Here is a 72089-nt window from a genome sequence, read left to right as displayed (position 1 = left end):
TATTTAAAGTTTTGTGGAATGACATTTTTATTACATCCTACCGCTTCGTCAACTGAACCATTTAAGTCTGTTTTTGCGGCTACATTTAGAAACCGATTATTAAAAATATTCGTAACTTGTGAATCATCAGTCACAAAATTGTCATTTAGTTTAAGGGTGCTGGTATCTTGAGCACAGACTAGTCGCCCCGTCTTTTGCTTTACAATGTCATTACCAGCATTAATTAAAACATTACAGTATTTTTTGTAGAATGCGAGTAACGTTGGATCTTGACTTTTTCTGGCATTTGTATAAATTTTCCTTTTCAACTTATGAGTTTTTAATCCTTTAGATATCCACGACATACAATTTTTGTGAGAGACTTTCTAGATACCTCATCCCATACTACTTGTTTTACCTCATTCTCGAAACATTACAACCAGTTTTCGCTAATAAGCCTCGCTGCTTTGTATGAACGTGCCTCAGAGCTTTACGGTGCTACATTCTTTATTTCTGTTAATTGTGCATTGTAACTAGATAGTTCATTAACAACTAGGTACACTTTAATTGTTTCAGGATGGGAACTGTCTATAAGAATGTTAAAAGTCAGGGCCTGCTACCTACCTTCAAATGAAATGGAAAATTCTCTACTGAAATCAGATTGAAACACCCAAATAAAGATTCTAATTTATTTTTCTCGTTAGAATATTTTAAGATATCTTCATTGAAATGCCCACGAGTTACTGACTGTTTTTTCTTGTCTGAAAAGTGGTTCAGTAATGCTTCTAGGTTTCTCATAAATTGTTGAAAGTTTCCTAGAGAGGATCTGTAGATTTCTAAAATTACAGGGGAATTATTTTGTCATAACAAATCAGTCACATGTTTCTAGGTTCTAAAACTCAAAACTACTTCTTTCAATACGTTTGATTTTGTGTCCAACGTTCACAAGTGTTGCAGCTTCTCTTTTTTCTGTACTGACTACATTAGAATATAATATAAGTCTGTAACCCCTTATATTTAACTTATCTACCCCTGTGATTACATAGCGTTCAGAGAGGCAAAGAACATCTATAATTTTCAAGACACACAACTTGCTTTTCAGTCCCCCAATGATCTGATGATGTAAAACAATTTTACTATTTTTGACAGCTACTTATAATATAGTCCTGTTTTCTTCTAATTTCAAAAAGACTATCTGTCTAGTACCTGACAATAAATTAAAAATGTGCCTCGCTGGCTCCAGTAATCACGGAGACTCTGCCTTGTGTGCTTGTGGCCCCTTACACTTTCCGCAAGATTCTCAGATGGTCCTGTCCCCTTCCCCCCTACCCCCTCCTTTTCAAGTGCTACTCATGATTTGTGGATCTCCATCTGCCAATTGCAGGAACTGGTAAAGCACTCCCACGATAAGTATCTCATCTTCTTCATCAAATTCTCTGCTGAAAGACCCTATTTTCTCTGTCACATGGCTAAACTTGGAACTAGGTTTCATGAAAATTGGGGCCTACTTGACTTTTCTACAGATCTAACATTAAAATATTGCTACTCGTCTGTCGCACACTACATTGCGCAAAAACTCGTTGAAGCTCTTCCATTTAAGGTAACAAGTCAAACTGATTGCTAAGCAGAATTGTATATGTGATTTCTGAGGTTTCTTCCTTTTGCTTGTAACTTATATCTTTACTAGTTACCACCGTCTTTTTCCCCTTTCGGTCTGTCTAATTCAAAATACGTCAACGCTAATGCTGTCTGAAGGGCAGAAACCTATCTTCCCTGTTCCATGGTTCTCTTGTTCCGCTTGAATAATCTACAACACGATAGAAGATGCTCATCTGACACTTTACTGCCTACTCCGATACAAACGCCCCAGTGAAACACCAGTCCACAGTTCTGACATCGTTCTCCTACGTTCGCTAACCTACAGCACATTTGTCACACATGACGCTACTTTTACAGTAAACTGAAAAAAAAACTTGGCTACACCTAAACTGCAATAATGTAAGATCTAGAAAGAGTTATCTTGAGCTGCGAACTAGCTTCTTGACGGCGGGTGGACGTAGGCACTGCTGATGCTGATGCAGAGCGCTATTTTTTGTCATCAGTCTTCTCTTCTGACTAGTTTGATGCCTCTCGCCACGAATTCCTCTCCTGCGCTAACCTCTTCACCTCAGAGTAGCACTTGCATCCTACGTCCTCAATTATTTGTCGGTTGTATTCAAATCTGCAGTTTTTGACTCCACATTTCCGTCTAGTACGGTGGATGATATTCTCTGATGCCTGAACACATGCCTGTCCCTTGTTGTGAGAGTCCATTTGTCCCTTCTTTCGCTGATTCTGCGGAGAACCTCCACATTCTTATCAGTCCACCTGATTTTCGACATTCTGCTGTAGCACCACATGCCACATGCTTCGATTCTCTTCTGGTCCGGTTTTCCCACTCTTCATGTTTCATAGCCATTCGACGCCGTGATCCAAACGTTCATTATCAGATTTTTTTCCTCTAATTAAGGCAAATGTTTGATACCAGTTTATTTCTCTTGGCCAAGAATGCCCTCTTTGCCTGTGCTAGTCTGTTTTTTGAGTCTTCGTTGCTTCGTCCGTCATGGTTTATTTTACTAGCAAGGCAAGGGAATTCCTTAACTTTGTCTAATTCGTGATCACCAATTCTGATGTTAAGTTTCTCGCTGTTATTATTTCTGCTACTTCTCATTTGCCTTATCTTTTCCGGTTCAATTCCAATCAGTATTCTGTACTGATTAGACAGTTCAATCCTTTTAACAGATCCTGTAATTCGTCTTCACTGCGGGTAGCAATGTCATCACCGAATCTTAACACTGGTTTATTTTCACCGCGAACTTTTATCCTACTCTTGACCGATTCTTTTATTTCCATCATTGCTTCTTCGATGTATTGCTCAATAGGGGCTAGAGACTGCGTTCATGTCTTACACCCTTTTTAATTCGATCACCTCGTTCTTGACCTTACAATCTTGTTGTTCCCTCTTAGTTCTTGTACATATAGAGTATTACCGGCTTTCCCTACAGCCTACTCCTGCTTTTCTAAGAATGATAAGTACCTGTCTGGATTTTTCGTCAACCTTCCTTCCATTGTTAAGTGCAAAGTCACAATTGTCTCTCCGGTGCTTTTATCTTTCCTAAAGCGAAACCGACTATCATATAACCGAACCTCAGTTTTCTTTTTCATTCTTCTTTACATTATTGTTGTCAGTAACTTGGATCCATGAGCTGTTAAGCTGATTGTACTATAGTTTTCTCACTTATCCCCCCTTGCTATCTCCGGAACTGTGTGGGTGATATTCTTCCGAAAGTCTGATGGTACGTCGCCAGTCTCGTGGATTCTACACACCAACAGCCGTTTGGTTGTCATTACTTTCAGATGAGGCTCCAAAGACAGGATTTCGTAAACAGTTTTCCCATTACCGTTTCTGGTTGGCAATGTAAACACTCCAGTGGCTGTAGCTGCTGGATTTCCTCTCACACGGTTTTCGCTTCCACGTAAACGCACATTTAGTTTTGAAACGTTCATACGTCTTCTTTTCTTTTTCTTAAAAAAAAAAAAAAAGAAATTCGACCAATCTGGTCCAAATAACTTTTTGTGCAGTGAAATAGAAGTAAAAAATATTAATCTGTGCATGATATAATGAATGTCAAACATTTAACTGAAGAGTAACAGCCATTGTGTTAAGTAAACCAAAAACCGGAACAGCTGATTTACAGAGGCCACTTGTAAATCAACTGATAGTCGGAAAAACGATATTTTACTGATCTAGAAAAAGCGTTTCAGGCCTTAACTTGTAACCACGACAGCAGAAAACTGTAATTATCTTGTAAGTCTGCATAACACAAAAAGTAAAATTACATAAGACAGAAAAATGTTTTTTAAGCTACTCCAACTAGGAAAATTATTAGTTGACGAGTTTTGTAGTAAAAGGCACAAAAATAAATGTTAAGAGTAATAAGAATAATGTAAATTTTAAAAAAACTAAGAATATTGTGTGTTTTTATGTAATCTCTATACTAGTAGTATACAAGCCATAGCTTAAAAGACTCTTGTCTCTTCTTGTCTCTTGACGGTCTTGTTTCTCTTGTTGTATCTTGTTGCGCTTGTGCGTGTGAATTCTTTTCTATGTGTAATACACGTATCTGATTAACGTGACAGTATTCGATCAACAGCTTCTACTCTCACAGCCAATACAACAAGAATGCGTACATTCTCTGGTCTGGTTCGCGGAAAATTTAAATATTATTTGTGAACTTTAATTTACGTACATGTGAGTCGCTGTTAATTAAATATTTGGAACTTTGCACAAGAAATTGACTAATAAGTCAACACGGACAGATAACGATAGGCGCCCTTTCTTATTTTTATGAGGCTACCCCTTACGTCGTAGTATACTGCGATAAGACAAATTTTGGCAACCAGCCAGGCCACGTCCCAGCAGTGAGGAATAAACTTTCGCAACACTAGGTAACCTCATAAAAAGTTTTCCTAAATTCAGTTTCGTTTTCCAGGAGGTTGTACCTCATGTAAACGTAGCATTAGAGAGTGTGACCGAGCGGCACATCTGCCAGCTGCTAACTCAGCAGTGTACAGAATCAGAAGCCCATGTTGTTTCTGTAAGTTGTTACATTTTCTGATTCTATTTTGGTAGGGTTCCTGCACTTAATTTAGAATCCGCTTAGCACCTAATCAATGCACGAAACCTTCCGTTGCCAAATTTACCTTTATTGTAATTTTAATTGACGTGGAAGCCATAAAAACACCAAATATGGAGGCAAAATGTACGCGTCGAAAGGCTACTTAAAAAGGAATAAAATCACTTAAATTTGTTTCCACAAGAAGAGAATACGACGTCCCAATTCGGACGTCGCTAACACATTTTACTGACATTAAATATAACAAGGTAAATAATCATACATGTGACAACAAATGAATAACACTATCAGTCTTTACAGATGAGAATACGACTATATCCACGAAGGTTCGCGCCCTGGCAAGGGAGATACTTAACTTCAACATATTAGGTGATTACAGTAAGCGCTAATTCCACTCGACTAACGTAACGATACACGCGAGACAAATGTACTGAAGGAGGATAGCCGGATGTGCCGTAGCAAAAAGGGCCACTATCAACCCAGTCAGGACGCGACCCCCGTGAACACTTCAGTTTCAGCTACCTGCAACATACATAGAGTCATTTGTAGCTTCTTAAAAACAATTAACATGAAAAGGCACAACGCGTAACACACTAATAAAACATAAATGACTACTTCACAGTACTAGCTCCTCTTTAGACTAAGCAAACAGCAGAATATTAATAACGCGTAAAATACTTCTAACCTATAACAACTAAAGTACCACGTAATAGAATATGCTCTTGAGTTCATAGAACACTCAGTTTGACTTGCCTGTTTATAGGTCTTACAACTCAACAGTGTCAGCTTAAGCAAACCCGCGAATACAAAACTCTAAATATGAGAGGAGAGGAATAATGATTGAAGCCACTGACAATGCTAGGTTTCCACAGAGGAGACAATAGTAATTTACAGCGGCACACAACCGACCTTACATCTCCAATTTAGTATAATCAAAATAAACAATTTTGTGTATAATAATTACTTACAGTACCATGACAACCTTCCAATAACACTTATTACCCAAGGTAGGTGCTGGTATCGAAAGGCACCTTTAGTAATACAGAGTTCGAGAGTATTCACTTATTGTAAGGGTTTCAATTTTACATCCCTTTCCACATAGCTCTCTGTTTACACACTTCTATAACTTCTGCAACTAAAGAATGGCAGATAAATGCACATATAACTGACACAGATCTAAGCAGAATAAAACAGTACCTTAGTATGGTGCAAATGGCTTCATTTGCTTTACACGTGGGATATCTTCACCATTCAGTAATTCCGAAATATATTCAACAACGCGTGAGAGCAAGACGTCGCCGTGGTATCAGCTATTTACTTCACATAATTTCCTGCACAGACACAAGGCAGACGAAGCGTTTTCAAATGCAACAGCGGCGAGCATCACACATTTCCTCCGTCACGCCATACACACATCTCAATTTCAATGGCCAGTAACAAGAAACTATACATGCCATCGCAGCAGGAAAGCCCCAAAACACAACAGTGCACCACCGCGAGACCAAACCTGAGGTCCCATCAAGTCACTGCCGGGATCTCTCGCTGACCCTGCCCATAGCGTACAGGCCTCGTACCACAGGCCTCACGGTAAACGTCCGACCCTGCGAATCCACTCCGCTGTCTCCTTTCTCTCTCCCTTAACTACCTGACCACCGGTCTGAATCGCGGAAGGCAAAGATGGTGACCCTATAATCGATGGCAGCGATGCCATTCTAAGTGCGAGAACACTGGCGCCAGCTGCGCCACGGCTCAGGTACCATTATGAGGGTGGTGTTTAAATTTATTTAGCCTCTTGCAGAAAAGACCAAATTCAGTAGAGCAGGTATGGAGGTGCGCTGGAAGAAGGTTACTACTACGAAACAAAAACAACTGAGAACAATGATACGTGCGTGGAATAATGAATAATTATTTTATTTGATGGTACTAAGACAAAATCTGTTTGCAAAAGTTAATTCTACTAATTATCTGAAGTGAGTTGTACGTTCATAAGGATACAACGTACCGGGTGATCAAAAAGTCAGTATAAATTTGAAAACTGAATAAATCACGGAATAATGTAGATAGAGATGTATAAATTGACACACATGCTTGGCGCTTCATCTGATCAGAATAGCAATAATTAGAATAACAAACTAAGACAAAGCAAAGATGATGTTCTTTACAGGAAATGCTCAATATGTCGACCATAATTCCTCAACAATGGCTGTAGTCGAGGAATAATGTTGTGAACAGCACTGTAAAGCATGTCCGGAGTTATGGTGACGCATTGGCGTCGGATGTTGTCTTTCAGCATCCCTAGAAACGTCGGTCGATCACGATACACTTGCGACTTCATGTAACCCCAAAGCCAATAATGGCACGGACTGAGGTGTGGGGACCTGGGAGGCCAAGCACGACGAAAGTGGCGGCTGAGCACACGATCATCACCAAACGACGCGCGCAAGAGATCTTTCACGCGTCTAGCAATATGGGGTGGAGCGCCATCCTGCATAAACATCGTACGTTCCAGCAGGTGTTTATCAGCCAGGCTGGGGATGATGCGATTCTGTAACATATCGGCGTACCTCTCACCCGTCACGGTAGCAGTTACAAAACCAGAATCACGCATTTCCTCGAAGAATAAAGGCCCGGTAACGGTGGATGTGGTAAATCCAACCCATACCGTGACTTTCTAGTCGTGCAATAGAGTTTCCACGACAGTTCTATGATTTTCGGTAGCCCAAATTCTGCATATGTGGGCATTGACAGACCCTCGGAGCGTGAAATGAGCTTCGTCGGTCCACAACACGTTACTCAACCAATCGTCATCTTCCGCCATCTTTTGAAACGCCCACACCGCAAATGCCCTCTGCTTCACTAAATCGCCAGGTAACAGTTCATGATGCCGATGGATTTTGTACGGATAGCATAGGAGGGTACGCCTAAGTGCCAACCAAACGGTAGTGTATGGAATGCCGGTGCGACGTGCAACTGCACGAGAGCTGACTTCCCCCGTGCATAGACGAAACCGCTACAGTCTCCATTTCTTCCTGAACTGTCTCAGCAGCATTACGCCTTGTGCTCGGTCGGCCTCTACGGGGTCTATCGTCTAAACAACCCGTGGCTTCAAACTTCAAAATCATTCTCGCCACAGCTGCATTTGTCAACAGACCTTTACCCGTTCGAATCCCCTTCCTATGGCGATAGGATCGTAATGCTGAACTAGAACATTCCCCATTCCGATAATACAGCTTCACTAAAAGCGCCTTTTCAGGTAACGTCAACATGCTGCGACTGCTGGCGTATCTGATTCTCTCTCTCATTACAGCTCCTTTTATACACGATTGTCATGCGCAGTCACTGACGTTTTGCTGTCCAGCGTCATCTGTCGAACATTTTGTGAACTTTGTTTTTTTTGTCCTAATGAAACCCCATGTCATTCGAAGCATGTGTGTCTATTTTTACGTCTCTATCTACATTATTCCGTGGTTTATTAAGTTTTCAAATTTATACTGACTTTTTGATCACCCGGTATATTCCTGTTAGTGGAAAGCGTACACAAAGAGCGTTAACGAGTTAATATTTGCGTAATATGAGCCACAAAATTTCGGTATCGTCTGCGACCTACAGCGTGCCCTCGTTCTTGTGTACACAGGAGCCGTGCCTGGGGCTGACACGAGGACAGCACCGGGGCCGTGAATGACAAGCATGTCGACGGCGCGGGGCGGGGGCGGCGCCGTGACGTGACGTGTTGACGACCGGGGCCGACGGCGGCGGAAGCCAGCGCAATATCGCGGCCCGCCTGCGGTATCGACACCTGCCGACCCGCTGTCGATCGCCGGCTTATCTCTTCCAGGAGGCCTTCTTCACGCCGCCAGGTGGCCTGCCGTCAGCCAAGCAATAAATATGAAGCCCAGAATGTGCCTAAAAAGTACACGTCTCCATACCTAACAAATTGATTTCCAACACTCCTCCAACCAAGAGAGGAACTTAATTACATGGGATTTCTTATAAACTGATAAAAAGTGACAAAGCAGCAAAGATTAGGCGAGTAATTCAACGGTTTTGACGGAATCTGACTCCATGTTCAGAACTGCAGAATTTATGAAGTTAGTACCAAAATAGGCTAGTGATTTAAAGTGAATGTTGTTGGGATTCTGGTCTACGTTCCTTAATATCCTGTGAAAGCCTCTTCATATCTGCATAACTACTACAACCTACATTCGTTCGAACCTTCCTGCAGCAGTTAAGCCTGTATCTCCCGTATATCTCCCCTATATCTCGCCGTTCCCCCCCCCCCCCCCCTTTTCCCATTTCCTTGCATTATGAAACTGGCGATTTCTTGATACCTGGGGATGTGTCGATCAGAGATCCCTCTCTTTAGTCCCACTGTGTCATAAATTTCTTTTCTTCCAAATTCTGTTCAGTAATTACTCATCAGTTATTCGATCTTCCTATTTAATTTTCAGCATTCGTTTGCAATACCACACTGAGGTAGTATACCTCCTAATATCGTCTTGGACCTCCTTTTGCCCGACGTATTGCAGCAACTCGACGTGACATGGACTCAACGAGTCGTTGGAAATCGCCCGCAGAAATATTGAGTCATGTTGCCTCTGTAGCCGTCCATAATTGCGAAAGTGTTGCTGGTGCAGAATTTTGTGCACGAACTGACCTCTAGATTATGTCTCATAAACGTTCGGTGGGATTCATATCGGACAATCAAGCTGGCCGAATCACTCGCTCTAATTGTCCTGTATGTTCCGCAAACTAATCGCGAACAATTTTGACCCGGTGACAATTTCATCGTTGCCTGGGAACATGAAGTCAATGAATCGCTGCAGATGACCTCCAAGTACAACCATTTCCAATCCATGATCGGTTAACTTGGATCAGATGGCATAGTCGATTCCAGGTTAACACAGCCCACTCCATTATGCAGCCACCACCAGCTTGCAAAGTGCCTTGTTGACAACCTGGGTCTGCAGCTTCGTGAGATCTAACTCATACACTCGGGCCCTACCATGCCCTCTTACCTACTGAAGTCGGGACTCATCTGACCAGGCCACGGTTTACACGTGTCTAGGGTATAGCCAACGACTTCACGAGTCGAGGAGAGGCGCTGCAGGCGATGTCGTGCTGTTAACAAAGGCAATCGCGTCGGTCTTCTGCTGCCACAGCCCATTAACGCCAAATTTCGCGACACTATACTAAGGGACACGTTCGTCATACGTCCCACATTGATTTATTTGGTTATTTCACGCAATGTTGCCCGTATGTTATCACTGACACCTCTACACAAACGCCACTGATCTCGGTCGTTAAGTGAAGGCCGTCGGTCACTCCGTCGTCCACGGTACAAGGTAATGACCTAAATATGGTATTCTCTGCACAGTATTGACGTTGTGAGTCTCGGTACATTGAATTCTCCAACAATTTTCGAAATGGAAAGTCGTATGCGTCTAGCTGTAATTACCATTCCGCGTTCAAAGTCTGTTAATTTCCGTCGTTGGGCCATAATCACTTCGGGAGCCTTTTCACATGAATTAACTGAGTAGAAATGAGCTGCGCCGTTGTACTCCTCTTTTGTACCTTGCGTACGCGATACTACCCCCATCTGCACACCGATGAGGCAATACATTATGACCACCAGCTAAATAGCTTGTTTGTCCGTCTTTGGAACGAAATACATCACTGACTTTGGGTATCGGGTATCCGACCGTTTGTTGATAGATTTGAGGAGGTACGTGGCATTGGATGTCTATGCACAGATCATATAATTCACGTAAATAACGGACAGCTGATTTGCGTACGCGGTGATGGTGCCTGATAGCGTCCCAGATGGGTTCCATGAGATTTACATCAGGCGAATTTGGTGGTCGAGACATCAACGTGAGTTCACTATAATCCTTCTCAAACCACTACAGCACGTTTCTGGCTCAGAGACACAGAAAACTGTACTGATGAAGGATGACATTGCCGTCGGAGGAGACATCAGGCATAAGGGGATGATTACTACCATAGTTCCCATACTATCTCAGGAGAATGCCTTCCATAGCATAATACTGCTTCCACCAACCCTGCCTCCATGGTGCCCTGCGTGTTTCGAGCCGCCGTTCACCACGATGACATTTATGGACACGACCATCGACCTAGTGTAGCAAAAACGTGAGTTACCGGAAGAGCCGACATGTTTCCTTTGATCGACGGTCGAATCCCGATGGTGTCGTGCCTACTGCAATCATAATTGACGATGTCGCCGGGTCAACGTGTGGACACGAAGGGGTGGTCTGCTGTGGACCTCCATGTTCAGCAATGTACGACGAATAGTGCGCCCCGAAACACTTATGCGTTCACCAGCATTGTGGCTTTTCAGCAGGGATGCCACAGGTCATCATCTATCCTATTTTACAAAACAGACAAACTTCAAACGCCGCACTGTGTGAAGAGTCGTGGACGTCCAACCATTAGCGCCTAGTGGTAGTTTCACTGTCGTTCTGCCTCTTTCCGAAGATGCTCATGACAGTAGCACGTGAACATTCGACCAGCTTAGTTTTTTTTCGAGATATTCCTTCACAGGCACTGCGTAATAATAACTAGTCCATTGTCAAAGGCGTTTTCTCAATGGTTGTCCCCATTTGCAGCCCATTTCTGCGCTAGGGTGACCCCCTTCCGTGTCTGCTCCGCTTACATACTTTTGTTACAGCGTCACGTGCCCCAGGCCAAAGTCGTGTTGGGCAGTGATCATAATGTTTTTGCTTGTCAGTGCATATCGATGTTCCATGTATTTTGTACGTCTGAGAAGCTTTATTCTCTTCCTCAACCGTTCATCGCAAATACCTTCTTTTCTATACATTATCCATTCTGCTCGACTGATCTTCCGAGTCCTCCCCCGCTCTGAAACAGCTACGAGGGCGTGCTCTAAAGTAGGGTCACAGAATTTTTGACTTAAAATTTTAAGGCTTTTTAAATAAAACGAACATTATTAACATTCTAGATCTTTATTCTACATGTCCACATAATTATTTCTCAACAATCACTCTGGCGACGAACACGTTACTCACGACGAAACAACAGTTTGTTTACACTGTCACTGTAGAATGTTTGACACTGTTTACGGAGCCACAACTTCACCTTTGATTGTACCACTTCATCACTATCAAAGCGAAGTCCTCGAAGCTGTTCTTTAAGTTCGGAAACAGTTGGACATCGGATAGGGCTAAATCGGGACTGTATGAAGGATGGCCGATGACAATGAATCCAAGGCGTCGGTTTGTTGCAGAAGTGCTCCATTTGAGAACGAATCCTTCGAATTTGAAACTCAATTCCACTATACTGCTTCTCACGCACCGACGTGTTACTCGATTGGAAATATGTAGACATGAAGAATAACACTGTAGAATGCATATAAGAGTTGTTTTACTTTAAAAACTTCAAAGGTTTCATGTAAAATGTTCGGAGGCATTACTTTTCAGTAGGCCCTCTTACTATCTCATCGGCAAACCTCAAGGTTAAGAGAATAAGAATCCAAAATGAACTAAAGTTGTTTATTTTCAAGAGGAAACGAACGTCCTTTACAGTAGCAGGATGATTGGAATATCATCAGTAATATAGTATAAGCCTGGCGTTGCTGGAGGCTAATCAGATACCACAGATGTTAGCCAAAAACAAAAAGGGCAAGTAGCCTACCACGACTCCTACAGGAACAGCTCACATGATCGAATTAAACGAAGAGAATCAATAGAGAGGCAAAACTGGCAAGAGAGAAGTAGTTTGAGGATGCCTGCATCTCAGTTGAAGATAACGAGGGATGTAAATTCCCTTAATGAATTTGCATTAATTATGGAAATTTTGTGAATAAAATCTTCAGAATCGCTTAATGTATCGCATCAAAACTTAAAACTTGTAAAACAATGTTCATTGTCAGGTGATAAAATCTGTGGTTAAGCGGGGCGTCAACTCAGTTGAGGGTGAACGTTGTTTTACGAGTTATAAGTTTTGATCTGATAATGGCAGTAGCCGAAAAGACGGGAAAGTGTTAAACGTTCTAGACGGTTTTTTTTCACAAATATCCACAACGTTTATGAATCAGTAAAACATTTTTATATAATGAAGATGAAATTAAAATAATTTTTGAGGTATCATCTACTTGATGTAGTGCGTAGTTTTTAACACAAGTTGTAATCTTTTTATTGCAGTGTAAGAAGTGTTACATGCAACTTGCGATTATCCGGTTCTTTCCAAAAATGAAACACGACACTTTGGAAGGCTCTTATTTATCAAGTTTGGTTTATTACGTGTGCTACCGACTAGTTTGGTTTCTCTTCTCAAAAATGAGCATTTCGTGACTTTTAACTCAGTAGGAAAGGGGGAAGTGTGCCTCTCCATCTGAAAATTCGTAGAACGGCATAAAGTATTGTTCCGAAGTCCCTTTTTAGCGAAAATCTTAATTATTAATACTGTACTGCTGCATTAAGTTTAATAACATAACCTATAAAATTATGACTTGTAAGAATTTGAGCGAAATATGAAGAGAAAATCTCATTTTCTTTTAAACACTACTTATTCTCCTACAAAGTATCTCGTTTTACCCTGAAACCTTATAGGGATACTCAGGCACAACCTGAGATGTGGATAGCTTCTGTTCCTCGGTTTTTCGCTCTCTCTCTACAAATTATTGATTGCAGTGTTGCATCAACTTGATACCTGTCTCAGTCGAATATGTGTAGAGCGTTACCATCTTCATTTCCAAGCCACTGTTAAGAACCTGCCATAAGGAATTTTCCACTCAATTAAAATTGTTTATTTAAACTCTTATTTTATTGGAAGCGAGCAGTTCAGTCCCATTACTCATAATTTTTGGGATTTGATCGATTCCTTCTTGAATCGTTATATATCTTTATCTGTTGGCTGTGCTTCACGATTCAGTGTAGTGCCTGATTTTTGATTTAGTAGGATAAGCGACAAACTATACGCGGGATGTCATGTCGACACCTTGATAAATGCATATGAAGTTTTTAAATAGTTATGAAATCCAAATGTGGAATTTTGGTTTCTGAAGGGGCACCGGGTCGTGCTTGGACATATATAGGAGTAAGGAAAATACAAATTGCAGTCTGTTATTGTGGTCGTAGTTCAACTTATCAAGGAACATAAACTTTTTCTATACAAAAATGCTATTCGTCAACATGGTGGATCCCTTTGGAACACAGAAAGATACTTCACTAGAAGGTTCATCAGGAAGAGAATTCGCTGTTATTCAGAAACTATCAATATATTAGTCTCATAGGCTTATATCTTATGCCTGCAAGGTAAATAAAACAATTTTTTTTCCTAAATATTTTAATCAGTCCACACACACTTTTGCCTTTGTCATGGAAACGGTTTAACAGAAAAGTCATTCAGTGCGAATTTCATGAACGAATTTTTCCTGCCCATTTTTATAGTAAGTTAAACGACCGATATAGGTGTAAAATTATCAGCAGAGAACTAACAGCAGATTGTTCTTTTCTTATTGTTTCAAATACGCTTGTGAGCAAAATTTAACATTTAAGTACATTAATATGTAATTTACTGATTTGTTGATTTTCATATTCGTCTCACTCTCGTCTGTTAACGGCTGCCTGTGCTCGTTCAGAAGTTCTCTTCTCAAATAAACTGATGACAAATTCTATGCATGCACCTTTGGGAGCTTTACAACTGCTGACTGTTTAAAAATTGGTCATCTTTTTCGATTGTAAAAATCTTCAAAGCAATGACGTGTGGTATGTCGTCAAGGATCCGAAAGAAAAGTGTTGTTTCTTTTCACTTGTTAAGTTCCAACTATCTCCCAGCATATTTATGTAATTGCCGCCATTGCTGCTACAAACCTAATTTTGGCACGCATGTCGAAAGTCGTTAATTTTCCCAATAAATGTTCACTGTCTTCAGAGTATGACACTTCGACCCGTTGTTAATTTACAGTCCTGTGCGGTGTAAAAGAAAAGCAATGATATTGGTTTGACAGATGACATTCCATTTTACTTCCAGTTATTTCATGCTAGTAATGCTCATACAAATCTTTATAATTTTCTGTAAACGAACTGAAAACCAAGAACTGTAGTTGCTACGACTATTACCTTTCCTCAATAGTGAATGACGTCTGGGGCTGTCCACGACAGGATCATAAACAGGTCCCGTAATTCAAACTTCCTTTCAGCTTGTCCTGCGCTCTCTCTTCGTCACTCGCTGTCACTGACCCGCCGCGTAACCCGACTGATGTGACGCCTACTGAGAACACATTCAGTTAAGGAAATCGAAATAAACAACCTATCTACATTAGGGAATCAATGAAGAAATTAAGAATAAGGAAATGTGAGTTTGAGATGACACCGAATGTGATGGCAGGCTCTCTTTTACATCAGACCTGTTTTACATCATAGTTTCCTACGAAATAACAATTTTAATACGACACATAGTATAATAACAATGATAATGAAAATAATAACAATAATGATAGTGGCAGGTATAGAAAGAACTTATAGATATCAAGATAGATATTTTCTGATATTACAAGGTCTAGGGAAAGAAAATTTAAGGAGACTTTACCAGGTACGAAAAATAGGTTCAAATGGTTCAAATGGCTCTGAGCACTATGGGACTCAACATCTGTGGTCATAAGTCCCCTAGAACTTAGAACTACTTAAACCTAACTAACCTAAGGACATCACACACATCCATGCCCGAGGCAGGATTCGAACCTGCAACCGTAGCGGTCACGCGGTTCCAGACTGAAGCGCCTTTAACCGCACGGCCACACCGGCCGGCTAAAAATAATAGGAAAAGAAGAAGTTGGGAAGAAGGATGTACGAGAGTAAAGTTCGAGTACAGGGACAATGCTAACCTTTATTGTTGCTTTGGTGGATATGTCATTAACTGACTTCTGAATCTGGAGACGTTATTCATTTCTCTAATTTAATGTGGGAGCGTTTTCAGTTTCTCACAGTATAATGAATAGTCCATTAAATTTTGGACATGCAGCCCACTGATACTTCGGCCGCGTATCGTCCGGCCATCCTCAGAGTGAGTCACAAGACTGATGACATAATGCCAAGCCGACCTTATATGCCCCACCGCGGCGGTACTGTGCATGAGGATCACATATGCAATACTCATACACATGCGCCGCCTGTGGCGAAGGCACACAGACATTCGATTCGCTTATCTATGTATGATCGGCGGCGGTGACACCATAACGACTTCTCCGCAGTTTAATTGCCCAAGAGACGTATTCCATTTGGACAAAGCATGGACTCCGTCTCTTGGGGTAATTAAACTGCGGAGAAGTCGTCATTGTGTCACTGCCGCCGATCATACATCGATAAGCTGCAGCATCCCAGCTATTATGCGACTCCAGATTTTTGCAATAAGTTTTGTTACGTTATGGCAAGCTGTTTTGGATGCCTGCATTGTAGTAGCATTCGGCGGCTAACTTGTGGCCTGCCATATGCGTCATAGCCACCACACCTGTCGCTAAAGCGGACCGTGAGAATGCTCACTGTGCGCGTACTGAAATCACTTATTCACCTCACCTAAGAAACTAATAACTATGTTAAATATTATCTTTTTTATTTCGAATTTGGTACATGACCTTTTGTTATTCAGACGAACTTTGTGTTAAAATTTGATACCGCTACCTATAATAGTTTCGGAGATACAAAAAACCCATTACAAAGTACTTAACTGACAATATCAGTTTATATTTCTTTTGTTATTTGAAAACAGTAATAGCACTCTCATTGTGCTGATTTATTTTATACAGATTTTCAATTCTAAACTGTCGATAATATTTCTTTCCTAATGAAAATAACAGTTTAAAAGTTAATATTTATATTTTGAATTAGGGTGAGAGTAAATGAGAACGAATGTGAGTGTGTATGTGCGACATTAGTCAAATTTCAGTTCTGTATTGTATTACACGTTCCGTAACTAGCAAGTGTTACGCTACCAGGGTATCATGAAAACTGTAAAACCGCCTAACTGGCGGATGACGTATGTCTACGAGTGTTTGCTTTTGTAATAAGGCAGCCAGAAATGTTGACTGGAGTAAAACAGTTTAAGCGCGAATATGATCTTGAAAGATTGATCATATTGGCTGTTCGTTTTGATCAACCAATCAGAGTAAAGTGTTTCCCGCGCATTGGAATGAGTTATATGCCCTGAAAGCAACGGCATTCAGACAGTCATGGACTAGCTACCGGAGGAGAAGGTCATGTTAGACGTGCCCAAAAAAGTTATTTGTAAAATGAAGAAGTGACTGTTATTTCGCTTTGTATCGCCTTGCAAGCAGATGTATTTACGGACATTTCAGTCAATTTTGGGAGATTTTGGAGTGTTTGTTGTAGAGAAATCCATGTGTGAAACGATCGGCCTTTGTGAAGAATTCTGCGTGGCGTGTTGAGTCTGCATTTACAGAACATTTTTTGGCGAGCATCTTCCTTTGAAGAATTCGCTGAATAGGACCGAGTGTGAAACTCATTTCGTAGTAGAATATTGACTGTATTAATCTCGTAAGATTTCGGGTTGAACTTAGTACATCTCTGGCTGTCTTGCGTGCGATATAAGCTGCATAAAGCTAGATGTGCTATCGACGTAAAGATGGGCATGTTGACACCATAACTAAAAGACAATAAAAAACATTAGTACCTGGAAGTGGACATTTTAAATGAAGGAAGGAAGCATCCATTTTTGCCCATTATTACTAGAGATTTAAAGGCTTATTTTGTTACCTGAGTTACGCGGACTAGGCAATCGTAAGTATGGACGATGGTTTTCTTCAACGCTGCTTTCAACATCGTCTACATAGTACCTACGAATGCAGAGCAACGGATGGTGAAAGAACGCTGTACTGAGGTAGGTGAACATTAATTTGCAGCTTGCATCACTGAGTGCTAGAAAACATTTGTAACACCGCTCCGCCGCAAAGCGAATCGAATGTCTGTACACCTTCGCCACAGGCGCCGCATGTGTAAGCATATTTCTTTGCCGCCGACCAGCGTCTGTGACCCGCATGCGCAGTACCGCCGCGGTGGAGCATACAAGGCCGCGCTTGGCATCATGTCGTCAGTCTTGTCACTCACTCTGAGGAAGGCCGTACGATACGTGACCGAAATATCAGTGGAGGAAATTTTATTTGCGTTGCTGCATGTCAGAAATTTAATGGACTAATATTGGAGGTTATTTTAGAGCCGGGTTCCTGTTACTGAGAAGGACTTCCGATATAGTGGTTAAACAATGGAGAGGGAAGGAAAGGAGTTAGCTCGATCGGAAAGGGTGTATCTGTCATACTGTTAAAATAATGGCTTTAAGGTAGAGGAGAGTTGTGAGGAGTAGTGTTCGTTGATAAAAAAGTAGAGAAGACAGAGAATGTGGAAATCTCTGTGCTTGTCTGCACGCAACCACGATAGTTGTGCATATGATGGTGAAATATGATCAAAGAATCGAACTTCACAGATGTAACGAACAGAGGCGTTCATAATCAGTTCCAGGCACCGTGAACTTTATATATATGAAGACCGTAACTGTTCTCGAAAGAACAGTTACTGTCTACTGTCTTCATATATATATATATATATATATATATATATATATATATATATATATATATATATATATATATATATATATAGTTAAAGGCTACCCAGCCATTGACCTTCGTCTGTGCGAATGCTCACAGGTTGCCCAAACTCTTACGGGAATCGCCAAAGCGTGCGCGAGTAATGAGTGAATGGGCAAATGTCTATAAGGTACATTACATATGTAGAATTGTGGACAGTTGGGAATGTGAGTCTCACGGGAAGCGTGCAAGGGATAAGTCCCTGCAGTCGCGCTATTCATCTGTGTCCTTGGTGGCTCAGATGGATAGAGCGTCTGCCATGTAAGCAGGAGATCACGGGTTCGAGTCCCGGTCGGGGCACACATTTTCAGCTGTCCACATCGAGGTATATCAACAACACCTGTCGGCAGCTGAGGGTTAGTCATCATTTATACCGTGAACTTTCCTGAAAAAGGCCTTGTGGGATAACACCACTGTAAACAAAAATTGGAAGTGTGACTGTTTGTGTGAGTGTTTCTCAGGTCACGAGCGAATAGGGTATTGTATTTTTGCACTGCATGGAGAGATGCTGATGTCGTCTTGCACATTGCCATTAGGTGCACGGTCCAATTTAGGTTTTCATCAATCATTCCTCTTTGCTGAAGGAGAGATTATTTGTGACACTTAGGGTTAGAGATGGTATGGACACCTGGTATTTCGGGCTAATGAGTCTAGAATGACCAACCAATACCTCTTCGGTTTTGAATGGACTGAGCTTTAATCCTTCTATTCGGTGCACATTTTGATAGTGCACACATATCAGAACCGAGATTCTCGATTACTGTCTTCAGACCTGTTGGTTTTGCATTTAGATACAACTGGAGCCCTACAGGGTACATGTGGTACTTGCAGTGGGGCAAAACCGATGACACATCATTTACGAAGAACGAAAAGAATGTAGGACCTAATACTGAAACCTGGGGTACCCCTGACAGTACCTACCTGTACTACCTGCTCATACTACCTGCCTCCATTGTGACTTTATGGTGCTAGTGAGACGTCAAATATGAGCGAAACCATTGCACTGCACTTGGCGAGAAATGTAGACCGCTAAGTGCAGCAAGTAAAATGTCGAAGTCGACAGTTGCAAAGGCGCTGCTGAAGTTTAAGAGGGAAATGATAGTCGCCTCTTGTGCATCCAAGGCAAGCTTCAGTCATGTGTTACCTTTGTTAAGGCAGACGCTGAGCTGTGATGTTTACAGAAACATCATTGATATTCGTCTAGTAGGTTGCTTGTAGTTAGCTAATTTGTTATCTGGTTGTGGACTATATATTCTAAGGCCTTGGACAGTGCGGAAAGAAGGCAAGTAGGTCGGTAATAAGAGAGCGCTGTGGCAAAGTAGTCCCTGCTTCGAGGCCATAGGTGAAACGTTTTGGAAATTTATGGTAAGTGCATATGGGACTAAACTGCTGAGGTCTCGGTCCCTAAGTTTACACACTACATGAACTAACTTAAACTAACTTACGCTAAGGACAACACACACACACACACACACACACACACACACACACACATGCCTGAGGGAGGACTCGAACCTCCGACGGGGAGAACCGTGGCAAGGCGCCCAAGACCACGCTGTTACCCTGCGAGGCGAGGGAAAAAAGTAGTTAAGCAATTGTTGAAGGTATCTGCTATAGGAGACGCTGGTGGGTATATATATCGATTACTTTAGAATCAGCTAGAAGAAAACTAGGACAGGTAAACTGTATTGACTAGTAGGTAGTATATTCACAGCCATTAATAGTGAATTTCAAAACAATTTCGTCATTCATCGCGAAACTGACAGGAGTCCTTCTCCCGTCCTTCCTTCCTTCCCTCGCCACGTCAGATCCTCGTTACGCTCCTGGAATAGTTAATGAAACTCTAACAGTGCAGCCAACAACGAACACACGCTGAGATACACTCCTGGAAATGGAAAAAAGAACACATTGACACCGGTGTGTCAGACCCACCATACTTGCTCCGGACACTGCGAGAGGGCTGTACAAGCAATGATCACACGCACGGCACAGCGGACACACCAGGAACCGCGGTGTTGGCCGTCGAATGGCGCTAGCTGCGCAGCATTTGTGCACCGCCGCCGTCAGTGTCAGCCAGTTTGCCGTGGCATACGGAGCTCCATCGCAGTCTTTAACACTGGTAGCATGCCGCGACAGCGTGGACGTGAACCGTATGTGCAGTTGACGGACTTTGAGCGAGGGCGTATAGTGGGCATGCGGGAGGCCGGGTGGACGTACCGCCGAATTGCTCAACACGTGGGGCGTGAGGTCTCCACAGTACATCGATGTTGTCGCCAGTGGTCGGCGGAAGGTGCACGTGCCCGTCGACCTGGGACCGGACCGCAGCGACGCACGGATGCACGCCAAGACCGTAGGATCCTACGCAGTGCCGTAGGGGACCGCACCGCCACTTCCCAGCAAATTAGGGACACTGTTGCTCCTGGGGTATCGGCGAGGACCATTCGCAACCGTCTCCATGAAGCTGGGCTACGGTCCCGCACACCGTTAGGCCGTCTTCCGCTCACGCCCCAACATCGTGCAGCCCGCCTCCAGTGGTATCGCGACAGGCGTGAATGTAGGGACGAATGGAGACGTGTCTTCTTCAGCGATGAGAGTCGCTTCTGCCTTGGTGCCAATGATGGTCGTATGCGTGTTTGGCGCCGTGCAGGTGAGCGCCACCATCAGGACTGCATACGACCGAGGCACACAGGGCCAACACCCGGCATCATGGTGTGGGGAGCGATCTCCTACACTGGCCGTACACCACTGGTGATCGTCGAGGGGACACTGAATAGTGCACGGTACATCCAAACCGTCATCGAACCCATCGTTCTACCATTCCTAGACCGGCAAGGGAACTTGTTGTTCCAACAGGACAATGCACGTCCGCATGTATCCCGTGCCACCCAACGTGCTCTAGAAGGTGTAAGTCAACTACCCTGGCCAGCAAGATCTCCGGATCTGTCCCCCATTGAGCATGTTTGGGACTGGATGAAGCGTCGTCTCACGCCGTCTGCACGTCCAGCACGAACGCTGGTCCAACTGAGGCGCCAGGTGGAAATGGCATGGTAAGCCGTTCCACAGGACTACATCCAGCATCTCTACGATCGTCTCCATGGGAGAATAGCAGCCTGCATTGCTGCGAAAGGTGGATATAGACTGTACTAGTGCCGACATTGTGCATGCTCTGTTGCCTGTGTCTATGTGCCTGTGGTTCTGTCAGTGTGATCATGTGATGTATCTGACCCCAGGAATGTGTCAATAAAGTTTCCCCGTCCTGGGACAATGAATTCACGGTGTTCTTATTTCAATTTCCAGGAGTGTATTTTAGAGGCGTTCTGTGTCCTTGCCATCACTTCGCAACAACGGTGTCATCTGGACGGGAAATAAAATCAGCACACAGACACTTGGCGCATCCAGAAATTCGAACAAGGTTCCCTCTGCATATAAGCACAAAATTCGCGGCTACAAGTGCTAACCAAACATGAACTTATTGTTGTTTCGAAAAAAAAAAGCAGCCACCCGAAACAAGACTGAGTGTGAATCGTTCCAGAGTGTTTCAAATGGTAGACAGAACCGCAGTGGGCCTGTGTCAGAATTCCTGCTAGGTTCTGTGACGTTTTTACTGCTGTAATCCCTGCTTTATGGATATCCGCGGTAAGTGCGACAGGGCTGGCGCTTTCGCGATGTCGTATCTGCAGTCCGAAACACGCTCTTGTTTTTTATGAGTGTGGACCCTTCGGAAGGATAACAGCAAACTGCAATACAGTACGTCGAACGCATTGTCCCACACAACACGTACGTGTTTAATCGCGGAAAGGGAGTAGGATTGGTGGAAGAATAGGGTTGCGGATTAATTGCTCACTTACAAGCTCATGGGCATAAATTCTGAACGTTTATTTTATCCCTTTGTTGTCTCGAAGAATCCTCACACGAAAGAGTATAAGGGACTGTTGCGGAAGGGGAATCAATGTACGACCTGTGTAAGATAGGCCTCAACGTAGCTGCAATTTAGCAAGCAGGGTCATAAAGCACATGTACTTCACAGTCAATACAGCAGTCTTGAAAATCTTTGTTCATTCGTAGTTAAGTTCAGCCACTGGGGGCGCCGTGATATACGACTACTGACACCGACTGCCTGAGTTTTAGTTCTTAGATTAATATGACAACCACAATTAACTCTACATCTACATCGATACTACGCGATCAACCGTACGGTGCATGGCGGACGGCACCATTTACCATTACTAGTCATTTCCTTTCCTATTCCACTCTCAAATAAAGGGAGGGAAAAACGACTACCTACACGCCTCCGTATGAGGCCCTCTCGTATCTTTGTGGTCCTTACGCGCAATGTATGTTGGCGTCAGTAGATTCGTTTGGTAGTCAGCTTCAAATGCCGGTTCTGTAAATTTTCTCAGTAGTGTTTCTTCAAGAGAACGTCGTGTTCCCTTCAGCGATTCCCATTTGCATTCCCGGTGTATCACTGTAACACTTAAGTGTTTTTCGATTCTACCGGTAACAGATTTAGCGGGGTGCCTCTGTATCATTTCGAAGTCTTCCTTCAGTCGAAATTGGTACCGATACCAAACACTCGAGTAGTACTCAACGATAGGTCGCACCAGGATCCTATATGCGGTCTCCTTTACGGGTGAACCACTCGTTCCTAAAATTCTCCCCACAAATCTAGTCGACCATTCGCCTTCCCTACCACAGTCTTCACATGCTCGTTCCATTTCATATCACATCGCAACGTTACGCAGATGTTTAAACGACTTGCCTGTGTCAGGCAGGACACTGCAATACTGTGTCCGAACATTACAGGTTTGTTAACCTAAACTTTTCCATATTTAGAGCTAACTGACATTCACCAGATCAAATTGAATTTTTCTGTAAGTCACTTTTATCCTCCTACAGTCGCTCATCTTCGACACCTTCTAGTACAACACGTCACCAGCAAACGAACATGCATTGCTGTCCACCCAAATCATTTATGTATATAAAGAACAACAGCGGTCCTATCACGCTAACCTGGGGCACTCCAGATGATACCCTTCTCTCTGATGGACACTCACTGTAGAGGACAACATAATGGGTTGTGTTATTAAGAAGTCTTTGAGCCACACACGTATCTATGAACTTATTCCATATGCTAGTATCTTCGTCAACATCCTGCAATGGAGCATCGTGTCAAATACTTTCCGGATATCTTGAAATATTGAATCTGCCTGTGGCTCTTCATGTATAGTTAGCAGGATATCATGTGAGAAAAGGGCAAGTTTGGTTTCGCACGACCAATGATTTATAAAATCATGATGATTCGCGGACATAAGCTTCTCAGCCTCAAGAAAGGTTAAAATAGTTCAACTGAGAATACGTTCAAGGATTCTGCAGCAAACCATAGTTAGGGATATTGGCCGGTAATTTTGTGGGTCAGTTCTTTTACCATTCTTGTATTCTGGAGTCACCTGTGCTTTTTTACAGTTACTTGGGACTTTGTGCTTGGCGAGAGATTCACGATTAATGCAGGCTACGTAAGGGGCCAATGCCTTAGAGTACTCTTTGTAAAACAGAATTGGAATTCCATCCGGATCTGGTGATTTATTTGCTTTGAAATGTTTCAGTGGTTTCTCTACTCCAGGGTTGCTTATTACTATGCCATACACACAGGAGTCTGTGCGATGGTCAAATGATGGCGTGTTTTCACGATTCTACCGTGTGAATGGTTTCTTGAACGTGAAATTTAAAACTTCGGCTTTCGTTTTGCTGTCTTCAACTGCTACATATGACTGGTCAACAAGGGACTGAATGAAAGCCTTAGACCCTCTTAGCAATTTTATATAGGACACGATTTCAGTATAGAGTTCCAATCGTATTTTGTAACCAATAACTCCCATTGCATTTGTAACACTAGTCGTGAAGATGGACGAGGGCGTGCTAGTTAAGTAATGTCTCCGATTTTTTTTTTGATGAGAATACCCTTAAAGCTTTGTAAATAAAACAGAGGTTATTAAATTTCTTCACTTTACCTCTCCATTTCTAGATATTCTAGATATCTGCGAACCTCTGCAGCTAGAGGGCTCCAAACTGAAGCGTATAACATGACTACGTACAACGTAGCTGTGTCGGTGCGTGAGAAACAGTGTACTGTAATCGAGTTCCGAATTCGAAGAAATCGTCCACACGTGGATTTCCTACATACAGTCCCAACTTGGCTAATCCGACGTCCATCTGTTTCCAAAACGTAAAGAACACCTTCTAGGATTTCGCTTTGATAGTGATGAAGTTGTGCAAGCAAAAGTGATGTTGTGGCTCCATCAACAATCTCAAACATTCTACAGCGACGGAATCAACAAACGGGTCTCTTGTTGGGTGAAATGTGACTTTGTTGGAAAATAAACACGTAAACTTAAAACAATAAAGATGTAGAACGTTAATAATGTTTGTTTTATTTACAAAGTTTTAAGAGTTTTCACGTAATTAATTCTATTCATTACTTTTCAGCACGCCCTCGTACCGGTGAAGTCCTGTTTAGATAATTCATGGCAGTGAAAAGAATGTGCATAAATAATGACTCTCATAGGTTCATAGCGAAGACATTTATGTTTCAGAATGTTCCTAAAACCAGCGACGATAGGGGTGTCGTTGAGGAAGTGGAGCAATAGTAGGTGGAAGAGATAGAGAGAGCAGGAGAAGACGAATTAAAAGACACGGAGAAAAATATTCGTCCTTTTCTTCTAAAGACGTTACTTAAAACCTCATTACAATATAGTCTGTGAGGTGGAACGTGACTAAATGTTTCATATGCATAACTGCTCATATTATTACACTTAATTAGGTATTACTTTATATTCTTTCCACAAAAAAACATATTTTTGAGACTACTGTATTATTTTTGTCCTCCACCCATTTTGACAGCTAGTGAACACTGCTATTATTTCAAGAATACAGTGGGGTCAGGGATTTTCTCTGCCTCGTGATGACTGGGTGTTGTGTGAAGTCCTTAGGTTAGTTAGGTTTAAGTAGTTCTAAGTTCTAGGGGACTGGCGACCACAGATGTTAAGTCCCATAGTGCTCAGAGCCATTTGAGCCAAGAATACAGTAATGACAACAGCAGCCAAATAATATAGATCTTTCGTTCCTAGGGAAATTCACCTATGAAATATTAAATATGTCTGTCATGACATTTTTTTTGGAACAGGAGGAGGTGTCCTTCTTTACTGAGTCTTATGATATTCATTACCCGTTCCAGGAGAATTTCGGCATACACAAGGCATTAACACAAAATAAACAGTTGATTAATGACCAAATAAATATTGGAAACCAGACTCCATATGAAATAATTGATGAAATTACATGAAAAGAAAAGAACATTTTCCACTCTTCACCCCATCCCACTTTCCTTCCCCCCCCGTTCCATTTCATCACTTATTGCTTCTCAGCTTCTCCTCTAACTCACAATCCGTCACACTACTATACACGTATGCTCACTCATAATGGTTTCTCCCTCCCTCACCCGAAAAAAAATACTCCATCCCTATTCCTTCCCTACTCTTACACACTACATAAATACTCAGCAGCATAATTAAATAGGATTATACGCGTACAATAATAGTAAAAAAAAGATCGTAGGTCAAAGACAAACTAATGGCACGGTTATGTTGACAACACTACAAAATACAAACCACAACACATATTTTGAAATATTAAAACAAACAGAAAAAATGATGTGCAAAAGAGTGTGCTGTGAAAAACATAAGAAATGTATAGTGCTGCAGAACAGCTGAAAATTAGACCACAACTATCAGTGTCTGAAGAAGAAAAACGTCAACGATCTGCTAGCAGACGGCATTTCCCGACGTAAGCGAGAAATCAAGCGAAAAGCGCCGTAAGTAGAAACCAAAATATTGTTAACGAAATGTAAATAACTTAATTACAGACCACTGATTATGCTCTACCTCCATAAAGCGAAGCGCCTCTGGTGACGAAAACACGCATTTTTGTAGTTGCAACGACGCAACGAAAATACTCTCAAGAAATGTAAAGCAACTACGGACAATACGGCCACATAAATGAAGAATTCATTGTAATGTGCAAAACCGTTTCAGACCTGCATTTCTCTGGAGGAAGGAAAATATTTCTTTAGGGTCTAGTGCTCTTACGTAATTTTTTTTGTGATTTTAGATGCAAGATTTATATACTTACATGTACCCGTTTGCAAAATATACTTTGTGCACATGGCTTCTTTTTTGGACAAAAATAATTAATTCTGAAATAATCATTGTTTCAATAAATAAACCGATCGTTCAATAATTACAATGCGAAATAGCAATGATAATATCCAGTAATACAGTGGAAAATAACTATCGAATCACTTCCGTGTATTCTGGCGGCCACACGCTGCTGCGTACTACTACATTCCCTTGTTGATATTTTTATACACTACTGGCCATTAAAATTGCTAAACCAAGGAGAAATGCAGATGATAAACGGATATTCATTGGACGAATATATTATACTAGAACTGACATGTGATTGCATTTTCACGCAATTGGGGTGCATAGATCCTGAGAAATCAGTACCCAGAACAACCACCTCTGGCCGTAATAACGGCCTTGATACGCCTGGGTATTGAGTCGAACAGAGCTTGGATGGCGTGTACAGGTACAGCTGCCCATGCAGCTTCAACACGATACCACAGTTTATCAAGAGTAGTGACTGGCGTATTGTCACGAACCAGTTGCTCGGCCACCATTGACCAGACGTTTTCAATTGGTGAGAGATCTGGAGAATGTGCTGGCCAGGGCAGCAGTCGAACATTTTCTGTATCCAGAAAGGCCCGTACAGAACTTGCAACATGCGGTCGTGCATTATCCTGCTGAAATGTAGGGTTTCGCAGGGATCGAGTGAAGGGTACAGCCACGGGTCGTAGCACATCTGAAATGTAACGTCCACTGATCAAAGTGCCGTCAATGCGAACAAGAGGTGACCGAGGCATGTAATCGATGACACCCCACACCATCACGCCGGGTGATACGCCAGTATGGCGATGACGAATACACGCTTCCAATGTGCGTTCACCGCGATGTTGCCAATAACGGATGCGACCATCATGTTGCTGTAAACAGAACCTGGATTCATCCGAAAAAATGACGTTTTACCATTCGTGCACTCAAGTTCGACGTTAAGTACACCATCGCAGGCGCTCCTGTCTGTGATGCAGCGTCAAAGGTAACCGCAGCCATGGTCTCCGAGCTGATAGTCCATGCTGCTGCAAACGTCGTCTAACTGTTCGTGCAGATGGTTATTGTCTTGCAAATGTCCCCATCTGTTGGCTCGGGGATCGAGACGTGGCTGCATGATCCATTACAGCCGTGCGGATAAGATGCCTGTCATCTCGACTGCTAGTGATACGAGGCCGTTGGGATCCAGCACGGCGTTCCGTATTACCCTCCTGAACCGACTGATTCCATATTCTGCTAACAGTCATTGGATCTCTACCAACGCGAGCAGAAATGTCGTGATACGATAAACCGCAATCGCGATAGGCTACAATCCGAGCTTTATCAAAGTCGGAAACGTAATGGTACGCATTTCTACTCCTTACACGAGGCATCACAACAACGTTTCACCAGGCAACGCCGGTCAACTGCTGTTTGTGTATGAGAAATCGGTTGGAAACTTTCTCATGTCAGCACGTTGTGTGAATGCTCTGAAAAGCTAATCATTTGCGTACCGCAGCATCTTCTTGCTGTCGGTTAAATTTCGCGTCTGTAGCACATATCTTCGTGGTGTAGCAATTTTAATGGCCAGTAGTGTAGTTATGCCCAACCGGTGGCAGCACTTGCGCATGATGAAAACATTGAACATTCAAATTTAGTTCGTGAGGTTTCCACTGAGGAAAAATACTTCTGTTGTAGCTAATATACAGCAAACATTAATGTACACAATTGTAGAATTGTAGCCAGAGTGTCTGAAAGGGTTAAGTGGAAAATATCATGGTGAGACTTGTGGTCTTGGGGGGGGGGGGGGGGGGGCTTTTTGTGGGCAACCGTTGCAGCATGTGGTAGCACGTAGACTGACGTGCAGTTCACCAGCTGCGATGTGAAAAGAATATTTATTTTGTCTTTCCGATATCCAAGCTATGGCCTTTCTCCTGAGAAACGCGGGGCTCACACGATGGGGTGGATGTACAAAATTTTGGCATTGCATTTTGCTGTATTCTATTTCTTTCGCACGCAGATAACACATCGAACGCGTTTATAGTTACGGGAACTGACTTTACAGTGTACACCTAAGGTTTGGGAAAGAAACCTCGGTGAAATGCAATGCTTCTCGAATAACACCAAAGCCGCTGCTGACTCAACAGTGGTAAATATGTTTAAGCCCATATTTCGCCTAAGCAGTCTTTACAGAATCAAACGTCTGGTACACTCCTTGTTCTGCATATTTTTACGCTGTGGGAAACATTTCCATTACGGTGGACACGAAAACTGTATTCTGAAATCTCGCTCGTGCTACCGGATGACATTTCCCGCAGAAAATATGTTTTCCTTAATGTCAGCCACGTTACTGTGTTAATTAGCACTGCGTACTGTAAACAGCCTCTCTGATGTTTGTGTTAAACTTAATGGAAAACTGGCGGTATAAGGCTATCAGTCCTAACATAAAAAGAAAACCACAGTCAATGTAACTTTCTTAGCTGTCGCTGAATCTATGAGTTAATGTTTAAATGTTTAAGTGCAAGAAATATTGGCAGTGGAAACTTAGCCAAATGCAGCCAATTCTTCTGTATTTATTTACGGTTGTTGGACAGCTTTCTGTGGAACGAAATGGACAATAGTAACCTCTCATTGTTATGTTGTCACTGTTAGGTGACTGTGGCAAATGAAAAGCGTAGCCCGCATCTCGTGGTCGTGCGGTAGCGTTCTCGCTTCCCACGCCCGGGTTCCCGGGTTCGATTCCCGACGGGGTCAGGGATTTTCTCTGCCTCGTGATGGCTGGGTGTTGTGTGCTGTCCTTAGGTTAGTTAGATTTAAGTAGTTCCAAGTTCTAGGGGACTGATGACCATAGATGTTAAGTACCATAGTGCTCAGAGCCATTTGAACCATTTTTTTTGAAAAGCGTAAGAGTCAAGAATTAAAATAATGGACCAACAGTCCCTGCCTGTCAGTTACCAACGGGTGTTTAGTCGTTGTTTATCGATAGCAGTAGTTCTTATTTGAATTTCTGTTGTTTGGTTGTGATGACTGGGGAACAAGGCTGCGCAGTGACGTAATATTGCTCCCGCGCTGCCGCTGGCGGCTGAGACAACACAGTGCGCTGTGTACCCTCGACAACTATGCTCAGTGGCGCGCCTGATTGGATAGTGTAGCAGGCGACGTCGGGCCGTAGCCATGCTGCGGTTGCTGCTGCTGGCACTAGCAGGCAAGAAGCCGGTACGTCCACATCTAAACTCTGCAAGCCACTTTACGGTGTGTGACTCAGGGTAATTCCGGTACCTCTATCATACCCGACATTTCTGTTCATTTACGAATGGTGCATGGAACAAGTGACTGCCTGCAAGCCTGGATATAAGGGACGGTGCTGTTACTGTTGTCTTCCGTCTTAGCACTGTTTTGCTGCAGCTCTGCACTCGAAACTATCCTGTGCAAGCCTCTACATGTCTCCATAATTACTGAAATCTACATTGCTTCAACCTGCTGTTTGTAGACTAGCCTTGGTCTAGCCCCCCCCCCCCCCCCCCCTCTTTCGCCGCCCCATACACACACACACACACACACACACACACACACACATACTCGCATGATTCTTTCAATCAATAAAACGACCACTAAATAAAATTTAGTTATTCAATTAGCCTTCCTGGTAACCTGGTCGGAAGGATCGCCGGCCGCGGATTGAATCCGCACGACGGAGTAACGGCGAGGGCCCGTGTGCCTGCCAGCCTGAATGTGGTTTGTTGCCGGTTGCCCACATTTGTCTGGGTGAATGCTGAGCTGGTTCTAACGTTCCGTCTCATTTACATGATTCGGAATCATTTAGAAAGGTTCTCATAGTTTTGCATGGATAACAGTTGACGCAGACATATAGGATGCACAAATTTCGTTCCGGGGGGAATCTGCGAAATCCGGAATAAAATGCTGAACCCGTGAACACTCGGGATAAAGTACCCGTGGGATTTAAGTACCCGGGAAAATTTACGGGTCAGAAATCCAAGTTTCAAAACAACTTATTTTCTGAACCTGCAATTATAACTATAACATCAAATTACTTCTTTAAATGTCATTGAAGTTTACTTCGAAACTGTAATTGTTTATAGATACCAACACAAGTACAATAAAACAGGGAAACAGAAAACATTAAATATTAGTTATTTCAGTGTATAAGTTGCATCTATTTAAAATCGTCTGGATTTTATTCTTGAAAGTTGTTCAGTTAAATAGTTAATACTTTCATTTAGTTTTCTTTCAATTGATGGTTAATACTTACTTTTATTTTTCATTCAACTAATAAAACTTCAAGGTTATTTAGCCTATCCTGGCTCATAGTCGATCTCTGATAGGTCTTTATTAGCTTCATTTTGCAACTCGCTAAACATATTTTGAGAGCAGCAGCTTTTGTATTGCCAAGCGTTGTAAATAAGAAAGCTGCTGTTGCCACAATTCAAAAACAAATTTATCAGTAAATAAACTTTCTTGTGCACTATTCCGTAATACAGAAATACCGTATTATTACTTGTGTGTTGTAGCTAAAGGCAACTTTTTTCTGATTTACTTTCAGTCCTGATGTAGGCTACAAGGGAGTACGTTTATTTCCGAAGAGAAACACGACAACGGAGTCGTTTAGCAAGCGAGAGCACTTGTTTTTGCCCATGCAGCACGAGTGAAAGCGGGCCACTCCAACCAATCGATCTCACGACGCTGCTTCTCGAGGGCGTGGACGTCCACATTTCCAGTAAAGAGCATGTAAAATAATAATAATTAAGAAAACTAACGCGGAACATGAATTATGATACTGCCTGTATGCAGGTCCTGAAAAACGTATTTTATTTTATGATAAAAATTGTGTCGTATAATTCTTTTGCGCCCCTAAAAACTTTGCACCCATAAATAGCTTTTACCCGGGGCATTCGCCCCATTGCCGCCCCCCCCCCCCCTCTTCTCGCCCCCCTACTCTCGGACGCCACTGACGTCAGGAAAAAGAAATAATAAGTCTATCCTTCCTAGAGTTTCAGTTTTTATCTCTGGAATACTATGGAGTAGTAGCGTACTTCTTTTTAAATAAAAAAGTGGAAGCCCTTTGTTATTGGAAATTACTCCTAATCCTTGGGCACGTAGGGACTTATCTAGTGCCAGGTTCAAACTTCTTTGAAGTGATTGTGTTTCTCGTTAGCAGCATTGCTGGGAAAGTGTGAATCCAAGTACAGTGACACTGCAATTATTTCTTCCTATATTTGCGTTTTACGATTTTTTTAGTTATATAAAATAGTAGTAGTATCTGTAGTGGTACACCTAATAGTAGACGCAAAAGGTGAGCAATATTTTCTTCATTTAATCGTTTATATTTGCTGAACATGATGAGGAAAATTTTATCAGACGAGGAGATTCTCAAGATATTTTACAGGAAAGACGAAATGCTGCTGAAGAGAAAGAAAAATATGGAGGCAATGAAATAGACGGAGATGAATGTAGTATTGATGATTATGTTGAAGACGACATGATAGTAAATGATGAACTAATATTTTGGGAAAACAACATGAAGCAACACCGCTTCAAAATATCCAAAAGAGAAAGCTGCTAAAGCGATAGAGCAGGACGCAGTTGTGTTTGTCCAGGGAAGAACAACAGAAAGAATATGCAACAGATTTCCAAAATGAGATTTTCACTCTGCAGTGGAGTGCGCTTGTATCAAACTATCTGAAAGACTCAACTCTGGACAGTACCGAGTTAGAGTCTCGGTCCCGCATACAGTTGTAATCTGCAAGTAAGTTTCATGTAACAGATTTATTTGCAACCATCTTAAGTGTGTCTTTGTTATATTTGTGATGGGAATCAGTAGGTGCCTGCTATAGGGATTATTAAGGCTACAGATTATTTACCTGTTAAACTGCTGTATCGTTCAGTGTAGTTTCTATGCTATAAATATTAAGAAGCGTGACTGACCTGCGCAGACTTTACGGATTGCAGGCCTATATCCATACAGCACAAGAAACAATCTGACGTGTTAAATACCTGTTGTGCGTCATGAGTAAGTATGAAGCCGCAGAGCAGACTGATGAACCTGGATTAGTTCATGGCAGTATCTTAAACTACGCTGAGAGCAACGTGAATTGTGATCACTGAAGCCAAATGTTTGCATTGAAACATTGATGATATATAATTACAAGTTGACAAATTACAAAAAAAAAAAATGGCTCTGAGCACTATGGGACTCAACTGCTGATGTCATTAGTCCCCTAGAACTTAGAACTAGTTAAACCTAACTAACCTAAGGACATCACAAACATCCATGCCCGAGGCAGGATTCGAACCTGCGACCGTAGCGGTCTTGCGGTTCCAGACTGCAGCGCCTTTAACCGCACGGCCACTTCGGCCGGCTGACAAATTACATGTATTCCTTGTAATTAATAATGATTTACAGTACGTGCAGTAGTTAAAAATGTTCTGTCACATGTGAAGAGAATATCGTAATGTATTTAGTACCTTCTGATACAACAAACATACCTTTTTATCCATCACCTGATTAATGAAATTTTTATGAACTTTTATAAGTCTCTTCTGTAAAATTTAGCCCTGAGCGCCTCAATTACAGGTATCCTCGGTGGCTTTCTATTTTTGCTTTATTTTGAATTTTTCCACTGAGCCTCGAGCTCTTTTTTTAGTATCTATTTTGATGGGCCGTCTGTACATCACCGTGTAGTTTTAAAACGTAGATAACTCATACTCCCCCCATGAACCATGGACCTTGCCGTTGGTGGGGAGGCTTGCATGCCTCAGCGATACAGATGGCCGTACCGTAGGTGCAACCACAACGGAGGGGTATCTGTTGAGAGGCCAGACAAACATGTGGTTCCTGAAGAGGGGCAGCAGCCTTTTCAGTAGTTGCAGGGGCAACAGTCTGGATGATTGACTGATCTGGCCTTGTAACATTAACCAAAACGGCCTTGCCGTGCTGGTACTGCGAACGGCTGAAAGCAAGGGGAAACTACAGCCGTAATTTTTCCAGAGGACATGCAGCTTTACTGTGTGATTAAATGATGATGGCGTCCCCTTGGGTAAAATATTCCGGAGGTAAAATAGTCCCCCATTCGGATCTCCGGGCGGGGACTACTCAAGAGGACGTCGTTATCAGGAGAAAGAAAACTGGCGTTCTACGGATCGGAGCGTGGAATGTCAGATCCCTTAATCGGGCAGGTAGGTTAGAAAATTTAAAAATGGAAATGGATAGGTTAAAGTTAGATATAGTGGGAATTAGTGAAGTTCGGTGGCAGGAGGAACAAGACTTTTGGTCAGGTGATTACAGGGTTATAAATACAAAATCAAATAGGGGTAATGCAGGAGTAGGTTTAATAATGAATAAAAAAATAGGAGTGCGGGTTAGCTACTACAAACAGCATAGTGAACGCATTATTGTGGCCAAGATAGACACAAAGCCCATGCCTACTACAGTAGTACAAGTTGATATGCCAACTAGCTATGCAGATGATGAAGAAATTGATGAAATGTATGATGAGATAAAAGAAATTATTCAGGTAGTGAAGGGAGACGAAAATTTAATAGTCATGGGTGACTGGAATTCGTCAGTAGGAAAAGGGAGAGAAGGAAACATAGTAGGTGAACATGGATTGGGGGGAAGAAATGAAAGAGGAAGCCGCCTTGTAGAATTTTGCACAGAGCATAACCTAATCATAGCTAACACTTGGTTCAAGAATCATAAAAGAAGGTTGTATACCTGGAAGAATCCTGGAGATACTAAAAGGTATCAGATAGATTATATAATGGTAAGACAGAGATTTAGGAACCAGGTTTTAAATTGTAAGACATTTCCAGGGGCAGATGTGGATTCTGACCACAATCTATTGGTTATGATCTGCAGATTGAAACTGAAGAAACTGCAAAAAGGTGGGAATTTAAGGACATGGGACCTGGATAAACTGAAAGAACGAGAGGTTGTAGAGAGTTTCAGGGAGAGCATAAGAGAACAATTGACAGGAATGGGGGAAAGAAATACAGTAGAAGAAGAATTGGTAGCTCTGAGGGATGAAGTAGTGAAGGCAGCAGAGGATCAAGTAGGTAAAAAGACGAGGGCTAATAGAAATCCTTGGGTAACAGAAGAAATATTGAATTTAATTGATGAAAGGAGAAAATATAAAAATGCAGTAAATGAAGCAGGCAAAAAGGAATACAAACGTCTCAAAAATGAAATCGACAGGAAGTGCAAAATGGCTAAGCAGGGATGGCTAGAGGACAAATGTAAGGATGTAGAGGCTTGTCTCACTAGGGGTAAGATAGATACTGCCTACAGGAAAATTAAAGAGATCTTTGGAGAGAAGAGAACCTCTTGTATGAATATCAAGAGCTTAGATGGCAACCCCGTTCTAAGCAAAGAAGGGAAGGCAGAAAGGTGGAAGGAGTATATAGAGGGTTTATACAAGGACGAAGTACTTGAGGACAATATTATGGAAATGGAAGAGGATGCAGATGAAGACGAAATGGGAGATAAGATACTTTGTGAAGAGTTTGACAGAACACTGAAAGACCTGAGTCGAAACAAGGCCCCGGGAGTAGACAACATTCCATTAGAACTACTGATGGCGTTGGGAGAGCCAGTCATGACAAAACTTTACCCACAGACTTCAAGAAGAATATAATAATTCCAATCCCAATGAAAGCAGGTGTTGACAGATGTGAAAATTACCGAACTATCAGTTTAATAAGTCACAGCTGCAAAATACTAACGCGAATTCTTTACAGACGAATGGAAAAAATGGTAGAAGCGGACCTCGGGGAAGATCAGTTTGGATTCCGTAGAAATGTTGGAACACGTGAGGCAATACTAACCTTACGACTTATCTTAGAAGAAAGATTAAGAAAAGGAAAACCAACGTTTCTAGCATTTGTAGACTTAGAGAAAGCTTTTGACAATGTTGACTGGAATACTCTCTTTCAAATTCTGAAGGAGGCAGGGGTAAAATACAGGGAGCGGAAGGCTATTTACAATTTGTACAGAAACCAGATGGCAGTTGTAAGAGTCGAGGGGCATGAAATGGAAGCAGTGGTTGGGAAAGGAGTGAGACAGGGCTGTAGCCTCTCCCCGATGTTATTCAATCTGTATATTGAGCAAGCAGTAAAGGAAACAAAAGAAAAATTCGGAGTAGGGATTAAAATTCATGGAGAAGAAGTAAAAACTTTGAGGTTCGCCGATGACATTGTAATTCTGTCAGAGATAGCAAAAGACTTGGAAGAGCAGTTGAACGGAATGGACAATGTCTTGAAAGGAGGATATAAGATGAACGTCAACAAAAGCAAAACGAATGTAGTCAACTTAAAACGGGTGATGCTGAGGGAATTAGATTAGGAAATGAGACACTTAAAGTAGTCAAGGAGTTTTGCTATTTAGGGAGTAAAATAACTGATGATGGTCGAAGTAGAGAGGATATAAAATGTAGACTGGCAATGGCAAGGAAATCGTTTCTGAAGAAGAGAAATTTGTTAACATCAAGTATAGATTTAAGTGTCAGGAAGTCGTTTCTGAAAGTATTTGTTTGGAGTGTAGCCATGTATGGAAGTGAAACATGGACGATAACTAGTGTGGACAAGAAGAGAATAGAAGCTTTCGAAATGTGGTTCAAATGGCTCTGAGCACTATGGGACTTAACATCCATGGTCATCAGTCCCCTAGAACTTAGAACTACTTAAACCTAACTAACCTAAGGACATCACACAACACCCAGTCATCACGAGGCAGAGAAAATCCCTGACCCCGCCGGGAATCGAACCCGGGAACCCGGGCGCGGGAAGCGAGAACGCTACCGGACGACCACGAGTTGCGGACTTTCGAAATGTGGTGCTACAGAAGAATGCTGAAGATAAGGTGGGTAGATCACGTAACTAATGAGGAGGTATTGAATAGGATTGTGGAGAAGAGAAGTTTGTGGCACAACTTGACTAGAAGAAGGGATAGGTTGGTAGGACATGTTTTGAGGCATCAAGGGATCACAAATTTAGCATTGGAGGGCAGCGTGGAGGGTAAAAATCGTAGAGGGAGACCAAGAGATGAATACACTAAGCAGATTCAGAAGGATGTAGGTTGCAGTAGGTACTGGGAGATGAAGAAGCTTGCACAGGATAGAGTAGCATGGAGAGCTGCATCAGACCAGTCTCAGGACTGAAGACCACAACAAGAACAACAACTCATACAGTGTGTTTCATCAGGAACAGTAAACATTTTAGGAAATGGTACTGTAGATAATTTCGTATAAAACGTTCCATTAACATTCCTCCCAGTTTCATTGGTTTCAGTGATACAGATATTAGAATGTGTAACTCAAACAAATACTCGTGGAAGATATCAATCAGTGTTGGTTTTCATAAATTTTACCTTCACTTCAACGGGCTTTTGAATTCTGTTGACAAAGCCAGGTTTACCTGTTTTTAAGACGATTTGGCATTCATTTATGATAGCAGCAGAATTCATAGTCTCTTGTGTTTACTTTATATTGAGAGACATCTCCTTTCAAACATGTCTACAGGCAAAAATCTCAAGTGGAACGTTCCGAGTATCTTTGTGATTAAAAACTATAAATCACGCGATGATTGCCAGTAGTTGCAGAACCTCATTCTTCTTGTGTTTCATGGCCAGTCCTAGTCTCAGAGTATTACTTAAAGTGAAACTGAGCTATTACTGGGCTCCGAAAGACATCGTTGTCGAATTCGGATGAAAGAATTCCGAAAACTATATCAGGCTTGTTACAATGTATAACTGTTTTGATTGTATGACCTGAGCTACGATTCTTTTTTTGTGGGTGATTTAAAAGCAATGAAGCATGCTGGAAACGAAGAGCGGATCCAATGAACTTCATATAGTGGTATAAGTGCTTCCTTATCATCTGTTTCTATAATAAGTCCTTTAATCGACTCTTCTTTCAGATCTCTTGCGAAACAAAAATGCAAACATGTTAATGAAATTTGTAGCATGGAATTGTTATCAGGAACTAAAGCAGTATGTAATTGCATTCTTTTCGTGAATTAAAACTAGAAGCCGAGTGACGACGCCAAGAATTATGTGGATCACTATTTTATATTCAGTTTAAACCAACTTATAGGTCTCCCTCCTTAGGACAGTCTGGTGGCATCTAGTTTATCTACTGTTTTGTTGTTGTTGGTGTGGACTTCAGTCTGTCCATGCTACTCTATCCTGTGCGAGCCTCTTCATCTTCGAGCAACTACTGCAACCTACAACTTTCTGAATCTGCTCCCTGAATTCATTTCTTGGTCTCTCTCTATGATTTTCACCCCACTCACTTCCCTCCAATTTGAATGTGTCCTTTCAACCGATCCCTTCTTTTTGTCAAGTTGTGCCACAGATTTCTTTTCTATCCAGTTTTACTCAGTACCTCCTCATTATTTACGTGATCGACGAATCTAATCTTCAAGATTCTTATGTGGCATAGTGAAAGACTATACAATTGGTTTTGTGATGTATGAGAGTTTGAGCTCGGTAAGAAAAAGTATTATCACTAAAAAGGTGTAATAGTGATTACTATTGCCATATAATACTGTGTCAGAACTACATTTGTGAGCTCATATTTCAAATTTCTCTAAAGCTATAATACTCAGTGAGCGTAACGCAGTGTTCTTGTTTACTGAATGCAATTAGTGTAAATTAGAGTATCAGGAGGACTGACAATTAACGACCAGGATACAATATTTCCATGTGACATTCTGTGATGTTAGATTAATCACTTAAATTTCGTTATTTGCTTACTATGTCTCTTTGATTTTATTGTACACGGATATCTGTACTGGCCTAACGTTCAACAACAAAATAATAACAGTATAAAGTAAACACGATAAAATTAATGCACTGGTGTTCCTTGTTTAATACGAATTGACATGATAGGCCGACAATGTATAAAACATTGCTACGAACGGAGCCCTTTAGCGTCAGTATTTCACTGAATAAATTTCACACACTAATGAGTCCATTGTTTGTCATACTCGCTTTGTTTGCCTGTTCGCCAGGTGCATTTTTTTGAGATGAAGCGATACAATTTTTCTAGTTGAAAAGGATTCCGTCTACCGACATGGGAAAACCACTATTCTGACTCCAGCGCATTGTTTCTTAATAATTGTTTGCCGCATGTCTTCTATTGTACAAAAAAAATAAATAAAATAAAATAAAATAAATAAAAATAAAAATAAAAGTTTGTTTTTCATATGAGATCACTGTCAATGTGAAATCAATGATCATTTTTTCTCATTTAACCTAATCATCATAAATTCTATGTACACAGTATAATACTTAATAAACACAGTCTTATGCAAAGTGCTAGTTACGTGAGACATGTATTGGTAAGGAAGCAATTTGTTGCCTGTGTAACGGTAGCATCTAATTACTGATTGAGCATATCAGTATGAAGTAAGGCCATGGCTTATATTCGACTTTCTAGCCTAGACTTTTTCATGTAAACCAGATATTTTCTGGTGTTTATTGAGAGCAGGTGGTGGAGGTTCAGAGATCTTGCATGTCAATATTACGAATAGTGGTAGCACGCTGTGCTCGATATCTTCCTTACTTGTTTGATCGAAGCTGAAGCATTCTCAGTGAACAGACAAAGCAGATGACTACCCGAAACAAGTCTGGCGGCCAGGATACTCCAAAGGGTCGTGCACCAGCATAGGTAGATATTCATTCACACATCTCAGGAGCTCATCAAAGAAAATGGCTTGCATGCTGCAAAAAACATGCTGTATGATTCTTCAGATTGGAAAGTGGGCTGTTAATCAGACAAGGCAGATGGATTTTTAAGGACTAATATGTACTTCCTAGGGATTTTCAACTAGAATAGCATCACTTGCATGTGGTGTTGAGCGTGCTATTGTTACTAGAACTTGGACATTCGGTGCGTGGAAAGAGGTAAGCAGCTACGGAAGATCCAGTGAAAGTCTCATCCAATGCATTTCTGCATTAATACTCTCTAAGCAACTGTGTTGCATCAGGTATTAATGTTTTTTTCTGTTCCATTCTCAAATAGAGCTCGAGAAGAATGATTGATTAAATTCAGTGCGTGCTGTAATTATTCTAATCTTATCTTCCCACTTCCTATAAGAGCGTGACATAAGGGGGTTGTAGTTTGCTCCTAGATTCCTCATTTAATACTGATTCTTGAAACTTACTAAGCGGGCTTAGAAAATTACATATACTGCCTGTCTCAGAATCACTTTTGTGTTCTTGATATTTTAATTTTACATTCAGAAGTTATCGAGGTTCCACTGCCACGTAGTAAACTCTAGCCTTCATTTTCAACAATCAGATGGTAGGTATGTTCATATTATGCGTGCCTTTGCTGGGCTGCTCATTCGTACTTTGACGAGGTATTATACAGGGTGTTACAAAAAAGTACGGCCAAACTTTCACGAAACATTCCTCACACGCAAATAAAGAAAAGATGTTATGTGGACATGTGTCCGGAAACGCTTAATTTCTATGTTAGGCCTCATTTTAGTTTCTTCCACCTACGCTCAATGGAGCACGTTATCATGATTTCATACAGGATACTCTACCTGTGCTGCTAGAACATGTGCCTTTACAAGTACGACACATCATGCGTGATGGAGCTCCTGCACATTTCAGACGAAGTATTCGTACGCTTCTCAACAACAGATTCGGTGACCGATAGATTGGTAGAGGCGGACCAATTCCATGGCCTCCACGCTCTCCTGACCTCAACCCTCTTGACTTTCATTTATGGGGGCATTTGAAAGCTCTTGTCTGCGCAACCCCGGTACCAAATGTAGAGACTCTTCGTGCTCGTATTGTGGACGGCTGTGATACAATACGTCATTCTCCAGGGCTGCATCAGCGCATCAGGGATTCAATGCGACGGGGGGTGGATGCATGTATCCTCGCTAACGGAGGACATTTTGAACATTTCCTGTAACAAAGTGTTTGAAGTCACGCTGGTACGTTCTGTTGCTGTGTGTTTCCATTCCATGATTAATGTGATTTGAAGAGAAGTAATAAAATGAGCTCTAACATGGAAAGTAAGCGTTTCCGGACACATGTCCACATAACATATTTTCTTTCTTTGTGTGTGAGGAATGTTTCCTGAAAGTTTGGCCGTACCTTTTTGTAACAACCTGTATAATACATTCTAAGTGTGAGCAGTTGTGTATAGAAAGTGGTTTGATTTGTAATTTACATTCCTTGTACTTTGCTAAAACTCTTCTTCTTCCATTTTAATTGTCATCTGATGATGACTTTCTAATAACTCGGAACAGGTAATGATTTTATTTGTGCAACCTGTGACTAAAATATGTGTTAACAAATTCGTTTAGCCGGAGACTTGATGCTTGCTTTCAAACGTCTGCCAATTTAGCTTTTTCAGCATCTCTGTGAGGGTCTTCTGCTATTCAGTCAGACCGTGAACATCTTTGCTGTCTTTATTTGTATTCGTTAGTCCCCACGCTTGAACAACATTCTGCGATGAATCGTGCGATACTTTTTGTCATGAATCTCCTTTATAGAATTTTTTTTTCAGAAACTTACCAGTGAACCTAGTCTGGTTAACTTAGAATTGACAAGGAGAAGACGGCAAGTGCCATAACCCGAATTCCCAGGAACTTCGCCCAGTGGAAGAGGAATCAAAATAAGCGTACACGTCTCGGCTTAACTGTAGATACTTGACAGTTTGTGAGAAAACGACCGTCTAAGTTTTCAACGTAATATAGACGCATTTTTTGTGCATCATCAGCTCAACGCAACTGCTGGCGTCGGGGGTTTAACTTCTCTGTCCCGAGTTCGAATCCCGATTGTTGGTTTCATTTGTCTTTCCACTTCCTTGGGAGGTTACAACACGAATTTTTCTGATCGAGTTGGGGAATACAAGGACGTTATATTAACTGGAAAATTCCAACTAGTTTTCACAATAATTGTTATACATTTATTATGTAATTTATGTGTGTGTGGTATTTTCAGCGATTTCAATCTCTTTAAATTCTCGTATTCATATATTTAATTCGTATATCAGTTCGTAATTCTTATATTTTATTCTTATGTTTGTTCTTCAGGAAGATTTGATGCATTCCCTTGGATGATACCGATCGTAGAAACATTCTAAACATAGAAATTCCGAGCTGCGCGAGCATCATGCAAAGACAGGTTTGCCACAGCGACATACCTTCATATGAATTTCCGTCGGAAAAGAAACGTCATTAACATTGCTGAAGATTTCACGAGTTGGCAGTAATTTCATGCCAAACCACACATAACGCATTAGTTTTCCGGAAAATGTCGCTGCAGTTCATTATGAAACAAGATACACTACAGGAATTTCACCAAATAATTTATCCATTCATTTATTGCTTTTGTAATTTTTTAATTCGTTTATCAGACATACAATTATCAGACAATTTTATTTCAGTAAACAGTGGAAAACATTCGTGTAGTAATCTTCTACGGACATTGGTTGATAAATGAAAAGAAAAAAATAATAAAAATAACCAGGTTTCGAACACAGGGCGCGAAAGTGTGAAGCCGCGACGCCAGCTACTGTGCCACCGCTTCGGCTGAACTGTTTACTCGTTATAAGTACAAAAAGTACCTCGAAAACTTTCACCGTTGTTCTCTCAGAAATGGTCAAGTATCTACGGATAAGCCGAGACATGTGTTCGCCTATCTTGATCCCCCGTCCACTGAGCGAAGTTTCTGGGAAACATGATTAGGGAACTTCAAAAATGGCTCTGAGCACTATGGGACTTAACCTAACTAACCTAAGGACATCACACAACACCCAGTCATCACGAGGCAGAGAAAATCCCTGACCCCACCGGGAATCGAACCCGGGCGCGGGAAGCGAGAATGCTACCTCACGACCACGAGCTGCGGACGATTAGGGAACTTGTTATGTTCTCCTCGTGAGCCTTAGTGATCACTTCGTCACTTATTACCAGGTGTAGTTACACACAGGTATTTTATTAGTTGAGTATACCAGTTGTGACTCATCGATCTTGTAGTCATAGGATTCTGAGTTTTTGCATTTTGTGGAGTGCACAATCTCACATTTTTGATGATTTCAAGAATGTTTTTAAAAGTTCAACCACTTTGAAAGCACAACAAGGACCCACTATTTTGCAGTTTTATCCAGATAGTGGTTTATTATAGATATGTCCATCACCTACAGAACTTCAGAGGTTACTCGTAATATTGACTAAGAGGTCATTATTTTTAAGCGCGAACAAATTTGGTCCCTACATTGTGTGGGAGCGCCCAGCCTACGCATTCTTTACAAACATAGCATGCAGTTTCAGTGGTTTTCACAGCGAGACAGCAAACGCCAAACGCCGATGCTACAGATTTCCGGAATGGTCACCTTAAACGAAACGTCATTCTCCCGTTTTAGAAGAGCCATGCTGATTAGCAGACGATATTCCTAATGCCTAGAGCTGAAGGAGTAACGGAAGAGACCAAAAGGTATACCCCTTCACGTCTGGCGTGGAGAGGGGCCGTTCCGTTGTCACTCTTGGAGTGAGAACACGTAACGAGAGTGTGTGCGCTCGTATGTGTACTCAAAGAGCGAGGAACAAGTCTCTCCTCAGTACTTCACTGGGAGAGCACCTCTGTCGAGAGCAAATCAGAGTGCGACTCTGTATTGAGTCCTTGCTATTAAGCGGTGTTCACTGTGTTGGCCGCCACACTTATTGTGTGGTGTGAATGGACAGAGTTATAGTTAAACGCCTGCGAGCGAATTTTTGAGTGGCATCGCGGTGGACTGTTTATCTAACCGGTGTACCACGCCAATAGTTAGACTAGGGGCGAATAGCAGTCCTTGACTTCATCAAGGCATAGAGAGAGTCTGATTGGCGAAGGTCAATCCAGATAGAATGAGAGTTATCTTATTTGTCAGCAGCGAGCGGCGCAGACAGCAGTCATCGCAGCTTACGGTATTGTGCGCTACAGCTCTTGCGAGCCCCATATTTCCTCCACAACAGTACACGTCACTGCATTTCACGCGTGACAGCCTCGACTGTACCTAGCAACATTCTGACGGATAATTATTCAAGTTGAGTAGGTGCGGCTCTCAGCCATTCTGCCAAGTCAATAACAATCTTAAACTTTGTATAGAAATTTCATTAGCGAATTCTGTACTTAAGAGGTAACTTCACATTCCGAAAAGAAGCCAGAAATAACTTGTTCAGTTCATAACTAAAAGTGCCATTGTGATTTCTCAGAATTTTTGCAAAAAAAATTTTTTCGTTATATTGTAACAAATAAGCCCTCGGTCACAAATATTAAGTCAAAAATTGACCTGGTTTCGACGCTACTATGAGCGTCGTGTTCAGAATTAGACTAACTGTACTAAAAAATTAGGTATATAGTACATTAATGAAATCAAAGTTTGTACTGACTCGAAAAGATGCAGTACTTACAAGTCACGTATTAAAAAAGATCTTAGCCGAAAGGCGACGTCATGAACACTTGTCAGATGGCGAGCCGCTAAGGGCTGCCCGTACTGTGGACAAGGGTTGCAACAAGACTGAGGTGCCCACTTTAGAAAGTGTGGGCAAGTAAACATGGTGTTGCCATGAGCGCCATCTAGTAGCCGCAGAAACAACTAGGCTACTGTACATTCAAAATTAGACACATGAAATTATGATGCAGCTGATTCAGGCATAACGTAAGCATTAATAATAACAAGATGAAGTTACATATTTATCTGCTTTAAATAGCGATACATTTTGTAACGTAAAAACGTTAGTTATGACATACAAGAAAACAGCAAAGATGTGACAGGAAAACAACATTTCGGTAAACTGCATGAGGAAATCTGAAACAAAGATCAAGCAATGGCTTTATACAGTCAAAAAAGTTTTTATTTCGCAGCTGCAGCTGTTCGTTGAGAATGAGGCCATCATGACGAGTGTGATGTTTCAAAATCTCCAATTCCTCTAAGACATCTAACCTACGCCCCTTCTTCTCGGTATGCAGAAAATTGTTATCGCCTATGGCTTTAGGCACGTGTCCAGTAATTGAGAGATGATCGGCAAAGGATGCATTTAGGGGACTGGTACCGTTCTTTCTCAAAAGATGTTCTTTATATCTGACGGTGAAAGCACGTCCGGTTTGCCCTATATAATAGGAGGAGGAGGTATCGCAGATGATCTTATAAACGCCAGAACTTTCTGTAGGGGAGCGAATGGATTTCAAATTATGAATGAAATTTCTCTTTGGATTATTATTAGTAGAGAAGGCAACATTGCAGTTGTATTTGTTGCGAAACATGCGCTGAATCTGATAGGAAATAGGTCCTATGAAAGGAATAGAAAAACGTTTTTTTTTGGGTTAATTTCAGTGCATGAGGTGTTGAGCGTTGTAGTTCTTGCAGTTTTCTTTTTCAGGATATCGTCCACTATGTTAGGCGTATATTCATTATTGACTGCTATGGTTTTAAGTAAATTAATCTCCTCATTAAACTTTTCTGTTGAAAGTGGTATGGAGGTGGCTCGGTAGACGGCAGAGTGAAAAAAGGCCATTTTTTGAGACTGTGGATGAAAAGAGGAAGCAGGCACGATTTGGTCAGTATACGTTTCTTTTCGAAAGATATTGAAAGTGATGTTATTGTCTTCTATTGCAAGCGTCAAGTCTAAATAATTTAATTGGCAGTTATCGTTTTCGAGTTCAATAGTGAAAGAAATTTTTTCATGGAGGTCGTTAAAAAGTTTAAATATATGATCAATTCTATCGGCGGGTCCGTTATAGATGACTAGAATATCATCAACGTATCTTGTGTAAGAAAGGATACCTAGTGAAGCGGCTGAGACACGGTTAAACAGCTTTTTTTCCAATGAACTGATAAAGATGTCGGCGAAGACGCCGGCTAAAGGGTTGCCCATAGCGAGTCCATCAGACAGCTGGTACAGTTGTCCGTTGAATTCAAAGTAGTTGTACTTGACAACGACATTAATAAGATTCATAAAATCAGTAATCTGTTCATCTGATAGATCTTTTTTAAATTGACGTATGTTTTCTTCCACAATGATGAGCGTCTCATGTACCGGGACATTGGTACAAAGATTTTTAATATCTAAGGTAAAAAGCTTGGTGTCTGAACTGCATACTAAGTTTTTAATATTTTGGACCAAAACGTGGCTGTTAGGAACGGAATAATTAAATTCGAAAACGAAGGATTTTTTCTAAGTTTCGTGTAGAAATATGGGCCAAACGTGATATGCGCTATTCATGCTATTGGAGATTGGACGTATTGGATGTAGGACTTACCAGTCACTCCTAAAAAAGTTTAAAAATTTTCAAGCGACATCTCCAGGGGCTCGTGCAATCTCTACTTGTGTACGTGGATTTCGAAAAAATTTCGTACTGTAACGTTGACGTGCAGCTTAGGATTCAAGGCTATGTGAATTCCGTCATGAACTCATGGACACTGTCACCGTGAGTTTAACGGACTTGGTATTAGTTCATGGAACCGCACAAATGATCTGACTTTTAATTAGTTACAGACTGTTTCACAGTTATTTGTTTCACATCAGCTTTGTAAAATTTTTGGACTGCTGTTTAATTTCGTGGCGTTTTTCCATGAGTTTATTTAACACAACAGATACGCCTATCAGAGACTTTAGTCATCAATGTCATCAATAATATACTGTCCTTCACTATTTACAGTAGTATGCCAACGCTCGGGCAACTTTTAGACTCCGTGACTGTAGGAATGTAGTGGTTTTGAGAAGAAGCCATGTTCGGAGTGCATTTTCATTCTGAAAAGAAGTTCCTTGAAGGTTGTTCTACAGAGAGCGGCAAAGGCTAAAATTTGTGGGTGCAAAATAATGGGAATTAGTTGGGTGCGGAATGGCTTCCCGACTCAACTCCTGTAAAGTGTTTCACTAAATGCAGGCCGGCGTAATCGTGGAGCTGCATCACTACGCACTCTTCCTTGTCGATGTTCGTGGACTTCATCTGCAAGACGGCTAAGTTGTTGACAATAAATGTAAGCCGAAATGGCCACACCTGGGACAGGAAATTCGTAGAACACCAAAGTGTCGCTGTTGCACCAAATGCACTATTTTTTGTGTTTGCGCGCGGATCTATGTACGTTGAGAGTTGCTTTGTTTGGGCTCAACCATTCCTTCCCTTCCTTATGTCATCACAAAGACATCATTTCACGTAATCAATATCGATACACGATAGGAATGGTCGTTGTTGTTCACAAGCCGATTGATGACAAGCATTGGTGTAGCACCGCTAGACGTGCAAGACTAAATATGTTGCGTCTTTTTAAAATTGAGGCTGAGAACATTCGCAGGAAGCTGATCAATGATAGATTCAAGAGATTTTGGCTTAGAGTATGCCGTACCCATACAGCTTATTTTTGCATCTTCCCCATTGCATGGTCCGCAGCTCGTGGTCGTGCGGTAGCATTCTCGATTCCCACGCCCGGGGTCCCGGGTTCGATTCCCGGCGGGGTCAGGGATTTTCTCTACCTCGTGATGATTGGGTGTTGTGTGATGTCCTTATGTTAGTTAGGTTTAAGTAGTTCTAAGTTCTAGGGGACTGATGACCATTTGAACCCATTTCATGCAAATGCCGCACGATGGTGGAATGCTCAAAATTCATCACATTTGCCAGTTCTCGAGTACACTGACTTGGATCATTGTGGATTAATGCACTTAAGCGAACTTCATAAAGGCCTGATCATCCTAAATGTGAAGAGGCACTAAGTTAAAACGACCATCCTTAAAACGAGAAAACCATTGTGTTGTCATGTTCTGTTCAATGACATTATCCCGATACAAGGTGCAAAGTTTCTGGTTGCCTCCGCTGATGTTGAATTCAAACAGAAGTATCTGTCGTTCACGTTCCCATTTTTCTCACTTAGCACTCCATTTTGTCGCGTCCACACCTCTACTTACAAATGAGAAAATGACAATACTTAAACTCAAATAGCGACAGTGAACTACAAATATAAAATGACAATCGAGCCTAGAAACCGGAATAGCAACACGGGAAATAAAAACGCTATGAACTTACGCACCTACCTAATACGAGCATATGAGTAAGTAGGAGAGAGTGATGTACCTTGTAACAGTTGTCAGAGTTTCGGGTCTAGCCTGAACAGTAATAGACGAAAGAAGTTTAATATGTTTTCTTACTCTCTTTTCAAATGATGTAAGTAACTTTGTAAACGCTGCTGTCTTTTTCTAGAATTACAAAAATTACTCCGGAAAGTTGAGGCAAAATATGGTCATGTACCTAGGAACAGTACTGCGATTTAAAGGCTTTGCAATAGAGAAAATATTATCAGTACTGTACTTAGTCGTCTTTCACCTACATTATTGCTCTGCTGCACACCAATAATCAGTAAGCGAAATCAAATAACGCAGAAGTTTTATCAAAAACTAGCTACGAGTTAAACACATTTTGAAATTGAAACAATTGGAAACTAACATATATTTCCATTTTCAAAACTCGTAAAAGGTTTTACTGTAAAGGAAACTCAGTTAATTTGCAAATATCACATGTTACATGGTGAGACCTCCTTCTGTTTCAAAGTACAGGATAGCGCACGACTGACGAAGCATGGCTTACCCGTCCAAGTGATAGTTTCATTTCACATGATAGATCGTTAAGATGTGGAATGGGTCATTTGACTTTCACACTGTAAATTATTTTGTGCCTATGGCTACATTCTGGACATTTCTAATTTTTTTGGTTCAAAATGGCTCTGAGCACTATGGGACTCAACTGCTGTGGTCATAAGTCCCCTAGAATTTAGAACTACTTAAACCTAACTAGCCTAAGGACATCACACACATCCATGCCCGAGGCAGGATTCGAACCTGCGACCGTAGCAGTCGCACGGTTCCGGACTGCGCGCCTAGAACCGCGAGACTCTAATTTTTTTTTTTTCAAAAAGGAAAACGATGTATAGATGTTCTGAGCTAATGAGACCTACCCACCACCTTTTATTGCAGCAGTTTACCCCCATTTTTGGGCTAAGGACAACCTTAACGTGAAGTAATGAATGTAATTTTTTCCTCTGGTATTGTAATTAAGTACATCATTGATTCTTCTAAACTGCAGTGAATTATTTACAACAAACTTTATGAGGGTATAAATATATGTGAAACAATAGTCAGTATGCCTAACTCCATAAACAGATGTCTGCAAGATGATCATGGGCGAACACCAAGATTTATTCCTGCAGCACGCTTTTGGATAATGAAGACTTTCTTTCTTAAACATGAGTCATCCCAGAAAATTAGTCCATATGACATTAATGTATAAAAAAATGCAAAATATGGCACCTTACTATCCCTCCCGAAGATCTGAAAAAATTCTAAGTGCAAATGTGGCTGAACTAATCTCTTTAGGAGTTCCAGAACGTGCTTTTTCCAGTTTAAATTTTCATCGATATGAACACCTAAGAATTTTGAAGTTTCCATCCTATTTATCATTTCCTCACCACGTGTTACACTTATAAATGACATTGGTGTAGTACCGATAGACGTGCAGAACTGAAAAAGTTGCGTCTTTTTAAAATTGAGGGTGAAAGAATTTTCATAAATCTAGTCAATGATACTTTTAAGAACTTTCCTTACCATGTCTTCTGTTTCTGTACGTATACTTGCATTGATTACAGTATTAGTGTCATCTGCAAAAAGAACTAATTCTGCTTTTTGCGTGTTAGGTGGCAGATCATTTACATACATGAGGAACAATAATGGACGTAAAGTTGAGCCTTGAGGAGCCCCGTACCTGATTTCTCGCCAGTCATAATTATGTCCGCAGACTGTATTGGTTCAATTAATAAGTACAACTTTCTACATTCTTTTGGTTGCCTGCACAATCAGTTCCATAAAATTTCAATTTATCTAGGAGAATACTGCGATTCACAAAGTCAAATGCTGTAGACAGGCCGCGGAAAATATCAAACGGAATTATTTCGTTATTTAATGATTGTAAAATCTGGTGAGTGAACATGCAAATGGCATTATCCTAAACCCACTAAACTCACACTGTGATTTGCTGGAGTCATTATCGTAGCTAAGGGCGGACAATATTCTAGAATACATCATCTTCTCAAAAATGGTAGAAAATGATGTCAGCAGTGAAACAAGTCGACAGCTATTGACATCTGTCTTATCACCTTTCTAAAAGAGGGGTTAACAACGTCATATTTAAGTCTCTCTGGAAAAATGTCTTGAGTTATTGGTGCCTTACATATTTCAGAAACGATCGAGCGTGTTATGTGATAAGAAATCTTTAGCACTATTGGAAACACCATCAAAATCATATGAGCTTTTATTTGTGAGTGTATAATTTATTTTAAATATCTTCACTATGATCCATTGATACTGTAGTACTTTACCCTGTGTCTGGCTGAGTATAATTTTCACTGCGATAGGGTCTGCAACTGCGATGAGTTTTTTGAAAGATTTCATGATGTCTTCAGCTGCCATACTCTTTATTTCATGTACGATTGTACAATTTCGACCTTAGGCTATTTTAAAGTATCTAAGACAGAAGCATTATATGTTGGATACATTAGCGACACTTTTGATGTTGATGCAGGAACCTTAACTGGGCGAAACGAACTGTGTTTGTCCGCACCCCGGACAGTGTGGCAGAGGCTCAGTCCATTGTCCATATTTCGTCAGCCAGACTAGGCTAACGTTTGAATATTACATAATATTAGGAAATAATGATTAGCATACTGTCGGCCGTAATTCTTGATAGTTATTGAAAACTTGACAGACACCGTAAGAAAATTATAGCTTTTTTAATTTTCCACTGAAGTCACTGAGCTGGATCGAGACTCCTTCAGAATGGACCCATTCATGCGCCTTCTTATGTTAAGTGTTGCGTCTCATTCTGGAAGAATGGTAACCCTGAACCACGAAAATACCGTAATAAGCAGTGAAGATGAATTAACGTAACGATACTGAAACCTGTATAGAACATCTCACACTGTTCCTGGTGGTTACACGGTTTACCAAAAAAACTTTTATGAACTTCGACGAATGTTGAAGTACATGAACAAGAACAACTGTTGGTAATCAGAGGTTGGAAGAAGGTAGGTTCTTGACGCTTTCGGGGCTTAGATGTGACGCGGGTAGGAAAATGTGAGATAATACCCAAGTACCTTTTAGGGTTCCCTAACTAAGTTGTTAGAGACAGAACCTTTATAGAATCATTTTGTTCCCCGTCTGTCTCACCGTCTAAGAAGACTCTTTTCTCTCAACAATGGGCAGAGGTGTCAAGTACACATTAATACCACATACTGACGTCTACAGTCTCTTGGTAATGTAAAAATATTAAGCTTCTAAGTCAAAGCAATGACAAGAGACGGTCATACGTGTCACATATTTTGATACTCGCAGACTCACTCATGAAAACCTATAGATGAACCGTCTATATACATAATTAAGTTTGTACTGAACCCTCAGAGCGCGAGTCTTACCTCTAGTGATATATCAGGAAACACGACGTCATAAACACTGAGATGGTGAAAAGCTGTCACATTGCACATGGCGCTTAAATTTATTACTTCTTTTCTACTAAATCTATTGGTAACACGTTTCGCATACAGCATTCACACATGTAGATGAATGTATCTAAAAAATTATGTCATTGTGTGCCACATAGATCAGGAGGTATGACGTGGTAAACACTGACACGTTGCTACGAGCGTAATGGCTGAAGATTTTCACTGTAACCATTGAAATAGAAAGCTAATAATAGGCAAGCGAACACTTTTGTAGTTTTTGAATAAACGGCAACAGCAGTTGCACTTTTCTTTTTACTTTAAAAACTATGACCGCTTTCGAGCCCCAAAGCCATTTTACTGTGTTAAACGTCTCGTACGGCGATCGGCTGAAAGCAAGGGGAAACTATAGCCGTAATTTCTCCCGAGTGCATGGAGCTTTACTGTATAGTTGAATAATGATGGCGTCCTCTTGGGTAAAATATTCTGGAGGTAAAATAGTCCCACATCTGGATCTCCGGGCGGGGACTACTCGGGAGTTCGTCGTTATCAGGAAAAACAAAACTGGCGTTCTACGGATCGGAGCGTGGAATGTCAGATGCGGTAATCGTGCAGGTAGATTAGAAAATTGAAAAAGGGCAATGGATAGATGGAAGTTAGATATAGTGGGAATTAGTGAAGTTCGGTGGCACGAGGAAAAGACCTTCTGGTCAGATGACTACAGGGTTATAAATACAAATGGGGGTAATGCAGGAGTAGGTTTAATAATGAATAAAAAAATAGGAGCACCGATAAGCTACTACGAACAGCATAGTAAACGCATTATTGGGTTGGGTTGTTTTGGGGAAGGAGACCAGACAGCGAGGTCAACGGTCTCATCAGATTAGGGAAGGACGGGGAAGGAAGTCGGCCGTGCCCTTTGAAACGCATTATTCTAGCCAAGATAGACACGAAGCCTACGCCTACCACAGTAGTACAATTTTAGTGCCAACAAGCTCCGCAGATGATGAAGAGACTGAAGAAATGTAAAACGCCACAAAAAAAAAAAGGGACAGATAGTTGAGGGAGACGAAAATTTTAATAGTGATGGGCGACTGGAATTCGATCGTAGGAAAGGGAAGAGAAGGAAAAGTAATAAGTGAATATGGAATGGGGCTAAGGAATGACAGAGGAAGCCGCCTGGTAGAATTTTGCAAGGCATAACTTAATCATAGCTAACACTCGCTTTTAGAGACATGGAAGTAGATTGTATGCATGAAAGAGGCCTGGAGACACTGGAAGGTTTCAGATAGATTATATAACAGTAAGACGTAGATTTAGTAACCAGATTTTAAATTCTAAAACATTTCCAGAGGCAGGATTGGATTCTGACCACAATCTATTGCTTACGAACTGTAGATGAAAACTGAATAAACTGCAAAAACGTGGGAATTTAAGGAGATGGGATCTGGATAAACTGAAAGAACCAGCAGTTGTAGAGAGTCTCAGAGAGAGCATTAGGGAAAGATTGACAAGAACAGGGGAAAGAAATACAGTAGAAGAAGAATGGGTAGCTTTGAGAGAGGAAATAGTGAGGGCAGCAGATGATCAAGTAGGTAAAAAGATGAGGGCTCGTAGAAATCTTTGCGTAACAGAAGATATATTGAATTTAACTGATGAAAGGGTAAAATATAAAAATGCTGCAAATGAAGCAGGCAAGAAGGAATACAAATGTCTCAAAAATGAGATCGACACCAAGTGCAAAATGGCTAAGCAGGGATGTCTAGAGGACAAATGTAAGGATGCAGAGGCATATATCACTAGGAGTAAGATAGATACTGCCTACAGGAAAATTAAAGAGATCTTTGGAGAAAAGAGATCCATTCGTATGAATATCAAGAGCTCATGTGGAAACCCAGTTCGAAGCAAAGAAAAGCAGGCCGAACGTTGCAAGGGGTATATAGAGGGTCTACACAAGGACGATATACTTGGGGGCAATATTATGGAAATGAAAGAGGACGTAGATGAAGATGAGATGGGAGATATGATACTGCGTGAAGAGTTTGAAAGATGTAAGTCGAAACAAGGGCCCGGGAGTAGACAACATTCCATTAGAACTACTGATAGCTTTGGGGTAGCCAGCCATGATAAAAGTCTACCGTCTGGTGAGCAAGATGTATGAGACAGGCGAAATTCCCTCAGACTACAAGAAGAAAATAACAGTTTCAATACCAAGGAAAGCACGTGCTGGGAGGTGTGAAAATTACCTAACTATCAGTTTAATAAGGCATGACTGCAAATTACTAACACCAATTCTTTACCGACGAATGGAAAAACTGGTAGAAGCCGACCTCGGGGAAGATCAGTTTAGTTTCAGTAGAAATGTTGGAACACGTGAGGCAATACTGAGCCTACGACTTTATCTTCTAATATTAAGGGAAGACAAACCTACGTTCCTATCATTTGTAGACTTAGAGAAAGCTTTTGACAGACTGGCAATGGCAAGGAAAGCGTTTCTTAAGAAGAGAAATTTGTTAACATCGAGTACAGATTTAAGGTTCAGAAAGTATTTTCTGAAAGTATTTGTATTGAGTGTAGCCATGGACGATAAATAGTTTAGACAAGAAGAAAATAGAAGCTTTTGGAACGCGGTGCTACAGAAGAATGTTGAGGATTAGATGTGTAGATCACGTAACTAATGAGGAGGTACTGAGTAGAATTGGGGAGAAGAGGAAATTCTTGCACATCTTGGTTAGAAGAAGGGATCTGTTAGCAGGACACTTTCTGAGGCATCAAGGGATCACCAGTTTAGTACTGGAGGGAAGCGTTGAGGGTAAAAATCGTAGAGGGAGACCAAGAGATGAATACACTAAGCAGATTCGGAAGGATGTACGAGGGTAGCTGTAGTTACTCGGAGATGAAGAGGCTTGTATTGGATAGAGTAGCGTGAGGAGCTGCATCAAACAAGTTTTTGAACTGAAGACCACAACAACAACAACAACAACATCCGTGGCAACACCTCTTCATCCCTTTATGTCAACACCTCTTGATGTCTCCATAGACGGCTGTCTTTTACACCTACAACCGTTTGCACTTCGCAGTTGAAAGCTGTTAGAATCGTTAACAGGTGTCAGGAATTTCCATAAGTTGACTGGACTTTTGGGGTGTCTTCGTAGTAAAGAATAAATGTATTAAAATTTTATGCAGGGTGCTGCATTTTTTCACGCATCTCAGTGTTTATGACGCCATATCTCGTGACCTATGTGTCATACAATGATATACTTGTGGAGGTACATTCAGTGGCATATGTGGATACTGCGAATACAATTAGTAGCACACGAGTAATAAGTTTAATCGTCATTCATAATGCGGCAGTTTTCCACCCACTTCAGTGTTTATGACGTCATGTCTCCTGAACTAAGATAGGTTGGTGGTGATTACGTCCACAGCGACTGCTGCCTGACAATGAGAGATATGTGAACCAAAATGGTTGAAATTGGTTCCTAGGATATGTGGAACATAGGAACATACAAACACACACACACACACACACACACACACACACACACACACACAGAAATACATTTTATAACAAGTGGGTATCATAGCTACAGATCTGTTCTTCACTTGGTGTACAGACATTGCTGCATGAATACTTTCCTTGTCGAAGCTTAGTACCACGCCAAACAACCGATTCATCAACTGCAACGCCAAGGAAAGTGCAATCAGTCTTTGTATGTAGTGGCACGTTTGGAGGGCAATTTGAAGCAAAGCTCTTGGTTAATCTCTCTGGTCTTTGTAGGCCTGTGTACTCCGTTAAAAGAAACGTAACGCGTCGTTTGTGGCTCATGTTTGTTTCGTCGGTGTACTGCTATTGTTTCACATTGAATACGGGCAAGATACATGAAGTTTAAACTGAAGTCTTTTGTTGTTTATGACTGGGCCGATACGTTTGCCTCCTGAAACATTCAGCTCGGTAGGGCAACTAACTTTCACAGATAAACCGGTCAAATGCAGGATGATCCGCCGTTATCGAGAAGTGCGCATTCGGCACTCCTGCGCTGCAAAAAGGCGCCCGAACAAAGCCAGCCCCACTCTCGTTCGCCAGCACGTGAGAGATTGCGTGTTCCACGGGTGGTGGCAGCGTCAAAGGGTGCTTCGCGAGCAAATATTTGCAGTCGCCTGCTGAGCATCGCTTTCAGGTGCGTGTACCACAATTCACGCGTTGTTCGTCTCACTGCTGCAGAGGATAGCTATGTAAATTCCTGGGAAAAGACGTGGTTAGTGAAGTGAGGGAAAACTATACAGGTTGCTTAAGGAGCTACAGAGATACTATTAATATTTCCTTGCCATCAGTGGAGTGCAAGATCTTGCAAAACTATGGCAGGCAACTTGTCATTGTGTGAGATGTCAGGCATTTCGTTTAGTTACCCAGGAACGGTTCTTTCCCCAAAAGGTCCGTAGTGGTCAACTTACAACAACAAAAATATTAAGCGTCTAAAAAACTATCGGTGCTGAGTCTAAATTGGAAACGAGGTCCCTTGCCGTCCTTCTTCCTTATTTTTACTCGTAGATCAAGGGAGAAGGTGTACTGGACCTTCAAAAAAAGCAAAAGATAAACAGTGAACTGTCTAACCACAAGAAGTGGAATAAAGAGCAACGTACAACAGCAATGGCGTCTTGGGTAAGTGGTTATGGTGTTGGATTGCTAAGTAGACGAGCCGTAATCCAAACTTCCTCGTGCTCCTTTTCTTTCTTTCACCACATTGTGAACTGTCCGTCTGGTTATTGAAATGTTTGTTTTCTTTCTATAGCCTTGGCAGTTATACTACACATTGGTTATAGAATATGAGTCATGTGGTAAGGATACGTTCCGTCGCAAGTAAATGTGATGAATAGTGAGAGCAGGCAAGATACCACATAGACGCCTCACAGAAATGAAATGAACAAATAAATGGGTGTGAACTACATTACAGCAAAGTAAATCAAGGCTTCCAAAGCGGAACGCAGCTTCAAAAACGTTAATATATACTGACAGAGCAAAGAGAATCTGTCTGAATGTGAAACTGCAGCGTTCATTTGTTGCAGCTTATGTGACAAGCTATTACGTTTTAATCATTTCCTGGGGAGTGATCACATTCACGTACGAACACTTGCAATGGGCAAAGAGGCGTATCTCACTCACTTTCCAATCGTACAAACTAGGTGCGTTGATAAGAGATTCCTTTCGTATGAGACACGTACTCTCAGTAATGCCCTGTATGACACACCTGACGTGTTTTCCTGTTGAGGATTCGGTTGACTTATCGCCTTGTCATCAAACGTTTGCGGTTCCCACTTCCTTTCGGCTGCTAAAGAGTTGTTGTACGGAATCAACTGTCACACCTCAAAGCGAACAAAGTTGCGGGAGGAGGGGGGGAGGGGGGGGTGGACTGGCACGAGGAAAGCCCGAACATGGCTCGCCCTCCTGACACTCCCACACCATAAGCACTTAACCACGATTCCATTTTGCTTCCTCGCTGCTCTATATTGCACTTACTCTTTGTTGGACCATTCACTGTTTGTATTTTGCTTTTTTTTTTCACAGTCCAGTACATCTTCTTCCTGTTTTCATGCTTAATCTGTGTTCGGTTTTTGATAGGCTGTCCACTGGGCCCTCTTACCACTAAATCTGAGGGGGTGCAATGGGGAGTTCCCCTTGTAAGTGGAATATGCGAGAAAAGGAGCCCATGGAAGGCCAGTACTGGACGAAAGGACAGATTAATGGGACACTGAGACATGCCAAGTGGTTGCTTTTTAGAGGGAAAGTTTGACCAGAGGAGTTTAGAGATGTCCGCTAAGAGGCTAAATGCTACAGGAACTGAGTGCATGGCGATGGCGGAAACGCATTAGTAAATCGAACAGATTGTCCCGCTCAGGTAGGCACCCAGATATTACGATTATTTCATGACTGACAAACAACCGTGTCTAAAGTTAACTTTACGGAAAGCTAACTGCCAGAACAGTAATATATAACATTAGTATGAAATCAACAATAAATTAATTTTCAGTGGAGACTCGACGAAATTGTTAACATAATCTTAAAAATATTGTTGCAGAAGAAACTGAGTAGCACTATGGTGTGGTAGTTATGATACTGTTGCATGTAGGGTCGTGAGTTCAGAGCTCACCTAAAAGGTACAATTTTAATTTCTATAATCGGTTCGAGTACATTGTAGAAGTATCCACAAATGTCAAGAATCATTGTACTGGAATGTGCTGTAGCTGTGTATATATTGTATGTGTTCTCGCCGGAGGCAGTTCGCTCCGCGCTCTTGTATGTGCAAATGCTGAATAAACCTTCGTTAAGTGAAATTAGTGTTCGTCATCCATCTCATTAGTCCATCTTCTACATCAAATTATTTTCACAAGCATTAATATAAAAATTGGAACAATGCGCCTTCACATTTATTTTAAAAATTAATTTTATTGATTCAGTAAAGAACTACTAGTATAAAAGTAAATTTATTACTACGAAACTGAAGCAGACATAATTATCACTAAAAATAGAAATAACTTGGGAAGCACTGTTAACTAACGGAACGATATCCTGAGAAAATATATTTACTTTGTTATCAGTCTTAACAAGCTATATTAAGACAATACTAACAATCACGGATTAACAGTAACAAACAAATAATAATAAACTACAGTATGCAGTTATTGCATCCATTTCCTTACATTATTCAACATTTTCTTTGATAAATACTTGTGAATATGTGCAGTTATATTCATGTCAAGCCAAATTAATGTAATTTAGTGATTATATAGCATATGATGCGTAAGGTTTTACTAGTGTTAAACGGAAATAAATGACGAACAGATGTAAAGTGGGGTATTATGCGATTTTGTTGGTTCATTACTATGTGCGAAAGGGATCATCGATGACCGTGTTAGTGCAAAATTGCATCTGTGAAATTTATCATTTCGTGAATAGCAATTACGACAAAAATGTGTTTTTTTCTATATATCAAAAGCTTCAGCGCTTTCGTGTAAACCTACTGATAGTTATTATTTTAAATTGGCCTACTAGATCTAGAGTTGCGAATTTCATGTACTTTACGGTGGCTATCATCACTAACGACTGTAGCGGTAAGGAACGGTGTAGTGTAATGTGCAACCAAGAAGAAGCGAGGGCATTGAGACGTTGTGCACTACATCAGAATTCATTAGAACTGCGTTTGGGGGGCGTTGGTGAAAGCAGTCTAGTTTCGGTGGCAGTAGGGAAAGGACTTGAATACGTACTGACGAAAAAAGTCACAGCACCAAAAACTAATTAATACAGAGTAATGAAACTTCCTGGCTGATAAAAACTGTGTGCCGGACCGAGACTCGAACTCGGGACCTATGACTTTCGCGAGCAATTGCTCTACCAACTGAGCTACCCAAGCACGACTCACGCCCAGTCCCCACAACTCTGCTTCTGTCAGTACCTCGTCTCCTACCTTCCAAACTTAACAGAAGCTCTGCTGCGAAGGTAATAGCGGAGACATAGCTTAGCAACAGCCTGGGGGCAGAGTAATGAAATTTATTTGTCTAGCTAACATATATAAGTGATTAACATCACAGGTTACTGTAAGCGCGAGGTAATTCGTTGCAGATATGAAACGATGGTGCAGTAACAACCGCTGTAACCACCTGACTGTTGATCGCAATACAGGGACGATTAATGCTGATGGATTGTACGGCTGGTCCCGGCGGAGGTTCGAGTCGTCCCTCGGGCATGGGCGTGTGTGTTTGTCCTTAGGATAATTTAGGTTAAGTAGTGTGTAAGCTTAGGGACTGATGACCTTAGCAGTTACGTCCCATAAGATTTCACACAGATCTGATTACTGCAGTTGTGGATGATGCTGGAGTTGTTGTCCAATGATGTCCCATATGTGCTCTACTGGAGATAGATCTGGTGGTCGAGAAGGCCAAGAAAACATGTCGACGCTCTGTAGAGCATGTTGGGTTAGTACAGCGGTAAGTGGGCGAATGTTATCCTGTTGGAAAACACCCCTTGAAATGATGTTCATGAATGACAGCACGACACGTCGAAACACCAGATTGACGCACAGTTTTGCAGTCAGGGTAGGTGGGATAACCACGAGAGTGCTCCTGCTGTCATGCGAAATCGTAATCCAGACCACAGCTGCCAGTGCAGGTCCAGTGTGTCTAGCACACTGAGAAAGGACAAGTCACTTCATATTCAAGGCTACCATTTAATGCTGATTTTACTCATTAGACATCATTTTTGAGTGAGGACAGGAAATTATCAACATCAGCAGGCAGTGGTGGGAACGTGTATATCTAACACTTATGGGATCTTCATGGTGAATCTCCTTCGAACAGTATTTTCTGGAGTCGAGAATAAGGAGGCAGGTTGCTTATTTAACAATAAATGCCGGCCGAAGTGGCCGAGCGGTACTAGGCGCTACAGTCTGGAACCGCGCGACCGCTATAGTCGCAGGTTCGAATCCTGCCTCAGGCATGGCTGTGTGTGATGTTCTTAGGTTAGTTAGGTTTAAGTAGTTCTAAGTTCTAGGGGACTGATGACCTGAGAAGTTAAGTCCCATAGTGCTCAGAGCCATTTGAACAATTTTTTTAACAGTAAATCTCACATTAGACGTTTTGGTCTTGGAAGCCACATGCACGTATTAGGGAAAGGAACATGTCGAATCACTTATCAGGGACAGAATGGTGGTTCAAAGAATATCTTGCAACGGCGTGCAGACAATTCTATCGGTTGAGCCTTGTCCCACAGCTACGCAGGGTCAGCCATCGTTAAATGGATTTGGCATGTTAATGTTTAAGGGATGGCCACATGCCCTTCCTGCCGCCACCCCGTCCGTACCCCCTGGGATGGAATTAGTGTACCCCAACTGGAAAATATGATTGACAAATGCTCATTAGATGACAAAGGAGTAGAAATTGGAGGAAGAAGAGTAGGGTGCTTGAGATTTGCTGATGACATGGTCCTTCTAGCCACAGGGGAAAAAGAATTACAGGATTTGGTGGACACCATTGCAAATAACTGGAAAAAATATGGAATGAAAATTAACACAAATAAAACAAAAGTATTGGCAATAGGAGGAAATAAGGAAATAAAAATTGTGCTGAATGGAGAAACATTATAACAGGTGCAAAATTTTAAGAATCTTTGAAGCAGGATAGACACCGACTGGAAGTGCACCACAGAAATTAAAACAAGGATAGCAATGGCAAAAGAGGCGTTTTATAAGAAAAGGAGAATCTTCTGCAGCGGTCTGGATAGAGAACTCAGAAAGAGACTCATAAAATGTCTTACATGGAGTGTTCTTCTATATGGCGCTGAAACATGGACTATGAGGAAAAAAGACAGAGAAAAGCTGGAGGCTTTTGAGATCTGGACATGGCGGAAGATGGAAAGAATAAGTTGGATGGACAGAGTAAAAAATGAAGAGGTACTGAGAAGAGTGGGAGAGAAAAGACAGTTACTAGATGTAATAAAGAGAAGAAAAAGAAATTGGATTGGGCATATATTAAGAAAGAATGACGGACTGATAAAAACAGTTTTAGAAGGTTATGTAGAAGGGAAAAGGAAGCGAGGAAGGAAGAGATTCCAGATACTGGATGACATGATGGACGGTACAACATACAGCAGCCTTAAGAAGGAAGCAATGGATCGCAGAAAATGGAGAGGCAAAGGACCTGCTAACATAGCAGATAACTGATGATGATGATGACATGCCCTTCCTGCCGCCACCCCGTCCGTACCCCCCGGGATGGAATTAGTGTACCCCAACTGTCTGCGTCGAGTGCAATCCATGGAAAAATGCGAATGTGTTCAGATGTCTGCGAGCCGTGTAACTGAGGCGAAACATGGGGACCAGCCCGTTATTCACCTAGTGGGATGTGGAAAACCGCCTAAAAACCACATCCAGGCTGGCCGGCACATTGGCCCTCGTCGTTAATCCGTCGGGTGGATTCGATCCGGAGCCGGCGCGCCTACCCGAGTCCAGGAAGCAACGCGTTAGCGCTCTCGGCCACCCTAGTGGGTTAATGGTGTGCAGACTATGCTTTAAGACAAAGGGACGAAAAAACTGCCTATATGGGTCTACCTGTTAGGCACCTCTAGCCACAGCAGGAGCAGGGACTCAAAAGAAACGTAGGTAGCTCGGCATTTCGACAGTGTCTTAAACGCCCATTTGTAACAGGGGTGGCGGCCATAAAAACTAGCGAGTTTCCATGTTCATTGTGGACCGGGTGCTATTAAAGGGAGCTGTCAGATGGTGTCCTCCCTCTTGTTTCCGAGTTTTGTTTTAAGCCTCAAGCCTTCAAAAGAATTTTGGAACACACGGCAATATTTATGGCTTTTCGGAAATGGTCCATATCGGGACACAAAATCACTTCTCTAAGTTTAGCTTAGGCCTCTGGTCAGAAAAGCTGTAACGTTCAGCCAATCTAGGTAACGATTTCCATGATAAATGTGTTGTTCACTTTAGTCCTAAACAGAAGCTCAAAATATGCTGTCTAAAGTGGCCATGGGAAAAACAAGTCTGGGGCGTAACATCTTCTCCTCTCTGTGCGGGAATTTACGAGTCAGGGTTTGGCTGCTTCTACAGAAAAGAGAAGAATATTATTTACTTTGATTAGGATTGGCCAGTGGGTAGAGCAGACGAATTAGAAGGGAGGCATGGAGCTCGAGGAGTCTTGTGATTATCACAAAACGCTTGTGAGGATGGTTATATCAGTGCTTTTGGCGAGCTTACCGACGTTTGATGGAAAGAGAGGACCGAAGAATCTTGGTCTTCTGCTTCAGACACTAGTCTGGAGAGGATTCTGGTCTTGACTCTTGTTATGTGCAGACTGCACTTTCGACACTCGTCCTGAGTGTGTCTTTGCACTGGCATTGGTCTGGACCGAGTAGCCTGTGGTGAAGTGTTAGCTGTACTGACAGTATAGACCTCAGAAATCTCATTCAACTCGTGTGACGAGGGCAGTCTTGTTTGTGTCAGGTCTGCCATCTTGATGTTTAATCTCCTTGTGCACATTGCCATGTAAGTGAGTCAAACTATTCGTGGTTTAACAGGTGAATGGGAGTGTCACATGCTGGAATCAGACGAGATGTCAGGGCTCCATCAGAGAGTAATTGCGATCTGTCTAACGTCCTGCAGATTTGCATATTTCGTGCCCGCGATAACGAATTACAGGCGCCGCACATCACTACTCTGCAGACGCCTGCACCACGACCGTCACAGCACTCCACATCGAGAACGGAGTATAGTACTGCTGCTCTGGTGTGGTAGGGCAAACACTCACAGTCGCGCCACTTGTTCTCAGCTGCACCAGCGTACTGTAACTTCTGTGTAGAATGAATCCATTAGTCTATTCACTGTTAGATAATTTCAGATTGTGTATCCATGTTTTGAGTCAGAGTAAATAGTTTAATCAGACAAACCGTAGTCTTTGTCTTTGCCAAACCAATCACCGTGCAGTGGAGTGTTAACTGTTTGTTGCATCTACTTGTGTTGTCAACAGTTCATGGCTTATTTGTCAGCTCACTTAATTTGTGTTGTTTGTCATACTTCATGATCAATAACTTTTACCACAATTTTTACATAAAAGATTAATCCTTTGTTGTTATATTGTTCACCCATCAATAACTGACCACAATTATTCTGATGAAAATGATAATCTCTAATTTAGGCTAACAACAGCAACCACTGTCAAAGAGCAAAATCAATTTAGCAGATGCATGGGCCAGGTAGACAAGTAGAAAGCCTACTAGTTAAAGTGACTGCTGTCAGCGAGTAAACTCGCAGTCGCCTGTAACCTTTCAATTCATACCGCAAGACCAGTGTAGTCTTGCAAAACAGAGAGGTTGGTTGCAGACTCTCGACTGGCCTCTCTCTAACCACCACGTGGCGATCACTGGCACAGTGGCAGAACCAGCTTTCCTCAGAAAACAGAACTGACCTCCAGCCTGCCCTCCTATGAGCACTCACTTGACGCCGCTGAAGTTGGAAATGCCTTTGATTTGGATTCGGTGGAATGCACGCTATGGGGCATTTGCCTCATACGTGTCCTTGAAGTCATCGATATGTAACAGTTCTTCGTGACACTGTGGAGCTAAATACTGCTCAATTTGCTGCAGCAGATGCAGTACGATGTGCCAGAGCTAGACGCCAAACATGGTGGTCTTCTCTCTCGGTACAGTCACGTGGCCGTCCGGATGCCGGTCTTCTTGAGGCCGTACATTCTCGTGACCACCACTGCCGGCAATCGTGATTCTCATGACTTCCGTTGCCAGCAGTCAAGTACAGTGGCTACATTCCTGCCAAGTCTTTCTGCAGTATCGCAGAAGCTATATATAGTTTCTCATAGCCATAACATACGACCTTATGAAAATTTTGTGAGGTGTTTTAATCTGCCAGGAAGTTTCATATCAGTGCCCACTCCTCTGGTAAGTGAGCATTTCATTCTGGAAACATCCCCCAAGCTTTGACTAAGCTATGACTCCGCAGTATCCTTACTTCTTGCAAGCTTCGCAGGAGAGCTTCTGGCGGAAGTAAAGCTGTGACGGTAGATCGTGGGTTGTGCATGGGTAGCTGAGGCGCTAGGGCACTTGTCCCCAAAAGGCAAAGGTCCCGAGGTCGTGTCTCGGTCTACTCACCACGTCCACTGTCAAACGTAAATAACGCTCACGACCGTCATAGCGTGTGTTATCTTCATAGTAGAGCTACTAGCACCATTTGCAAGCGACTGGTGCGAAATCTGGATGTTCATCATCTTTCAGATGTACAAATACTCCTACTAGCTTTCGTTTAAGTCGCAAGAGTCCATCTTGGCGCAGTGATTTTTCATTTATTTGTTTATTTATTTTCGTCAGCGTAGGTCGTGACATAGTAAAGCTGTGTTCGAGTTAGTTTTCTGGGCGGCATACAGCCGCATATATGCACAGGAGCAGTAATGGAAATTCCGCGAGTGAAACTGAATTATGGATAGTAAAATTTAGCAACCTTTTCGAAGAAGCTTAGTAATGAACTTTAATTGCGCATTGTTGTAAGTCAGTATTTTAGTCGTCGCTTACTGAGTGCAGCTACCCTTTTCGGAACTTTCCATGAAATATGTGATTGAGTAGGGGAGCGAGGGGCTTGTTGTAACAGGGGTAAGTAGTAACAGGCTCTTTTCACTAGGATCGTAAACTTTATAAGCGTATGTCTTTGACTGGTTTTGACCTGTAAACCGCGCCGCATCATATTGCCATAGCCAGTGTCCCGCCGGCCGGCGCAGTGAGCGGAAGTGTGCACGTGCTTCACTTTTGCGAGGTAATATAAAATTGTACTGTCGTAGCATCTTGGTTTGCGTTATTATTATCGACTAACTGCTAACTTTCTATATCTTATTTACATTCAAATTTATCTATCTCTGATAATGTGTAACAGTTTTTCAGATTGCTAAATTGTTTAAATAGTTATCTTGATACATGTTAAAAATCATACCATGGGCTTAGTTGTAACAAAATCCCATGGCTTGTTGTGACGTGTTACAACATGCCCCACGTTATGATGTAGATACCTACTCATTTTTTCCCTTTCTTCTGGAATGAGGGTGTATAAAATAAAGTCAGAGCGGGAAACACAAAGCCAAGAAGTGTACGAGTTATAGCCAGCTGAAGTTGTAGAAAAATTGCGGTATTCGGAAAGCTAGTCAGACTTTCGGATTATGTCACGTCTCTCTTTATAGATACATAAAGAAAAAGAAGAATAATGAATGTTTAAGAGTTGGTTATGTTAAGCCTAGACAAGTATTTACTGCAGAAGAAGAGGGTAAGATGGCTTCCTATCTACTGAAGTGCGCCGAAATATATTTCGGACTACTTTCTATAGAAGTAAGGAAACTAGCTTACCAATGCGGTGTGGAGTTTAATGCTAAAAACATTCCTCCTTCTTGGCATCAAAATAACACGGCTGGTACTGACTAGTTCCAAAATTTCATGCGCAGAAATCCACAGTTATCTTTAAGGACACCAGAAGCGACGTCTTTAAGACGAGCGACGTTGTTCAATAAGACTAGCGGTAATTCATTCTTTGCAAATATCAACGACTGCTCCAAAAATATCAGTTTAATGCTTCTCGAATATGGAACATTGATGAAAAAGGGGTCACAACGGTTCAAAAATCTGAGAAAATAGTAGGTGCTCGTGGCCAAAAGCAAATTGGAGCTATCACATCGGCTGAGAGGGGAACTCTTTTAACACTTGCTTGTGCCTCTAACGCTGCGGGTAATTTTATCCCACCGATGTTCGTTTTTCTCAGGCTTAAATATTCTGAAATGTTTATTCGTGGTGGACCTCCAGATTGCATTGGAGCTTGCAATTCCTCTGGATGGATGACCGAAAAAGAATTTATAATTTTTATGGATCATTTTATCAAACACGCCAAACCCACCAAGGAAGAGCCAGTTCTGTTGCTACTTGATAACCATAGCTCACACGGAGTTGTTGAAAAAGCCAAAGAAAATAATGTCATCATGTTATCGTTTCCCTCACACTGCTCCCACAATTTGCAACCTTTAGTTGTAGGGGTGTACGACCTTTTAAAAATTACATAAATAGGGCACAGACAGCATGGATGCACAACAATCCGGGGAAAACGATGACAACATATGACATCCCAGGTATTGTGAAAGAGTCGTTACCGCTTGCCTTAAACGCTGCTAATATTATGAGTGGATTTAAAGCTTCTGGTGTGTGGCCTTTGAATGCTGATATTTTCCAAAGCTCCGACTTTGCGCCATCTTATGTTACTAATCGTCCAGATCCTACACAAGAGCCAGATGTCGTAAATGTCACAGAAAATTTATCATTGAATCATGAAAATACAGAGCTATTAGATTCTGCCCCTGAATTAGATATCAGCACCACGGAAGTGATAAGCGAAATCGAAACTGCAAAGGAACCAACTCCGAGTTGCTCCGGTTTACAAAAACCTTTTTCGCCGTCGAACATTAGACCTCTACCAAAGGCGCTACCAAGAAAAACTATTACAAATAGCAGACGCAAAAGAAAATCTCCAGTATTGACGGACACTCCTGAAATAGAAGTTTTACAAAAGGAATATGAGGAAAAGATGAAGAAAAAACAGAAAAAAGATGACAAAATTAGAGGAAAATGTAAAGGAAAGGGGAAGGGGAAAGGCAAAGGTAAATCAACAAAACATAAACCGGAGTAGACAGAGCTAAAAAAAAAAAAAAAAAAATTATGTTCAGATTCAGAATCTGAATCAGAAGAGTGGTATTGTCTGGTATGTGGTGACGCTTACACAGATTCAAATAAAGAAGATTGGGTCGAGTGTTGCATTTGTAAGTTGTGGGCACATCTAGGATGTGTTATAGGAGACACTATATCTTTTATTTGTATTAATTGTAGATCAAATGAAGACTGAATTTAATTATAGTCAAACCCACCAAATGCTGATTCGTATATAAGTGCAATACTTTGTTAGATAGATATTAAAAAGAGATAATTGCAAAGCATACCTTAGATATAAATAATTTAATTACTTACTGTGATTGAAAAGTGCAATGATGATTATAAGTTGTGTTTAACTAAATAAAACTGTTAGTTACTTAATTTTTAGGTGTTGATTACTTAAAAAGTGTATTTAAGTTGATTATTGATAAGAATTACATAATACCTGCTTTAGAAAGATGTCAATATTGTTAACAATAAACAAAGAATAAATGATGACAGGTATTATTGTTGTTTTTTTATGTCGTTACTACTTGCTCCAGTAGATGTTACAACGTGCCCCAAGCACGAGGTAAGTTGTAACACCGCACTTCTTCTAGCAAATAATTGATTGTAAAATAATGACCAATAGTTATGGTATTATTTTTACTTGATGTGGTAGAGGAAGAGTTACAGCATCCATCCATCTTTATTTAGTAGCAATTTCATCAATGGATCTGAAGATATATTAGTTTTCATGAAAACTGTTACAACAAGCACCTCGCTCCCCTAATTAATTAGCAATTTATGTCGAACGCAGCCCTAGGATGTCGCGTAACACCTATTCCTATGATAATTTTGTGCGCTTCATAGTGTACTAACTCTACTGCATAACGACTGGTTATTGGTTTGTCCTGATGTAGGATCGTTCCTAGACGAATATACATATGGTACGGAAATCCATCGTACATTCAGTTCCATAACTTCAGGCTTGTTTGTTTAAAAGAGTTGAAAGATCGCAGCATCTGCTACAGCATCCAGGTGCACCTAATCTGGTACCTGAAGCAGTAGTAGAGACGTAACATACACTAAAAGGAAGAACGGCGAACCACGAAGGAAACACCCGAATGGGATGGATATCGGTAATGTGATGTGCATGAACACAGAAACATATGATTACAATTTCAGAAAAATAGGATTATTTCTTCAAGGGATAGAGCTACATAAATTTACAAGGTCCTTAAGGTGGTGGTTCACCTCTGCCCCTTAAGCAAGGAGTCATTCGGGCTTTTAATGATCTATGCTCTGACTGATAAAGTTGTTGGAAGTCCTCCTGAGAGATATAGTATCAAATTCTGCCCATCTGGCACTTTAGACCGTCAAATTGCCTAGCTGATTTGAGGGTCCTGCTCATAACGCTTCTAAAGTTTTCAACTGAGAAGAGATCCGGTGACATTTCTGGCCGAGGTAGGGTTTGGGAAGCACGAAGACAAGCAGTAGAACCTCGTGTGGACGGGCGTTATCTTGCTGATATGTAAGTCTAGGACGGCTTGCTGTGAAGGGGAACAAACCGGTGCATAGAATATCGTCGTCGTACCACACTGCTGTAAGGGTGCCGCGGATGACAACCAAAGGGGTTTCGCTATAAAAAGAAATGACACCCCATCATCACTCCTGGCTGTCAGGCGGTATGGTGGGTCAGGTATCCCACCGCTGTCCGGGATGTCTCCAGCTACGTCTTCGGCCTGGACTTCCACTGACTGGAATATAATTATCTTCAGTGATGAAGTCCCGCTTCGAATTGATCCCCGATGACCAGTGAAGACTACTGGCGGGGTCCTCCAAGAAGCTCTGCATTTTGACGGTCTAATGTGCTGATTGGACAGAATTTGGCCCCTAGATCCCTCAGGAGGACATCCAACATTATCAATCAATTCTAAGTCAAATAACCGGTTGCATAGAGGCCAGAGATGGACTAACGCGTTATGGACTTGCTCAGCTTTTGAAGCTCTTTCTCTTGAATAAATCATTCAGTTTTTCTGAAACTATAGTTATTTATTCGTCTGTATATGTACATCATATCTACCGATTACAGACGAAATCCCCTCAGAATTCAAGAAGAATATAATAATTCCAATCCCAAAGAAAGCAGTGTGAAAATTACCAAGCTATTAGTTTAATAAGCCACGGCCGCAAAATCCTAACACGAATTCTTTACAGACAGTTGAAAAAACTGGTAGAAGCCGACATCGGGGTAGACCACTTTCGATTCCGTAGAAATGTTGGAACACGTGAGGCAATACTGACCCTATGACTTATCTTAGAAAATAGATTAAGGAAAGACAAACCTACATTTCTAGCAATTGTAGACTTAGGGAAAGCTTTTGACAATGTTGACTGGAATACTCTCTTTCAAATTCTGAAGGTGGCAGGGGTAAAATACAGGGAGCGAAAGGCTATTTACAGTATGTACAGAAACCAGATGGCATTTATAAGAGTCGAGGGGCATGAAAGGGAAGCAGTGGTTGGGAAGGGAGTGAGACAGGGTTGTAGCCCATCCCCGATGTCATTCAATCTGTATATTGAGCAAGCAGTAAAGGAAAAATTCGGAGTAGGAATTAAAATCCATGGAGAAGAAATATAAACTTTGAGGTTTGCCGTTGACACTGTAATTCTGTCAGAGACAGCAAAGGACTGGGAAGAGCAGTTGAACAGAACGGACAGTGTCTTGAAAGGAGGATATAAGATGAACATCAACGAAATCAAAACGAGGATAATGGAATGTAGTCGAATTAAATGGGGCGATGCTGAGGGTATTAGATTAGGAGAAGAGACGCTTATAGTAGTAAATGAGTTTTGCTACTTGGGGAACAAAATAACTGATGATGATCGATGTAGAGAGGATATAAAATGTAGACTGGCAATGGCAAGGAAAGCATTTCTGAAGAAGAGAAATTTGTTAACATCGAGTATAGATTTAAGTGTCAGGAAGTCTTTTCTGAAAGTATTTGTATGGAGTGTAGCCCTGTATGGAAGTGAAAAAAATGGTTCAAATGGCTCTGAGCACTATGGGACTCAACTGCTGAGGTCATTAGTCCCCTAGAACTTAGAACTAGTTAAACCTAACTAACCTAAGGACATCACAAACATCCATGCCCGAGGCAGGATTCGAACCTGCGACCGTAGCGGTGTTGCGGTTCCAGACTGCAGCGCCTTTAACCGCACGGCCACTTCGGCCGGCTGTATGGAAGTGAAACGTGGACGATAAATAGTTTGGACAAGAAGAGAATAGAAGCTTTCGAAATGTGGTGCTACAGAAGAATGCTGAAGATTAGTTGGGTAGATCGCATAACAATTGAGGAGGTACTGAATAGAAATTGGGGAGAAGAGAAATTTATGGCACAACTTGATTAGAAAAATAGATCGCTTGGTAGGACATATTCTGAGGCATCAAGGGATCACAAATTTAGCATTGGAGGGCAGCGTGGAGGTTAAAATTCGTAGAGGGAGACCAAAAGATGAATACACAAAACAGATTCAGAAGGATGTAGGTTGCAGTAAGTACTGGGAGATGAAGAAGCTTGCACAGGATAGAGTAGTATGGAGAGCTGCATCAAACCAGTCTCTGGACTGAAGACCACAACAAAAACAACATCTACCGATTACCGTCCCATTCAGGTAAATCGTCCGTAATGCGTCGGGTTTGTGTCAGGAAGGAGTTAAGGTGGTAAGTTAATGATACAATGTGAAGTCTATACGTCACTGGAATAAGAGCTCGGCGTGTACATACCACTTCAAAAGTAGGTTTATGTGGTGTCACCGCCACACACCACACTTGCTAGGTGGTAGCCTTTAAATCGGCCGCGGTCCGGTAGTATACGTCGGACCCGCGTGTCGCCACTATCAGTGATTCCAGACCGAGCGCCGCCACACGGCAGGTCTAGAGAGACTTCCTAGCACTCGCCCCAGTTGTACAGCCGACTTTGCTAGCGATGGTTCACTGACATATTACGCTCTCAATTGCCGAGACGATAGTTAACATAGCCTTCAGCTACGTCATTTGCTACGACCTAGCAAGGCGCCATTACCAGTTACTATTGATGCTGTAAAACATGTACCGTCAAGAGCGATGTTCACCAATTATGGATTAAAGTTAAGTATTCCAGAAGCTAAGTACGTTTTTTACTAGTCTCATTTCCGTGACCTGTTCCAGACCTCACGCCAGCCTGCGTGAGCTAAAACGCGTGCCTTCGGCTTCCCCTCATAGTGGATTGGCTGTCTTGCCAAGCCACAACAGTTTAGACCACACGATTCACACACTAAATGAGAAACGCTTTAATACGAACCATCTAGGACGGCCAACCTATCAATACCTAAAGTATCTTAGCATTAATAAAATTCTGAAAATTATATGAACATAAAACAACAGCTTCTCTTTCAAACGTAGTACTACTTCTTTTTCTCGGTTTAACCTCAAAAATGAGCTGATTTCCTTAGGAAATTTTTAATCACTTCGATCTCCTTTTGGCCTTGGGGTAGCAAGGATACACTGATCGAATATTGTCACGAAAATGATATAACTGAGGACGCCACTTGATTTGTTTATTTATTTGAAAGCAGTCAAATCTAAAGTTCATAAAGTCAACTAAATACCTAGGAATTACGATTACGAATAACTTTAAACGGAAGGAATACGTAGATAATGTTGAGGGGAAAGCTAACTAAAGACTGTGTTTTGTTGTCAGGAAACTTACCTACACTACGCTTGTCCGTCCTCTTTTAGAATACTGCTGCGCGGTGTAGGATCCTTACTAGACAGGACTGACGGAATACACCGAAAAAGTTCAAAGAAGAGCAGCACGGTTTGTATTGTCGCGAAATATGGGAGGGAGTGTCTCTGAAATCATACAGGATTTGGGCTGTACCACATTTTTCGTTGAGACGGAATCTTATCACGAAATTCCAATCACCAACGTTCTCCTCCGAATGCGAAAATATTTTGTTGACACCGGCCTACATAGGGAGAAACGATCACCACGATACAGTAAGTGAAATCGGAGCTAGTGCGGAAAGATATAAGTGTTCGTTCTTTCTGCTCGCTATACGAGAGCGGAATAATAGAGAATGTGAAGGTGGTACGATGAACCCTCTGCCAGGCACTTAAATGTGATTTGCAGGGTATCTGTGTAAACGTAGATTTAGATGTACTTGAAACCTCTTACGGGCTGTCTAAAAGCATTGTAGTTCTTCACGCAAAAACTGTCAAGCATGACGGGCGATTATAAACATTTATCGTTCCAGAGGTCGGCATTGATCTTCGCTGTCTTCACTTCAGAGAATGTAATTCACCTTCATATACTACCTTGGCTAGAGACGCAAAGGCTAAAGACGAATTTTCGCCAAAAGTACATCAGTTCGCCATTTGGTGATGGAAGAGACACTGTAGTTTATACATCTTGTACAGCAGGCGAATATTTAATGAGTTAGTAGAATCATGGGAACCCAGAAGGTTCGACTAAGTGGTGTAGCTTCTACATAATTTCGTTAAGGTAATAGTAATAAGATTGCTAGAAGACTAATGCGAAGTGATTCACAATCTGTTTTACTTTGTTTGGATGGTAATTTTACTGGTAACTAATTACAGATCTCAACAATGAATTTTTTCATTATTTTGTTAAAGTGGTAAACGTTTTCATTATTGCGTTTGGTACTGCTCGTTATGTTATAGAATATAAGTAAACGGCCATGTTTAGCATAGGTCTCTATTGTTTTAGTCTCGTGAAAAAGATATTCAATTTGCACTTCCTTCCCGCTAACGACGAAACACGTGTGTGTGTGTGTGTGTGTGTGTGTGTGTGTGTGCGTCCGTGCGTGCGCGCGTGCGTGAGG

Source organism: Schistocerca nitens, chromosome 5 (genome assembly GCF_023898315.1).
Source record: "Schistocerca nitens isolate TAMUIC-IGC-003100 chromosome 5, iqSchNite1.1, whole genome shotgun sequence".
Lineage (NCBI taxonomy): Eukaryota > Metazoa > Arthropoda > Insecta > Orthoptera > Acrididae > Schistocerca > Schistocerca nitens.
Note: the sequence above shows the minus strand (reverse complement) of the source record.